Source organism: Phyllobates terribilis, unplaced genomic scaffold (assembly GCF_046119375.1).
Source record: "Phyllobates terribilis strain yellow unplaced genomic scaffold, ASM4611937v1 Scaffold_1__5_contigs__length_1240528914, whole genome shotgun sequence".
NCBI classification, from domain to species: Eukaryota; Metazoa; Chordata; class Amphibia; order Anura; family Dendrobatidae; genus Phyllobates; species Phyllobates terribilis.
In genome coordinates this window covers 1,041,165,075-1,041,237,163 of record NW_027362761.1, presented here as the reverse complement: position 1 = coordinate 1,041,237,163, position 72,089 = coordinate 1,041,165,075, and positions in this window count along the sequence as shown.

The window sequence follows — 72,089 nt, the reverse complement described above, 5'->3', positions numbered from 1 at the left end:
CCAAATCTTCAGTGTCTGCTAGTCAGCGTAGAATTTTTAACTGCATCTAGCCTAGGCAATACTTTGGGCGTAGTAGCCCAGCTGCGAAGCAAGCTGCACCGCCTGTGTATCTAATAAGAATTTTTAAATGCATCTAGCCTAGGCAGACTGTGGGGACCCCCAACCAAACCCAGACGCTCAGCCCCCCTACCGCCCCCCTTTCCTTGACAATACAATAATGTAACTCTTACAACTGGATGGGTGAGGATCGGTCACAGCTTTATTAACTCTTTATACTCATTCCATTAGAAAGGCATTTTATTTCTAAAATAATTCAGCTTGTTGCAGCATGCCCTGGGTCTCCACTCCGGCAAGTTGGCCAACAAGTGTAACTCTCCAACATGTCCTTTCTATTTCCAGGCCACGGAGGATCCTGCGTACTCGTATGCAGGACTCTGACCCCCACCCATCACTCTTAACGCTTGTTCCACTCCGTCCTGGAGTCCTGACAGGAATATGTCCAGTTCAATATTCATTAAGTGAACAACGTCGGGCCGTATGAGGCCTGCTTTATCTCCTTCCAGTTGTCGGTGTCGTACCACTACACCGCCTCTGTCTCTTCTAAATTTTGCCATCCGAATATTTATTACCCGCCTTGTCCGTTCGATGGCCGTGATGTCTCGCGCACCTTGCCATACCGCTATCGGCACAATCTCTGACCATACTATCGCTAGTTTTGTGAAAAATTCTCTGAAGCGCTCAGTGTCTAGTTTCATTATTGCCATTAGTTATGCGCTGTTATGATGACCTAGGTTGTTTCCCCCGGCCTGTATAACTAAGATGACCGGACATCTTGCCTCTCTCCCTACCTTGATTACCTCCATTAGTACCTGTGGCCATAGCAGGCCTCTAATACCTCTCTAGTTGAAATATGTGTTATGAAACTCTAATTTCCTCCCGCCTGGGCAGACTTTCACCCTTTTTTCTGCCCAATACATATACGAGTGGCCTATCACCCACACTGTTGGCTTAGCGTCACCTGTAAAAGAAACAAACCACGTTAGGATAACAAGTCCGGTCTTATGTATCTTGCCAAACATGTGGATCGCCATCTCCCTATCATCTGAACTTCCGTTTCTGACAGTCCTGCTCTTGCTGCTTCCGTGGCCGCGCCTATGCGGAATGAGTATGTCCCGTAATCTTTGGGGTGGTTCCCTGCCGATGTTATGCATTTATTAAATATAGCTTGGAACTGGTATCTTGATAATGGCATTCCATCAATGTGTGATAGGAAGAAATTACTTTGTGATCAGATGGTTAGATATGTTTTTACTATTGTTACCCAACTCAGTGTACCGTTTGTGGGTTGTAGAAGTACCCAAGTGCCCTTGCCCGCTGGAACCGTTTTCGATTTGTGTATGCGTAGACGTATTGCATTATTGGCTATGACTACGTCCTGGTGTAATAAGCCTCCACTGGTGGTAATTTTGGATTGAGGGACTAATTCGCTTATGCATAGCGCCCCGAAGAAGGCGATCACAAATGCAGTAGACAGTAGTGTTGCTTCAAATTGTGAGTGTCATGTTAATGGTGTTAGGGATATGATGTGAGAAATCAGTTTTAGTGACACGGGACGGGACGTCTACACTCCTGACTTGGCTGACCCCTTTTCCACCCTTTTATGGATTGTCTGATGATGAACCTTTGTCACATCTCCCCAATTCAGTAGTTGGAAGTGAAATGCTACTCCGGTCAGACACCGCTGCGCTGACGCCCCTGATATGCCCCTCATAATTAGCTGGTGGAGAAATTCTATGGTGACTTGTGATCTGGCTTGTTCACATTGGTCAACCCGTCTGCCTGCTACTAGTCGTGTCCACTCTTCCCATGCCTTACCATATGCTTGCCACGTCGACGGGGCAACTGACGCTCTGATTAATGGCATCAACTATTCGCCACTAGATCCCATAGGGAAGGTGGGCAACTGTTGCCCGATGGGTGGGCGTTGTGGAAGAGCTCTGTGAAAATCTGCCAATTGAATTGTTATAAAGCGTTAGCAGCAGCTTTAGACCCCTCAGCATAGTGGCTAGCGCGGACCCATACATTGTGTTTTAGGCACAGGAATGCTAGCCTGGGTAGTAGGCCTAGCACTGGGGGAGACGATGATGCCATCTTATTAATGCAGTGCGCTAGGCTGGTGTTTTTTGTTATGAAGCGTATATTTTTGTAAGCCAGGCGCGCGCCCCATATTTCTATTGCTACCACTATTGGGAAGAAAAATTATTTTCAGGGTTAGATGCAGCTAAAAATTATTATTAATTTAAAAGCTGGTGGAGCTTGGTATAGATGGACTAATACAATGAGTCCCACACACTGCTAGAAGGCCAAATATTTTTTCAGAGGTAGATGCAGATATAAATTATTTTTCATTTGCAACCTGATGGAGGTCAGTATAGATGGACTAATAGACCAAGTCCCACACACAGCTAGAAGGCCAAATATTTTTTCAGAGCTAGATGCAGAAAAAAATTATTTTTAATTTGCAACCTGATGGAGGTCAGTATAGATGGAGTAATAGAGAAAGTCCCACACACTGCTAGAAGGCCAAATATTTTTTCAGAGCTAGATGCAGACAAAAAATTATTTTGAATTTGCAACCTGATGGAGGTCAGTATAGATGGAATAATAGAGAAAGTCCCACACACTGCTAGAAGGCCAAATATTTTTTCAGAGCTGGATGCAGATAAAAATTATTTTTAATTTGCAACCTGATGGAGGTCAGTATAGATGGACTAATAGACCAAGTCCCACACACAGCTAGAAGGCCAAATATTTTTTCAGAGCTAGATGCAGAAAAAAAATATTTTTAATTTGCAACCTGATGGAGGTCAGTATAGATGGAGTAATAGAGAAAGTCCCACACACTGCTAGAAGGCCAAATATTTTTTCAGAGCTAGATGCAGAAAAAAATTATATTCAGTTTGCAACCTGATGGAGGTCAGTATAGATGGACTAACAGGACAAGTCTCACACACAGCTAGAAGCCCAAATATTTTTTCAGAGGTAGATGCAGAAAAAAAATATATTCAGTTTGCAACCTGATGGAGGTCTGTATAGATGGATTAATAGAACAAGTCCCACACACTGCTAGAAGGCCAAATATTTTTTCAGAGCTAGATGCAGAAAAAAATTATATTCAGTTTGCAACCTGATGGAGGTCAGTATAGATGGACTAATAGAACATGTCCCACACACAGCTAGAAGCCAAAATATTTTTTCAGAGGTAGATGCAGATAAAAATTATTTTTAATTTGCAACCTGATGGAAGTCAGTATAGATGGACTAATAGAACAAGTCCCACACACAGCTAGAAGCCCAAATATTTTTTCAGAGGTAGATGCAGAAAAAAATTATATTCAGTTTGCAACCTGATGGAGGTCTGTATAGATGGATTAATAGAACAAGTCCCACACACAGCTAAAAGCCCAATATTTTTTCAGAGGTAGATGCAGAAAAAAAATATATTCAGTTTGCAACCTGATGGAGGTCAGTATAGATGGACTAATAGAACAAGTCCCACACACTGCTAGAAGCCCAAATATTTTTTCAGAGCTAGATGCAGAAAAAAATTATATTCAATTTGCAACCTGATGGAGGTCAGTATAGATGGACTAAAAGAATGATGCTATGCCCAAAAGATTTTACTTCACTAGGTGCAGTAAAAAAATTGGTATTCTATACACAGGCAGTATATCTTGCAACACAGATAGGCTACTCCACTGACTAACACACTCTGCAATACGCCAAAAAGGATTAGCTTTGCTAGATTCAGCCAAATGCTGTGAAAAAAACTTGCACAGCACTGGCACAGACCTGCCTGGCAAAAACTGATAGGAACTGATGTAACCTAGTCCTGAAAAGGACTGCAATTACAATTAGTCTTTACTCCCACAATCTATCTATTTAAGAGCACAGACCTGCCTGATAAAAGTCGTAGGAAATGCTGTAACCTAGTCCTTAAAAGGATTGCAATCACAACTATTCCCTACTCCCAAGCTATCTGTAGACTTGTGCGAAAATTGGCTTGAAATTAACAAGGTATAGCGCACACAGCAACAGCGGTGCCGTCTAACACGCAGCTGCAGCAGTGAGAAAATGGTGGCGACGGGGAAAATGGCTTGGTCTTATAGGGCAAGGACATGTGACATACACTGCCAATGACACATGCCCTTGCTTGTGTGAAAAAAGCACTTCGCTCCGTGTGTGCGCTGCTGATAGGCTGACAGATTGCACCTCCCCACTGTAAATGCGGGAAAGAGAAAAAAAAATGGAGATCTTCATTATTCCTGCAGAAATCCATCCCCTGCCCCTCCCCCCACCCCGCTGTACACTCAAACTGCGTATTAACATTAATTTTCATCATTACTGAGAAAAAATCCAGTTATGATTTTGGTGCACGAACAGTTATCGAACATAACCTCGAACAGCCGAATTTTTCTCAAATCGTTCATGTTCGCCGAACGGCTCGAACACCGTCTAAAACAGCTCGAATTTGAGATTGGCGAACAGTTCGAGTAGAACAACGCTCATCTCTATTCAGAACCTCTGGAGCATCATCAAAAGGAGTGTCTATGATGGTGGGAGGCAGTTCACATCTAAGCAACAGCTCTGGGAGGGTATTCTGTCCTCATGCAAAACAATTGAAGCAGAAACCATACAAAACCTGACAAATTCAATAGACGAGAGAGTTCAGAAGCTCCTTTCGAACAAGGGGTCCTATGTGCAAATGTAACATCACCTAGAATAAAGTTTTGAGTTGAAAACTGTTTGATTTCAGTTTCTAATAACCTGCTAATGCTTATAATTTCAAAAATGACCATTTTTTTGGTCTTTATTAAAATGAAAAGGTTGATCGAAGAGTGTGGGGGATCTAAGAGTGTGGCAACCCAGTAGTCAGGATTACTTCGAATTCTGACAATCAGAGGTTCATGTTGCAGGTAGTGCAGCAAGAAGGCACTTATGTGTCTTGCGCATCTCGGAGCTCCAAAATTATTTTCCGGGCTAGATGCAGCTAAAAATTATTATTAATTTTAAATCTGGTGGAGCTTAGTATAGATGGCCTATTAGAATCAGTGCTGCACACTGCTACAAAGCCCAAATTATTTTCCAGCCAAGATACAGATAAACATGATTAGTAATTTGAAAGCTTAAAACGGTTGGTGAGGTGATTTTAACCAATCATCAAGCTTTTACTCTCCCCAGGATGACACAGGGGTAGAAAAGTCATTTCGGATCCATGATTTGTTCATCTTTATGAACGTGAGTCTGTCTACATTATCAGTGGAGAGCCGCGTGCGCTTATCTGTCAGCACACCACCAGCAGCGCTGAACACACGTTCAGACAGAACGCTGGCTGCGGGGCATGACAAGATCTCCAAGGCGTAAGTGGCTAGCTCCGGCCATTTATCCAGATTGGAAGCCCAAAAAGAGCAAGGGTCCAGTGACACAGTCATGGCTTCAATGTTTACTTGGAGATACTCCTGTACCATCGTCTCTAGGCGTTGACTATGTGTCAGACTTCTTGTCTCCTGTGGCCTTGCAAAGGATGGGCTAAAAAAGTGGTGAAATGATTCCGCAAAATTGATGTTACCAGCAGATACTGTGTTTCTGTTACGATTTGAGTGCTGAACACTCGACGGTCCCACGGTTGGCAAGTTGGAACTGTGAGATTCACTACGTGCACCACTGGTGTTTTGTGGAAAAGCACATGTAAGATTCTGCAACAGTCTCTGCTGATACTCCTGCATGCGTGCATCCCTTTCTATGGCAGGAATAATTTCTGCAAATTTACTTTTGTACCGGGGATGTAACAGTGTGGCAACCCAGTAGTCAGGATTATTTCTAATTCTCACAATTCGAGGGTCATGTTGCAGGTAGTGCAGCAAGAAGGCACTCATGTGTCTTGCGCATCCAGGAGCACCAAGTCCCTGTTGTGTTGGTGGCGAGGTAACAATCATGCTTCCTTCCTCTGTCCTCTCCCCCCAACCTCGCACAACAGAAATGTGATCAAGGTCTCCCTCATCTGATGAGTCTTCCATCAGTTCGTCCTCCACTTCTTCCTGGGCTCCTGCACCTTCCTCACTAGTTTGGCTGCTACCATGCACCCTGGTAAAACCATCTCCCCCACCCTCACATGCCTGCCGCCTTGGTGCTGCCGACCGTCTGGACCTTGCAGATGTTAGCCCTTCCGCATACAACTCCTCCTCCTCTACTTCCTCCACCTCCTCTTGTGCCACCATCTGACTCCGAATTCTGTTTAACATGTGCTCCAGCATGTAAATCACCGGAATAGTCATGCTGATAATGGCATCGTCAGCACTAAACATCTTCGTCGCCATTTCAAAACTGTGCAGAAGGGTGCATAGGTCCCTGATCTGAGACCACTCCTCCAGCCTGATTTGCCCCACCTCTGGATCTCGTTGGCCCAGGCTATACATCAGAACGTATTGCACCAGGGCTTGTCGGTGCTGCCACAGTCGCTGCAACATGTGCAGAGTTGAATTCCACCGGGTAGGCACATCGCATTTTAGCCGGTGAAGTGGCAGGCCCAACGACTTCTGTAGAGATGTAAGTCGCTGAGCTGCGGGATGCTAACGGCGGAAGTGAGCACACAGCGACCGTGCCCTCTGCAGAAGGCCATCTAGTCCGGGATAGTGGGCTAAAAATTGCTGGACAACCAGATTCAACACGTGAGCCATACAAGGCACGTGTGTGACATTGCCCCGGCGAAGGGCCGCACCCAGGTTTGCAGCATTGTCGCACACGGCCTTCCCTGGTTTCAGGTCCAGTGGAGACAACCATTCATGAAATTGGTTCTCCAGAGCTGACCACAACTCCTCAGCTGTGTGACTCACATTTCCCAGACATTTCAAAGTAAAAACCTCCTGATGACGTTGAGCCCTACTGCCAGCATAGTAAGGAGGTGTGCAGGATCCCTTCTGCGCAGTTAGAAAGCTTGTGGCATGACCAGACAGGCTTTGGGTGTAGGTGGAGGACTGAGAGGAGGTTGAGGAGGCAGAAGCAGTGGAGGAACTTTGAGATAAAGAGGATTGACGCACAACTCGTGGGGACGGCAAGACTTGGACAGCAGCCCCTTGTCCTGCTGTCACCATAGTTACCCAGTGCCCAGTCAGCGACATGTAACGCCCCTGTCCATGCCTACTCGTCCAAGTGTCTGTGGTGAAATGCACCCTGTCACACACAGAGTTTCTCAAAGAAGCGGTGATGTTGTGTGCGACATGCTGGTGGAGCGCAGGCACACCTTTCTTTGAGAAGTAGTGCCGACTGGGCATCTAGTACTGGGGCACTGCGACGGACATAAGGTCTCGAAAATCCTCTGTGTCCACCAGGTGGAAAGGCAGCATTTCTGTAGCCAAGAGCTTGCAGATGGTGAAATTCAACCTCTTAGCTTTCTCATGGCTAGGAGGAAATGGTCTTTTACTTGTCCACATCTGAGGGACCGAGGGCTGGCTATTGTGCTTAGACGGGGTTGATAAGGGTGTCCCCGGCAAACTGCCGGTCTGTGAGGAAGATGCAGGCGGACATGTTAGGTTGCCTTGATCCAAAGGTGGTGCTATCGATGTCGGACAGCGCTCAACACCAGCTGGTGTTACCACCTCGAAAGAAAATGATGACCTGCCAATCACGCTGGCTGTTGCGGGTAAAGAGGTGGCAGGTCTGCGTCCCAAAACAGGTGTGACTGCTGTCCCCCCAGTCACAGAGGATGAAGAGGCCACAGATGCACAAGATATGGCAGACGGCGGATGGCCCGGCCGGCTAGGCCGCATTGTAGCACAGTGAGCTTCCCACTGCAACTTATGCTTCATGTCCATGTGCCGGTTCATGCATGAAGTACTCAAACTATGTATTTTTTGGCCTCTACTTAGCTTTTGCTGACAAATGTTACAGATAACATGAGTTGGGTCATCTTTATCGATCTAAAAAAATGCACAGGCTATGCAAGGCTTAGCACCCATGCAACCTGAAGAGCCACCACGACTTGTGGTGAGAGGCAGAGTTGTGTTTGAGGATGCAGTTGTTGATGTGCTTCCAGTACTACGTCTCTGTCCAAGAAGGCGCAACCTGACCTCGTCGTCACTAGCATTCTCCTCCACCTCCTCTGCTGACCTCATCTCTTGGCTGACTGTGGGTTGACAGTAAGTGGGATCTCCAACCTCATCATCATCACCCTGTGTGTTATCACACCCGTCGTCCTCAGAGCCAACCTGTTCCTGCCCTGACAAAAAACTAAAGTTGTCGCTCCAATCAGGTATTTGAGTCTCATCATCGTCTTCCTCATTGTCTCTACCAACAGGAGTTACAGTTTGGGAATGAGGGTCTACATTATGGTCAGAACCTTCAGCGTCTGGTCCTGGATCCGACTCATAAAGATTCTGGGCATCAGTGCAGATCATTTCCTCGTCTGGATTCACAGAAGCGCTGGAGCCGACCTCTGATTCCCAGGCTATAGTATGAGTAAACAGCTCTGCAGACTCAACCATCTGTTCTACCTCATACTCAGATGGGCAGCTGGAGATTTGGGAGCTGTGAGGAAGCAAGTGCGATTGGGGTGACACCTTTGAGGACTGGAGTATTTGTGATGTTGAAGTTGATGTGGAGGAGAGCCCACTTAAAGGAGCACTTGATATCCGTTGAAGCACCTGCTGTTTTTGTGCCTCATCTGGAATTTGTAGCGATTGGCGTGGCCGTAAGAAAGGGATCTTATCACATTGTCCGCTAAAAGAAGTAGACATTTTAGTTTGGCTGGAAGATGGTCTTTCTTCTGCAGATGTTACTGTTGCTTTAACACCTACCCCACGGACACAACCTTTTTTCCCCTTCCCAACACGCCTATTCCCCTTTCCACCAGCAGCAGGCCTTTTTCCACTCATTTTGGTGGTTAACTAATTCACAACTCTGGAGTTGTTTGCACAAAAAAACAATGGATGGGAACCGAGCAGAGCTGAGTGGCCAAACTGTGGTATTAGGCCAAAACTATTGCCTGGGTTAGATGCAGAAAAAAATTATATTAAATTTGCAACCTGATGGAGGTCAGTATAGATGGACTAATAGAACAAGTCCCACACACTGCTAGAAGCCCAAATATTTTTTCAGAGCTACATGAAGAAAAAAAATATTTTTAATTTGCAACCTGATGGAGGTCAGTATAGATGGACTAGTAGACCAAGTCCCACACACTGCTAGAAGCCCAAATATTTTTTCAGAGCTAGATGCAGAAAAAAATTATATTCAATTTGCAACCTTATGGAGGTCAGTATAGATGGACTAATAGAGAAAGTCCCACACACTGCTAGAAGCCCAAATATTTTTTCAGAGCTAGATGAAGAAAAAAAATATTTTTAATTTGCAACCTGATGGAGGTCAGTATAGATGGACTAATAGACCAAGTCCCACACACTGCTAGAAGCCCAAATATTTTTTCAGAGCTAGATGCAGAAAAAAATTATATTGAATTTGCAACCTGATGGAGGTCAGTATAGATGGACTAATAGACCAAGTCCCACACACTGCTAGAAGCCCAAATATTTTTTCAGAGCTAGCTGCTAGAAGCCCAAATATTTTTTCAGAGCTAGATGCAGAAAAAAATTATTTTTAATTTTCAACCTGATGGAGGTCAGTATAGATGGACTAATAGACCAAGTCCCACACACTGCTAGAAGCCCAAATATTTTTTCAGAGCTAGATGCAGAAAAAAATTATATTCAATTTGCAACCTCATGGAGGTCAGTATAGATGGACTAATAGACTAAGTCCCACACACTGCTAGAAGCCCAAATATTTTTTCAGAGCTAGATGCAGAAAAAAATTATATTGAATTTGCAACCTGGTGGAGGTCAGTATAGAGGGACTAATAGACCAAGTCCCACACACTGCTAGAAGCCCAAATATTTTTTCAGAGCTAGCTGCTAGAAGCCCAAATATTTTTTCAGAGGTAGATGCAGAAAAAACGTATATTCAGTTTGCAACCTGATGGAGGTCAGTATAGATGGACTAATAGAACAAGTCCCACACACAGCTAGAAGCCCAAATATTTTTCAGAGCTAGATGCAGAAAAAAATTATATTGAATTTGCAACCTGATGGAGGTCAGTATAGATGGACTAATAGACCAAGTCCCACACACTGCTAGAAGCCCAAACATTTTTTCAGAGCTAGATGCAGAAAAAAATTATATTCAATTTGCAACCTGATGGAGGTCAGTATAGATGGACTAATAGAACAAGTCCCACACACTGCTAGAAGCCCAAATATTTTTTCAGAGCTAGATGCAGAAAAAAGTTATATTCAATTTGCAACCTGATGGAGGTCAGTATAGATGGACTAATAGACCAAGTCCCACACACTGCTAGAAGCCCAAATATTTTTTCAGAGCTAGCTGCTAGAAGCCCAAATATTTTTTCAGAGCTAGATGCAGAAAAAAATTATTTTTAATTTTCAACCTGATGGAGGTCAGTATAGATGGACTAATAGACCAAGTCCCACACACTGCTAGAAGCCCAAATATTTTTTAGAGCTAGATGCAGAAAAAAATTATATTCAATTTGCAACCTGATGGAGGTCAGTATAGATGGACTAATAGACCAAGTTCCACACACTGCTAGAAGCCCAAATATTTTTTCAGAGCTAGATGCAGAAAAAAATTATATTGAATTTGCAACCTGATGGAGGTCAGTATAGATGGACTAATAGACCATGTCCCACACACTGCTAGAAGCCCAAATATTGTTTCAGAGCTAGATGCAGAAACAAATTATATTCAATTTGCAACCTGATGGAGGTCAGTATAGATGGACTAATAGAACAAGTCCCACACACTGCTAGAAGCCCAAATTTTTTTTCAGAGCTAGATGCAGAAAAAAATTATATTGAATTTGCAACCTGATGGAGGTCAGTATAGATGGACTTGTGGCACCCCAGGGGTCTGGTCTCCACAGTAATAGCAATGTTATGTCTGAGAGCAGGTGGGAGGTCTCTTGGTCAGGAATCCTATGCATGCCACACCTCCTGCCCAGTCCTGGGAGGGGAAGAACTTCCCCTATATAAAACCGGGCTGAGGCAGGGTTAGAGGAGAGAAGAAGTAGAGACAGAGAAAAGAAGCAAATATAGGAACAGAACAACAGGAGCTCTGTGGGAGCAGTGCTACAAGGAGTCAGGGGCTGGCAGCTGCAGAGCTCGCCCTGACTGAGAAGATTTCTTACCGGACCCGGAGTCCGAGGCTGTGGGGACTAACTCCTACCCAGCAGCAGAATCCGTCAGGCAGGGGATTTCAGGTCCTCTGGCCAAGAAACCCGAAGGCACGGTCACACGCATGGGACCAGCACCGCCGTCGTGGAGCGGAAGCTACTAGAAGGCCCCGAGTCACCGGCCATACGGGTGAGCACCACACGGTACACTCAGGGACGTGGGCTACTTATACCCGCTTCTAGCAAGGTAGCCAGAAGAGTACAGTTAGTTTGGGAGGCCTACAACTCCGCCTGGCCAGGGGAGATCCCATCTGCTCAAGGACTGACCAGGCCCCAATCGCTAGCCAGTACTCCGGGAGGGTCTATCTTTGTCACCAGTAAAGACCCTGAACTACACCGTACCGTCTCCGAGTGGTTCCTGCTACCCCCATCATCCACGTCGGCTGCCCTGAGGCCATACCCCTCCCGTTGGGGGTTATACTATCACGCTGCACAATCCTACCACCGGCCTCAGCGGTCTGCCCTGCAGCAGCAGCTCCTTAGCTGTACTCAACGGGTGGCGTAGTCGTCCAACATCTACTGCCATAGACTGCCACTTAGTTTGACACCCTGGGCACGGACCGGGTCACCGCCACGAGACTACAACTCTCAACAGATCCGGCTCCGGGTAAGCTCCCGCGTGCGCAACGCTGCGCGACACAGGCCCAGGGGCGCGTCAACTTTTGGCGTAGTCGGCAGGATTTCGTGCCCGCAACCACCGGGTACTGCGTGCCTGAAAAAGACTGTTCAAACTTACCAGTGGTGAAGATTCCCGCCATCCGGCGCCATCTTCAGCCTTCTTCCCGCCATCGGTGAAGATTCCCGCCATCCGGCGCCATCTTCAGCCTTCTTCCCGCCATCGGTGAAGATTCCCGCCATCCGGCGCCATTTTCAGCCTTCTTCCCGCCTTCCGTGGAGTTTTCCCGCCGTTGGACGCCATCTTGAAGACGCCGCGCGGGAAGAAGAGGGGCGTGGACTCCAAAAGCGCGCGAGAACCGAAGCCCCGCCTCACGTCCGGACGTTGCGTAAGGTCCTGGAAGGAGCCCAGCAGACGCCGACGTCACAGGAGCGCGACGGAAGGTTCTCAACCCTGACGATCCACTGCGGAGCCGCGGCCTACGGAAGAGGATCATCGCAAGGTAGGCCACGGTCCACTAGTGGGGAGAAGGATGTCGGATATGGAGGAGAGCTTCACCGCTTCAACCCCCGCCAGCGCCACCGCTGTTGCGGTCATGCCTTTCACCATGCCCTATATCCCGGGGGCAGCCTGGCTACCCCAGTACTCAGGGGAATCGCATACCCTGCATGACTTTAGAGAAAAGCTGGATAGCCTCTTCCAGGTGTACCCCCTTACAGAAGAGCAAAAAGTGAGCATCCTGGTGGCCCAATTAACCGGGGCAGCCCAAAGGGAGGTAAAGTCCTGGCCACCTGGGGGGGAGGACTGTCGCAGGGATACTGGCCCGGCTGAGGGACAACTTTGATACCCGCACCTCAGCCGAGATCAAGCTTAGATTCTACGGGTGCAAACAGCGGGCACATGAGAGTATAAGGGACTATGCATTAAACCTACAAGAAGCCCTGAGAGCCATTAAGCAGACCGACCCTGACGGCGTGGGAGACGAGGACAGGCTGTTGACTGAACAATTTATAGAGGGTTTATATTGCAATGCCCACCGAACCCAGTTGCGGGCAATGGCCTTACAGGACCCTCATCTGGGATTTGCACAGTTCAAGGACAGAGCCATCCGGGTGCTCCGAGAACCGGCACCAGGTGGCGTTGTGACCCACAGACGCCCCACTACCACTTACCACCAGGAGGCGGCGCCCTTGTCGGCAGGGCCTGTGGGAGCTGATGCGCAGGCTTTGAGCAATGACCCGGCTCCAGACCTGCACCATCAGGTCCAAGAGCTAGCTAAAAGCGTTGCTGCGCTAACCCAAACTGTGCAGTCTTTACAGGTTTCTGTAGCGCTGGCGTCCCTGCCCTCTGCTAGGCAGGGACGCTGCTCCCCTCACCGCTCTGCTCCGTGCCCGGCGTCCTCTCCCCGCTCTGCTGTCAGCGCGCGCTCCTGCCCGGCGTCCTCTCCCCGCTCTGCTGTCAGCGCGCGCTCCGTCCCGGCGTCCTCCTCCTGCTCTGCTCTCGGCGCGCGCTCCTTCCCGGCCCCTGTGCTTAGGGCGCGCGCGCGCGCGCTCCCCTCCTCTTAAAGGGGCCGCGCGCGCCGCCCTAAAGAGTCCCCGGCCAATGGCCGGAGGACTTCATCATATAAAAGGCACCTCCTCCAAAATGGAGGTGCCCGAGCAATGTTGTTTGCACCTGTGTCTCACCTGTGCTTCAGCCCTCAGGTCCCGTTGCCAGTTACCTGCCAGTTACCTGCCAGTTTCCTGCCAGTTTCCTGCTAGTTACCTGCTTGTTTCCTGCCTGAATACTTGTTACCTGTCTGCCAGCCTGAGGTCCGACGGTCTGCCTTACTACTCCTGTCAGTCTGTCTAAAGGACCAGCCTGCCCGCTCACCTGGGAGCGCATATCAGCTACCTGCCTGCTTGCCTGAGGTCCGACGGTCTGCCTTACTACTCCGGTCAGTCTGTCTATGGACCAGCTTGCCCGCTCACCTGGGAGCGCTTCTCCGTTATCTGCCTGCTTGCCAGCCCGGAGGCTCCGTTGTCACGTGCTGTGACCACCAGCTATCTCAGAGACTCTTGCCCGCTCACCTGGGAGCGCATCTCCGTTACCTGCCTGCTTGCCAGCCCGGAGGTCCCGTTGTCACGTGCGGTGACCACCAGCTATTCCAGAGACTCTTGCCCGCTCACCTGGGAGCGCTTCTCCGTTACCTACCTGCCTGCCAGCCCGGAGGCTCCGCTGTCACGTGCCGTGACCACCTGCTATTCCAGAGACTCTCGCTTGCTCACCTGGGAGCACACATCTACCATCTGCCTGCTAGCCTACCCGGAGGCTCTGCCATCACAGGTCGTACCTACCCCTTACCCAGAGACTGCCCTGATCACTTGCCGTAACTCCCTGTCCGTTCACCCAGAGACTGCCACCCGCTCCCTTACAAGGGCCGCCCCCTTGTATAGTAGCTCAGAGGTTCCGCCTCCCGGACCCGTTACAGTTTGCTCGGGCCATGGAACCCGGTGGCACCCAAGCTCCCTCGCTCTCGGACCTCTGTCTTGAACTGTCCCGTCAGAGGTCCCAACAGGAGACCATCCTGGGTCACCTGCGGAATGTTAATACTCGCCTGAACACTCTGTCTGATCCACCAACAACCTCCGCCAGTACCATGGTATCCTTTTCCGGACCCCGGCTCTCTGCACCTCCTCGCTTCGGAGGCGACTCCGTCCTGGCTCGGGGCTTCATAAATCAGTGCACCCTGCATTTTGAACTATTATCCCACCAGTTTAACTCCGACCGAGCCAAAATTGCCTTTATCATGTCCCATCTCACCGGGGAGGCCCTGGCCTGGCTAAATCCTCTATGGGAGAGAGGAGATCCCCTGGTGTCCGACTTGCCTGCCTTTCTCATGGCTTTCCGGAAAGCCTTCGACGAACCCGGACGGAGGACCTCATCCGCATCTTCTCTGCTTCGCCTCCGTCAGGGAAGCCTCACCGTGGGCCAATATGCCATACGGTTCCGTACCCTTGCCTCGGAGCTGGCCTGGGATAACGAATCCCTGGTATCCGTCTTCTGGGAGGGTCTGTCCGGCCGTATTAAAGATGAACTTGCTGGTCGGGACATTCCTACCACTCTCGATGATCTAATAACCCTTGCCACCCGGATTGACCTACGGTTCCAGGAGCGTGCCAAAGAGGTCACCCGTGAGAGAAGGATTCCACGTCTAGCTCCTACTTTCCAGGAACCCGTCATTCCTTCCGTTTCTCCACAGGTACACTCTCCTGAGCCTATGCAGGTCGACCAGACCAAGATGGTCAAATCCCGTCAGGATTTCCGCCGTGCCGAGGGGAGCTGCTTCTACTGTGGCAGTAAGGAGCATCTGATCCGTGCCTGCCCGGAGAGGTCGGGAGAACGCCTGTATCTAGGTTCACTCAGAGGGGTCGATCTAGACAAAAATAAATCCTCTCCATCCCTGCTGTTGTCAGTCTCAATCATCTGCGGGGAGAATCGTTATTCCGAACTAGCCCAACTTGACTCTGGAGCAGCCGGAAATCTTATTTCACAGTCCCTGGTGGAGAAATTCCGCATCCCCACCAAACCTCTGGCTGTACCCTTGTCTGTTGTTGCCGTGGATGGGGGCCTCTTACCTCGCCCCATCCAATTCATCACCGAATCCATTACTCTGCAGGTGGGAATGCTGCATTCAGAGAGTATCTCCTTTCACGTTCTGCCTGGTCTCCCTCACGCCCTCTTGCTAGGTCTGCCTTGGCTCCAGAGACATGCACCCGTGCTTGACTGGCAAACCGGAGAAGTCCTTCACTGGGGACAGGCCTGTCATAAAACCTGCCTGGTTCCCGTCCATTCCGTCCGTCCCTCTCCTATCCCAGCTAATCTACCTGGACTTCCGATTCCTTATTGGTCTAGTGCTGATGTCTTTGTTAAGGAGGAGGCAGAGACATCACCACCTCATAGACCATGTGACTGCCCCATCGATCCCGCCAGAGTAATGCAGGTGGCTCCCGTGAGTCTAAATTGTCTCCCTCCTGGTAAGACGTTCGTATCGGTACCTGATCGAGAGAGAATCCTACACTGGGGTCATTCGTCTAAACTAGCTGTCCACGCCGGTCGGAAAAAGACCCTCCAGCTTATTACCCGACACTACTGGTGGCCTAACCTGCACAAGGATGTTATGGGCTTTGTTTCTGCCTGTGTGACCTGCGCCCGCAACAAAGTTCCGAGACACCTGTCGGCCGGCCGCCTTCTTCCTCTGCCAGTACCTGCTGCCCCCTGGCAGCATTTAGCGATGGACCCTCCTCAATTCCGTCCTGGGGATAAAGTCTGGCTCTCGTCCAAATATGTCCGACTCAAGATCCCTTCCTATAAGTTAGGGTCTCGGTTCATCGGCCCACTGGTGGTCATCGGTCAGATCAACCCGGTAGCCTATAAATTGAAACTCCCGGCCAACTTACGGATCCCTAACTCCTTCCATGTATCTCTCCTCAAACCTGTGGTACTTAACTCTTTTTCTAAGTCTACAGGTACGCCTCCTGCTCTGGTTTCTGCTGAGGACAAGTTTGAGGTAGAGAACATTCTTGCCAGCAAAAGGGTAAGAGGAAAGACCTTTTTTCTGGTAGATTGGAGGGGGTTTGGTCCTGAGGAGAGAACGTGGGAGCCCCGGGAGAACATCCATGCCCCTCTCATCCTAGCTAAATTTCTGTCTGGCCTAAAAAAGGGGGGGCCTAAAGGGGGGGGTACTGTAGCGCTGGCGTCCCTGCCCTCTGCTAGGCAGGGACGCTGCTCCCCTCACCGCTCTGCTCCGTGCCCGGCGTCCTCTCCCCGCTCTGCTGTCAGCGCGCGCTCCTGCCCGGCGTCCTCTCCCCGCTCTGCTGTCAGCGCGCGCTCCGTCCCGGTGTCCTCCTCCTGCTCTGCTCTCGGCGCGCGCTCCTTCCCGGCCCCTGTGCTTAGGGCGCGCGCGCGCGCGCTCCCCTCCTCTTAAAGGGGCCGCGCGCGCCGCCCTAAAGAGTCCCCGGCCAATGGCCGGAGGACTTCATCATATAAAAGGCACCTCCTCCAAAATGGAGGTGCCCGAGCAATGTTGTTTGCACCTGTGTCTCACCTGTGCTTCAGCCCTCAGGTCCCGTTGCCAGTTACCTGCCAGTTACCTGCCAGTTTCCTGCCAGTTTCCTGCTAGTTACCTGCTTGTTTCCTGCCTGAATACTTGTTACCTGTCTGCCAGCCTGAGGTCCGACGGTCTGCCTTACTACTCCTGTCAGTCTGTCTAAAGGACCAGCCTGCCCGCTCACCTGGGAGCGCATATCAGCTACCTGCCTGCTTGCCTGAGGTCCGACGGTCTGCCTTACTACTCCGGTCAGTCTGTCTATGGACCAGCTTGCCCGCTCACCTGGGAGCGCTTCTCCGTTATCTGCCTGCTTGCCAGCCCGGAGGCTCCGTTGTCACGTGCTGTGACCACCAGCTATCTCAGAGACTCTTGCCCGCTCACCTGGGAGCGCATCTCCGTTACCTGCCTGCTTGCCAGCCCGGAGGTCCCGTTGTCACGTGCGGTGACCACCAGCTATTCCAGAGACTCTTGCCCGCTCACCTGGGAGCGCTTCTCCGTTACCTACCTGCCTGCCAGCCCGGAGGCTCCGCTGTCACGTGCCGTGACCACCTGCTATTCCAGAGACTCTCGCTTGCTCACCTGGGAGCACACATCTACCATCTGCCTGCTAGCCTACCCGGAGGCTCTGCCATCACAGGTCGTACCTACCCCTTACCCAGAGACTGCCCTGATCACTTGCCGTAACTCCCTGTCCGTTCACCCAGAGACTGCCACCCGCTCGCTTACAAGGGCCGCCCCCTTGTATAGTAGCTCAGAGGTTCCGCCTCCCGGACCCGTTACAGTTTCTACTCCAGGGAAGATCCAGCTGGCATCCGGACCGGAGGACATCCCGTGGCGTCGACCAAGGAGGACCCCACCGGCCAGAGGAAGACCCAGCGACCGATACAACGAGGACGGACGACCCATCTGCCTCCGCTGTAATCAACCCGGACATATGGCAAGGTACTGTCCTTTAAACTGGCACAACCTAGGGTAGAGGGCCAACCCCTAGGAGAAAGATCATCAGGCCCATCGAACTGGCGCGACAAATATGTGGGAGGACGTCCAGTCTTGCCTGTGGCACTGGATGGCATTCCTATGAGTGCCCTACTGGACACCGGGTCACAGGTCACCACGATCCCGTACGTGCTCTTCAAGCAGTACTGGAATGACTCGGATATTACCCGCTACCCTGACGACGACTTGAGTATCATCGCCAGCAATGGTCAGCCCGTGCCACAGATCGGATTTAAAGAGGTGACCATTAAAATTGGTGGAGTTGAACTGGCAGCACAGGGACTGATCATTGTAGACATTGACAAACACGAGAGTCACCCAAAGATATCTCTAGGAACTAATGTAATTGAAAATTGTCTTGCAGAGGTGATTTTCCTTTTACAGCAGGTTGCCAAGAACGCCAGCTCCGGCGAGCAGCGAGTGCTCCAAAGAGAGATCTGGGCACTGATGCGACGGCAACAGGCGGAACTCTCCGGCGGTGAGATTGGTAGCGTGAGAATGTATGACCCTTTCCCTATTGCCATGCCCCCAAAAAGTGAAATGATGATTTGGTGCCGGGCAGCTATTGGTCTGAGAGGTAGAGATTACCAGGCAATGGTAGAACCAGTTTACTCAGACAGTAGGCCCACCATCTTGACAGCACGGGGGGTGGTTAATGTACGCCATGGGAGGGTGCCCGTTCGCATAATCAATATCGGGAAGAGGGAAGTGTACCTGCCCCGGTATGCCACGCTAGCCAAATTATATACCATTAACCAAAATGCTATACAATCTGTGGAACCCTTGCCTCCATCTCACCCGGAGGAAGGTAACGGCTCTAAGAAAACAATGGAGGACTGGTGTCAGCAACTACATTTGGGTACTGACTCCACTCCCTCACACCAGAAACAGGGAGTCTATCGGGTGGTTCAAGAGTACGAGAGAGTGTTTAGTAAACACCCGTTAGACTTCGGGCGAGTCAAGGGGGTAGAACACCACATCCCCACGGGAGACCATCCTCCCATAAAAGAGAGGTATCGACCCGTACCCCCTGCACACTACCAACACGCCAAGGGGATGCTTAGAGACATGAAGGAGGCTGGGGTGATCAGGGATAGCTGTAGCCCCTGGGCAGCTCCACTAGTCTTAGTCAAAAAGAAAGACAACACCATGAGGATGTGTGTAGATTACCGGAAAATCAACCGTATCACACACAAGGATGCGTACCCCTTACCAAGGATAGAGGAGTCTTTGGCTGCTTTAAGATCTGCTAACTTCTTCTCTACCTTGGATCTCACTAGTGGGTACTGGCAGGTTCCTGTAGCAGAGGCGGACCGGGAGAAGACCGCATTCACCACCCCGATGGGACTTAGCGAGTTTACCTGCATGCCGTTCGGACTCTGCAACGCACCAGGAACCTTCCAACGATTAATGGAGTGCTGTCTGGGCCACAGAAACTTCGAGACGGTCCTGTTGTACCTGGACGATGTCATCGTATATTCTAAGACTTATGAGGACCACCTGAAACACCTGGCGGAAGTGTTCGAAGCTCTGGCAAGCTACGGCCTAAAGGTGAAACCCTCCAAGTGTCACCTCCTGAAACCAAAGGTGCAGTACCTGGGACACGTGGTGAGCGCTGACGGAGTGGCTCCCGACCCTGATAAGATCACCGCAATTAAGGAATGGCCAAGTCCCTCCAGTGTAAAGGAAGTGCGGCAGTTCCTCGGGTTGGTAGGCTACTACCGCAGGTTCATCCCCGGTTTCACCAAAAAGGCAGCTCCTATGCAGGACCTCCTGATAGGCCAGTCCCGGAAGGCCAAGAGCCAGAAGCCGCCCTTCAGATGGGAGAAGTTGGAAGAAGAGTCCTTCCGCCAGCTGAAGATGGCCCTCACGGGGGATGAAATCCTGGCGTACCCGGATTACAGCCAGCCCTTTATCCTCTACACCAACGCAAGTAACATCGGGCTAGGAGCCGTGCTGTCCCAGATCCAGCAGGGGAAAGAGCGAGTAATCGCTTACGCCAGCCGAAAACTGCGACCCACCGAAAGAAACCCTGAGAATTACAGCTCATTTAAGCTAGAGTTCCTGGCAGTGGTGTGGGCAGTCACCGAACGCTTTAAGCACTACCTCGCTTCTTCCCGGTTCGTCGTGTACACGGATAACAACCCGTTGACACACCTGGACACGGCAAGACTCGGTGCCCTAGAGCAGAGATGGATGGCCCGCCTGTCCAACTACGAGTTCACCATCAAATACCGGGCAGGACGCTCCAATACCAACGCGGACGCCCTGTCCAGGATGCCAAACCTACCGGACGTAGGAGAAGATCCAGAGGGACTGGAAGAAGTCGAACTCCCCGCGTTTCACCGTCATGGGACTATCCAGTATTCCCATCGGGTAAGGAGTAAGCAAGGCGCTACGCTTAACCCCTTACCTCACTACAACTGGGCGGAAACGCAAGACAGTGACCCTGCCGTCCGGCTGGTGAAGGAGATGCTGACTCAGCCAGAGGCTCGCCTTGACCCAGACGCTCCGGAGGAAGCCAAGCAACTGTGGACAGAAAAGAGTAGACTGTTCCTTTACAAGGGGAAGTTGTGCCGCAGGATGGTTAACTCCCGGACGCATGAACTAATCTGGCAAGTAGTGGTGCCACGACGAGACGCAGCCATGGTGATGGAGGCATACCACGATGGGGCTGGACACTTCGGATGGAAGAAGCTGGAGTTCCTGCTGCGCGGGCGGTTCCACTGGGTAGGCATGAGGGGAACCATCGAGAGGTGGTGCAGAGACTGTGGCCCGTGCAACCTAAGAAGGAAGGACCGTGCCAGCCAGAAGACTCCCCTGCAGTCCATCGTCACCCGGCAGCCGTTGGAACTGGTAGCCTTGGATCATGTAAAACTGACCCCAAGCAGAAGTGGCTACGTTTACGCACTAACCATCGTGGATCACTACTCCCGGTTCTTGGTTGTCGTCCCCGTCAAGGACTTAACAGCTCGAACAGCAGCTAGAGCCTTCCAGCAGCACTTCTGCCGTCCACACGGGTACCCGGACCAAGTGCTGACGGACCAGGGACCTGCCTTTGAAGCGGAGGTCTTCCAGGAATTCTGCAATCTGCATGGCTGCCGGAAGATAAGGACGACACCCTGTCATCCGCAAACTAATGGACTTTGTGAGAAAATGAACCAGGTGGTAATGGATCTTCTGAAAACGTTGCCCCTGGAAGAACGCAGTCTGTGGCCTGAGAAGCTGCCCGATCTGGTGGACCTATACAACCACATCCCGGTAGGTTCCACCAACTGTACCCCGGCTTACCTGATGAGGGCAAGACCTGGTAAGCTACCTGTTGACCTGGAGATGGGAGTCCTGACACCCGAGGACACTTCACCAGAAGCAGACTGGGACACAGAGAGGCAGCAGCAGTACCGGAAAGTACAGGAGAGCGTGGAGCGAAGTCTCTGTCAAGCTAGGGAAAGACAAGAGAAAACTTACAACCAGTATGCTCCCGCTGTTCCCCTGGTACCCGGAGAGCAGGTCTTGAAGAGGAAAAGGCGGCTCCACAAGTTGGACGACCAGTGGGAGAAGGACCCGTACATCGTACTGCCCTCAAGCCACGACAACCCAAAGGTCTGTACCATCAGTAAAGACGGAGGGGAAACCACAACCATTGTATCCCGGGATCACCTGAAGAAGTGTCCCGAACAGCTACGGAACCCTGAAGAGGAACAAGAAGACCCTCGACCCGTAGAGGAAAGGGAAGACATGGTTAGTACTGTGCTCGGAGACTTCCCTCGGTCTTGGACTCAAGTCAATGGTGCAGTTGTGGTACCCGTACTCACCTTCCTCCAACCAGCATCCCAAGCACCTACGGAGCAACAGGTAGAGCTGGAAGAACAGCCGGTCCAGGAGGCAGAAGACCCCACACCAGGAGACCAGGAGGATCAACCCTCTGCTTGCAGTGAGCCTGCCATATCCCTAGTGAGCCAAAGGGCCCGTAGACCGCTGCCCAGTTTACCCTTAACAGCTCCTACACCCTGTAGTTCAGGGCCAGACAGTCAGCTCCGTAGGTCCACTAGGGCCACTAGAGGCCAGTTACCCGCACGTTGGAGGATTTGAAGTGTATAAATTGTTTTATTTGTGGTTACCTGTTTTTCTTGTTGCTTGTGTATAATTATGTGTTTCTAGTTGTTTATAGGAGTCTTTGGTGGATTTACCGGGAATCCTGTGTACATAGTTGGAGCGTAACCCAGGACGGACTAAAGACTGTTAAGGACTCGGGGCAGGACAGACCCCTACCTGGTTACGTCTCCCTGTTTTGGTGAAATGGACACCTTGCTTTCTTCAAAGACTGCACCCGGTTACGGACATGCCGTGACCACCTTTATGTGTTTCTTTATTGTATTGTTATTGTTATATCTTGTTATGTTTTTCTAAAATATGTTTAGTCCCGGAGTACTAAGTTTCACTAGGGGGGAATGTGGCACCCCAGGGGTCTGGTCTCCACAGTAATAGCAATGTTATGTCTGAGAGCAGGTGGGAGGTCTCTTGGTCAGGAATCCTATGCATGCCACACCTCCTGCCCAGTCCTGGGAGGGGAAGAACTTCCCCTATATAAAACCGGGGCTGAGGCAGGGTTAGAGTAGAGAAGAAGTAGAGACAGAGAAAAGAAGCAAATATAGGAACAGAACAACAGGAGCTCTGTGGGAGCAGTGCTACAAGGAGTCAGGGGCTGGCAGCTGCAGAGCTCGCCCTGACTGAGAAGATTTCTTACCGGACCCGGAGTCCGAGGCTGTGGGGACTAACTCCTACCCAGCAGCAGAATCCGTCAGGCAGGGGATTTCAGGTCCTCTGGCCAAGAAACCCGAAGGCACGGTCACACGCATGGGACCAGCACCGCCGTCGTGGAGCGGAAGCTACTAGAAGGCCCCGAGTCACCGGCCATACGGGTGAGCACCACACGGTACACTCAGGGACGTGGGCTACTTATACCCGCTTCTAGCAAGGTAGCCAGAAGAGTACAGTTAGTTTGGGAGGCCTACAACTCCGCCTGGCCAGGGGAGATCCCATCTGCTCAAGGACTGACCAGGCCCCAATCGCTAGCCAGTACTCCGGGAGGGTCTATCTTTGTCACCAGTAAAGACCCTGAACTACACCGTACCGTCTCCGAGTGGTTCCTGCTACCCCCATCATCCACGTCGGCTGCCCTGAGGCCATACCCCTCCCGTTGGGGGTTATACTATCACGCTGCACAATCCTACCACCGGCCTCAGCGGTCTGCCCTGCAGCAGCAGCTCCTTAGCTGTACTCAACGGGTGGCGTAGTCGTCCAACATCTACTGCCATAGACTGCCACTTAGTTTGACACCCTGGGCACGGACCGGGTCACCGCCACGAGACTACAACTCTCAACAGATCCGGCTCCGGGTAAGCTCCCGCGTGCGCAACGCTGCGCGACACAGGCCCAGGGGCGCGTCAGACTAATAGACCAAGTCCCACACACTGCTAGAAGCCCAAATATTTTTTCAGAGCTAGATGCAGAAAAAAATTATATTCAATTTGCAACCTGATGGAGGTCAGTATAGATGGACTAATAGACCAAGTCCCACACACTGCTAGAAGCCCAAATATTTTTTCAGAGCTAGCTGCTAGAAGCCCAAATATTTTTTCAGAGCTAGATGCAGAAAAAAATTATATTCAATTTGTAACCTGATGGAGGTCAGTATAGATGGACAAATAGACCAAGTCCCACACACTGCTAGAAGCCCAAATATTTTTTCAGAGCTAGATGCAGAAAAAAATTATATTCAATTTGCAACCTGATGGAGGTCAGTATAGATGGACTAATAGACCAAGTCCCACACACTGCTAGAAGCCCAAATATTTTTTTCAGAGCTAGATGCAGAAATAAATTATATTCAATTTGCAACCTGATGGAGGTCAGTATAGATGGACTAATAGAACAAGTCCCACAAACTGCTAGAAGCCCAAATATTTTTTCAGAGCTAGATGCAGAAAAAAATTATATTCAATTTGCAACCTGATGGAGGTCAGTATAGATGGACTAATAGACCAAGTCCCACACACTGCTAGAAGCCCAAATTTTTTTTCAGAACTAGATGCAGAAAAAACTTATATTGAATTTGCAACCTGATGGAGGTCAGTATAGATGGACTAATAGACCAAGTCCCACACACTGCTAGAAGCCCAAATATTTTTTCAGAGCTAGATGCAGAAAAAAATTATATTGAATTTGCAACCTGATGGGGGTCAGTATAGATGGACTAATAGACCAAGTCCCACACACTGCTAGAAGCCCAAATATTTTTTCAGAGCTAGATGCAGAAAAAAAATATTTTTAATTTGCAACCTGATGGAGGTCAGTATAGATGGACTAATAGACCAAGTCCCACATACTGCTAGAAGCCCAAATATTTTTTCAGAGCTAGATGCAGAAAAAAATTATATTCAATTTGCAACCTGATGGAGGTCAGTATAGATGGACTAATAGACCAAGTCCCACACACTGCTAGAAGCCCAAATATTTTTTCAGAGCTAGATGCAGAAAAAAATTATATTCAATTTGCAACCTGATGGAGGTCAGTATAGATGGACTAATAGACCAAGTCCCACACACTGCTAGAAGCCCAAATATTTTTTCAGAGCTAGATGCAGAAAAAAATTATATTCAATTTGCAACCTGATGGAGGTCAGTATAGATGGACTAATAGAATGATGCTATGCCCAATAGGTTTTACTTCACTAGGTGCAGTAAAAAAATTGGTATTCTATACACAGGTGGTGTAGCTTGCAACACAGATAGGCTACTCCACTGACTAACACACTCTGCAATAGGCCAAAAAGGATTAGCTTTGCTAGATTTAGCCAAATGCTGTGAAAAAAACTTGCACAGCACTGGTACAGACCTGCTTGGCAAAAACTGATAGGAACTGATGTAACTTAGTCATGAAAAGGACTGCAATTACAATTAGTCTTTACTCCCACAACCTATCTATTTAAGAGCACAGACCTGCCTGATAAAAGTCATAGGAAATGCTGTAACCTAGTCCTTAAAAGGACTGCAATCACAACTATTCCCTACTCCCAAGCTATCTGTATATTTGTGCGAAAATTGGCTTGAACTTAACAAGGTATAGCGCACACAGCAACAGCGGTGCCGTCTAACACGCAGCTGCAGCAGTGAGAAAATGGTGGCGACGGGGAAAATGGCTTGGTCTTATAGGGCAAGGACATGTGACATACACTGCCAATGACACATGCCCTTGCTTGTGTGAAAAAAAGCACTTCGCTCCGTGTGTGCGCTGCTGATAGGCTGACAGATTGCACCTCCCCACTGTAAATGCGGGAAAGAGAAAAAAAAATGGAGATCTTCATTATTCCTGCAGAGATCCATCCCCTTCCCCTCCCCCCGCCCCGCTGTACACTCAAACTGCGTATTAACATTAATTTTCATCATTACTGAGAAAAAATCCAGTTATGATTTTGGTGCACGAACAGTTATCGAACATAACCTCGAACAGCCGAATTTTTTTCAAATCGTTCGTGTTCGCCGAACGGCTCGAACACCGCCCAAAACAGCTCGAATTTGAGATTGGCGAACAGTTCAAGTCGAACAACGCTCATCTCTAATGGGCAGTTCAGCGTGATTTGTGCCCTAGGTGATCAGTATCCAGTAGAACGCTATCCTCCGAACCCCATATTGCATGGAGCAAGCTCTCCCAATCACCAAGTGATCAGGGCTACAAACCACAAACATACACTTGTTTTACAGCAGAACCATATGTGCCAATGTGACCATTGCGGCTATTTTAAAAGGAAGAGTACGACTAAGGCTATGTTCACTTGTCCATCAATCATCAGTTAGAACAGATCCAGCAGCAATCTGTTAACAAAAAAGTTGTGCGGACACAACCTTTTTGGTCCAACTAAAAAAAAAAAAAGATTTCAACTGGATCCTTTTTTTAACATTGAAGTCTATGGGAAACTGAACAGTTAAATAGCCATCAGTTTTTCTTTCATTTGAAAAGGATCCGTTTTTTGCTTACTGAATCTATTTCAATTGGAACAAAACTGATGGCTATTTAACTGATCAGTTTTCCATAGACTTCAATGTTACAAAAACGGATCCAGTTGAAATCAGTTTTTTTTTTTTAGCTGGACAAAAAAGTTGCGTCTGCACAACTTTTTTGTTAACGGATTGCTGCTGACACAGATAAGGCTATGTTCACATGTCCAATAATGATCCGTTAGAACGGATCCAGCAGCAATCAGTTGACAAAAGAGTTGTGCACAACTTTTTAGTCAGTTTTTAAAAAACTGATTTCAGCTTGATCCATTTTTTTTTAAAATTGATGTCTATAGAAAACGTATCCGTTAATTAGCCATCAGTTTTCTGCCATTTATAACAGATCCAGTAAGCAAAAAACGGATTCTTTACAAATGAAAGAAAACCGTATGGCTCAGTAACGGATCCATTTTCCATAGACATCAATGTTAAAAAAAATGGATCCAGCAGAGATCAGGGTTTTTTAAAAATGGACTAAAAAGTTGTTTCTGCACAACTTTTTTGCCAACGGATTGCTGCTGGATCCGTTCTAACAAATGATTACTGGATATGTGAACATAGCCTAAGGCTGTGTGCCCATGATGCCTTTTTTAAGCATTTCCGCACCGGCAATTCCGCTGCAGAAACGCTTAAAAAACGCATGGTAGAAGGACTGCCATGTTCCCCAATGATAATCTGCATGTGCTGTGCACATGCTGCGGAAATTTCCGCTGCGGATTATCATTGCGGAAAAAAATGCAGCACTACCAATTATTTTGCGGAAGTGCTGCGTTTTCGCCGCCATTGACTTGCATTGGAACGCATGGATTACGCATCACTGTATATGTAGATGCGCATTCCATGCGTTCTAATGTGCGGATGGACCCGGGTCTAGAGAAGAGGAGACTCTCCTCCGGACCCGGGTACCATAGAAACTGTAAGAAAAAGAATAAAATAAAAAATATATGTTATATTTACCTTCTGGCGGCCCCCGGTGCGCTCGTCCTCCCATGCCGGCAGATCGCGATTCGCGATGGACTGAAGGACCTGCGCTGATGTCATAGTCATGTGATGGGTCACGTGATGCTGCCGTCGGCAGGTCCTTCAGTGTACCGCGATCTGCCGGCAGCCAGGACGGTGAAGCAAGACTGCGGGGGCCATCGGAAGGTAAGTATATATTTATTTTTTACCATTCTTTCGGTCACACTATATAAATCCATGCTGGTTGCATGGATTTATATAGTGTGACCAAGTTGTCAAGAACTTTCTAAGTGATGCTAAAATCGCTTGGAAAGCGCTTGTCAGCCCGCATGCGGAAATGCATGTGAAGAACGCTTCACATCCGCATGTCACTGGCAGGAAAAACGCATGTACAATCCGCATGTACAATCCGCATGCGTTTTTTCTGCCAGGGGAGATACAGAAACGCTCAGGAAAAATCTGGAGCATTTCTGAATCGTGGGCACATAGCCTAAGTTCTCTTTATATGTTACACAGTAACTGGCAGGGAGGGTGACAAACTGGAGGGGCTTATCCATGATAGAGAATGTGATTTGTCACTCCACAGAACACATTTCCACTACTCAAGAATCCAGGGGCCATGTTCTTTACAAAACTCCATCAGATGCTTGGCATTGTGCTTGGTGATGTAAGGCATGCATGCAGCTGTTCAACCATGGAAACCCATGTCATGTCGTTCCTGATGCACAGTTTTTTTGCTGATGTTAATGCCAGAGCTGGTTTGTGTCTCTGCAGTTAATGAGTCAGCAGAGCGTTTGTGACTTTTATTTACTTTGTGCCTCAGATCTTCAATATTACGTGGTCTGATGATTAGTGGCTGAATTGCTGTGGGTCCGAAATGCTTCCACTTTCCAATAATCCAACTCACAGTTGATTGTGGAATATTTATGAGGGAAGAAATGTCATGAACTGACTTATTACACCGGTGACATCCTATTACAGGACCTCGCTCGAATTTAGTGACTTGCTCAGAACTATCCATTCTTTCACAAATGTTTGTAAATTCAGGCTGCATGACTACGGGACTAAATGATGAGTGGTGCCCATCTGGTGTATATTTATTTCTACATATTTATGATTTTAATGTGATCTGTCTTAATTTGTTTCAGTTCACAATCATATTCAGCACAGATGTAGCTCCAATGCAGCTCATAAACTAAAGGCTGTTTTGCATGCTGCTGTGAAGTTACAGATTTTCAGTGCAGAAAGCACACTCATAATAACCAACCTAAATATTATAAAAACAAAAACAAAAAAAAAACCCAATCACAGATTTAAGGATATGCTGTGGAATTTCAAATCTGCAGCATTCCCTATTCGTTGCTTATTTTTTTGTACTTGCCATGGAGTATATAACTAAGGGAATACTGCTAAAGGCAAAACTTGCTGCAAGATTCCCATTGAAATCTCTTGCTAAATCTGTATGTAAGGCCCCTTTCACACATCAGTGTGTCCGGTATGTGTGATGCCGGTACAGTTAGCGCTGTTCCCAAGTGCTGGGGGCTGAAAACTGCCCTAATCATTGTCCCCTGCTGGTGCTGAGATCAGCACGAGCAAGGGACAATGTTGAGAGTAGTACACTGTGTTCAGAATTATTAGGCAAATGAGTATTTTGATCACATGATACTTTTTATGCATGTTGTCTTACTCCAAGCTGCATAGGCTTGAGAGCCAACTACCAATTAAGTAAATCTGGTCATGTGCATCTCTGTAATGAGGACAGGTGTTGACTAATGACATCAACACCCTATATAAGGTGTGCCTAATTATTAGGCAACTTCCTTTCCTTTGGTAAAATGGGTCATAAGAGAGATTTGACGGGCTCTGAAAAGTCCAAAATTGTGAGATGTCTTGCAGAGGGATGCAGCAGTCTTGAAATTTCCAAACTTTTGAAGCGTGATCACCGAACAATCAAGAGTTTCATGGAAAATAGCCAACAGGGTCGCAAGAAGCGTGTTGGCCAAAAAAGGCGCAAAATAACTGCCCATGAATTGAGGAAAATCAAGCGTGAAGCTGCCAAGATGCCATTCGCCACCAGTTTTGCCATATTTCAGAGCTGCAACGTTACTGGAGTAACAAAAAGCACAAGGTGTGCGATACTCAGGGACATGGCCAAGGTAAGGAAGGCTGAAAACCGACCACCTTTGAACAAGAAGCATAAGATAAAACGTCAAGAATGGGCCAAGGAATATATTAAGACTGATTTTTCAAAGGTTTTATGGACTGATGAAATGAGAGTGACTCTTGATGGGCCAGATGGTTGGGCCAGAGGCTGGATCTGTAAAGGGCAGAGAGCTCCACTCCGACTCAGATGCCAGCAAGGTGGAGGTGGGGTTCTGGTATGGGCTGGTATCATCAAAGATGAACTTGTGAACTTGTGGGACCTTTTCAGGTTGAGGATGGAGTGAAGCTCAACTCCCAGACCTACTGCCAGTTTCTGGAAGACAACTTCTTCAAGCAGTGGTACAGGAAGAAGTCAGTATCGTTCAAGAAAAACATGATTTTCATGCAGGACAATGCTCCATCACATGCAACCAACTACTCCACATCGTGGCAGGCCAGTAAAGATCTAAAAGAAGAAAAAATAATGACATGGCCCCCTTGTTCGCCTGATCTGAACCCCATAGAGAACCTGTGTTCCATCATAAAATGTGAGATCTACAGGGAGGGAAAACAGTACACCTCTCGGAACAGTGGGAGGCTGTGGTGGCTGCAGCACGCAATGTTGATTGAAAACAGATCAAGCAACTGACAGAATCTATGGATGGAAGGCTGTTGAGTGTCATCATAAAGAAAGGTGGCTATAATGATCACTAATTTTTGGGGTTTTTGTTTTTGCATGTCAGAAATGTTTATTTCTAAATTTTGTGCACTGATATTGGTTCACCTGGTGAAATTAAACAAGTGAGATGGGATTATATTTGGTTTTTATTAAGCTGCCTAATAATTCTGCACAGTAATAGTTACCTGCACAAACAGATATCCTCCTAGGATAGCCAAATCTAAAAAAAAAAACACTCCAACTTCCAAAAAAATTAAGCTTGGATATTTATGAGTCTTTTGGGTTGATTGAGTAACATAGTTGTTGATCAATAATAAAAAATAATGCTCTAAAATACCACTTGCCTAATAATTCTGCACACAGTGTATTCTGCCCCCGCTGTCTCCAACAAGTGTAAAATTAAGAATAAAATAAAAAACACATTATACTCACCTTTACACCTAATTCCCCAAAGCTATTGTCCCCTGTAAACAAGCAAAAAATAAAAAAGAACAATATCCCTCACCTGTCCGAAGTTTAAATAATCCATAATGTCCCACGCCACAATCCATCTGTGTGACATTTCTTCATCAGCATGCACGGTGGCTTGAGGTAACCGCACATGCTGAGGAGCAGGGGAGAATGACTCGCTCCAGCGAGCAGTCCCCTGACCTGCGCTGGGCTCAGTGAGCGACAGAACACCGCTCACTGAGCTCAGCGCAATTAAGTGGCCTGCTTGCTGCATCAAGTCATTCTCCTCTGCTCCTCAGCATGTGTGGTCACCTCAAGCCACCACACACGCTGACGAATAAATGTCGGTCAGATGGATTACAGCATGGGACACTGGATTATTTCATCTACGGACAGGTGAGGGATATTGCTCTTTTTATTTTTGGTTTGTTTACAGGGGACAATGGCTTTAGGGAATTAGGTGTAAAGGTGAGTATAATGTTTTTTTTAATTTTATTCTTATTTTTACACTTGTTGGAGACAGCGGGATCAAAATACTACTCTCAACATTGTCCGTTGCTCGCGCTGATCGCAGCACAAGCAGGGGACAATGATGAGACTTGCCTCCAGCACCCGGCGCTTGGGAACAGCTCGAACTGTACTGCTGCGCCAGTACGTGTGATTCTGATGCGGCACACGATTGCCACACGTATGCCACACAGGTACATACGGGCACGGATATCTCCGGCACTGTTTTTTCCAATACCGGAAATATCAGGATGTGTGAAACAGGCCTAACATGCAGTGGTGAAATGCTAATTTTGTATTGGTTTCCAATTCCGTCACATGAACATAGCCTAAGTCTCCTGTTCATAGACGGGCTCCAGATTCAGCTGTGGAAAATACATTTTCATTCAGATGTCCGTGTAAAAAAACAGACCAATTTTCATCAGTGTTTGGTTGGTGTGTCAGTTTTTACCATCAGTGTTTCATCAGTGATCTTCTAGTACGCAAAACAAAAAAAAACAACTAAAGTTTGCCCTACATACTGCAATGAGAAAAACAGACAGCACACGGATTTAACACTGATGTCATTTGTGCGCCGTCTGTGATTTTCACGGACCCATAGATTTTGATCAGCGACAGACGTCTCCATGATTTTTTTGTGGACAAAAAGAACTGTAAAGAGCACCATAAGAAATAATTAGTACTTCTTCTATCTATGAAAGACAATAATAGAAAACATAGATGAGACACCAAGTCTGTGCTGCTCCCTGGTTCCAGCAGTGGGGATTTTCTTGCATATGGTGCATTTCATATAATCGATAAGCAGAGGTACACTTGTATGCTTTGCATCAGATGTGAATGAAACAATGATAATGCTCTTTATATTCAAAATCAACATGTTGCTACAGATTCATGCAATATATCATCATACACATTTCTCCACTATCCGTGGCATAATCATGTCAAAGATTAATAATAATTTATGTGTTTAGGAACATGTTCTGGAATAAACCATGAATGCAGAAGTAAAAGGCATGTTAAATTATAGCACGACCCTAATCGCTGAACTGGAACATGGAACCTTCCCTGTTCAAATGGGCCATTTCACATGACAGCACATCCTGGCATATTCATTGAACTGTTCTCACTTTTGAAAACTTGGTGAACATCACAACTTCAATGAATCTTTTACCAGCTACGCTAAATCATGCCTCATAGCAGAAACAATGGCCATGTTGTATTCTTTAGATTAAAAGGGAAAATAGTAGAGTGAAGCGGATAAGCCGGTCTTCTTTACATATATTCCAGGAAACATTATGATCATATTGATCATCCAAATTATTGGATTAAAAAAGTAATAAAATGTAATGATTCATGATATAGTAGCTGTCTTGAAGACATCTCCAGAACTATGCTCTCTGTTAGGCCTCTTTCACACATCCGGATAATTCCAGTACTGGAAAAACCAGTTACGGAGATATCTTTGTCCGTGTGTCTGTGTTTCTGATACGTGTGGCAACTGCGTGCCGCATCAATATCACACGTATCGGCGCCTGGGAATCAGCTGTACAGTCAGCTCTGTTCCCAAGCACCGGGTGTTGGAGGCAGCTGCAATCTCAGCGCCAGCAGGGGACAATGATGACAGATGCCTGCAGCACCCGATGCTTGGGAACAGTGCTAACTGTACCACTGATTCCCAGGCGCCGGTACGTGTCACACGGATGTCATCCGCATGTCATCAGTATGCACATATGCGGGACGTTTTGCAGCTCGTGCTGCGGGTAAAAAACTGACATGTCAATGTGTTTTGCCCACGGACACACGGTCCGTGAAAACACACTGACATGTGCGCAGAGCCATTCATTTGAATGGGTCTATGTATGTTAGTGTCTCCGGTACGTGTGGAAACGGACACCACATGCACTGGAAACACGGACGTGTGAAAGAGGCCTTAGACACACATTCAATATTTGGTCAGTATTTTGCATCAATATTTGTAGCCAAAACCAGGAGTAGGTGAAAAATACAGAAGCGGTGACGTGTTTCTAGTACACTTTTTCCTCTGATTGCTCCGCTCCTAATTTGGGCTTACAAATACTGGTGTGGCTTTAGAGTGAAATAACTGTAACAGTGTATTATTCTGGCATTTTTTACCTTTCGTTGAGCTTAAACTAGAGCCATGATTTACAGTAGGGTTCAAAAAATTATTTGCTGGGTTATGTGCATATTATGCATATTTGCAGTAGTTTTTTCTGCACCATAATCCAGAATGTTGGCAAGAAAATTACAGACTAAAATACGCTTTTTTTTTCTATGTTTTTATGTTCGCTTTTACTTGTGTTTTCTCGCATTTGAATGGGTGAAAAGCGTTGCAAAAACGCTGAAAGAACTGACTTGTTGCAGATTTGAAAAATGCTTTGATGCTTCAAAAAATAAGGAGCAGGTGCATGAGATTTCAGAAATCTCATTCACTTTGCTGGTACTGTAAAATGTTGAATTTTTTAACCTTGAAAAAGGCGTGGAAAAATAAAGCGGCAAAAACACGGCGTGTGAAGAAGCCCTTTGAATGAATTGGACAAGGCACTTATGCACCCAAGGCTAAAATTTCAAACTGAGTTGCAAACAGAGAAGGGAGAATGTAGGGAGAGTAAATGTTACTTCTCTTTTGCTTAAAAATCTTATTTCCCTTTTAAGAGAACTGTTAATTAAGATATTTTTGCACTTGTGTATATAAGCAACTTTGTGTCCCATGTAGCAAGCATCAGCATCTGGTATACCAAATTGTATTTCCCTGGCTTCAAATTTGCAACAGGAAATATCGGAACCAGCATTGGCAGAGGAAGAGACTGACATTGAAGTATACAGCTCTGGCAAAAATTAAGAGACCACTGAACAGTTTTCTATTGGAAAGCATGGAAAGACTGGTGGAAAGCCATGCTAAGACGCATGAAAGCTGTGATTAAAAATCATGGTTATTCCACCAAATATTCATATCTGAACTGTTCCTGAGTTAAAACATGAGTAATTTGAGGTCTGAAAGCACTGCTTCTTTTTTAGTATTTTGACGCTTTATCATTTGCTGCAAATAAATACAAAATTTTTAGCTTTGAATTTCGGAGACATGTTGTCAGTAGTTTATAGAATAAAACAACAATGTACATTTTACTCAAAAATATACCTATAAAGAGAAAAATCAGAGAAACTTGAAAATTTTGCAGTGGTCTTTTAATTTTTGCCAGAGATGTATGTAAGTGTTGTTATTATACTGGGAGCTGGGGCTATAGAGAGGTTACCAAAAGAGTGCTATTTGGTGCCATTTGAGGTCTGTGTATGTGACTCGCCCCCTGGGCCGTGGGGCACGCGGATCCGGGCGATAGGGGAACGATGGGGGTAGTAGTGGCGGCCCGGTCCCGCGGCTCAGGGTGGTCAGACCAATGGTAGCCTGCTACGTACCGACGATAAAGTCCGACTACGCCACCCGTGGATTGCGGTTGTTAGGAACCGCCGCTGCAAGGCAATAAGCTGGGGCTGATGACGTGTGCAGCTGGGATGGTGTGACTCCCCACGGGAAGAGTGCGGCCCCAGGGCAGTGTAGTGGATGTTGGGAGTGATGGTAGTGAGAGTCCCGGTGCTGATAGTGCTGGAGGAGCGAAAGAGCACACAGACAACGTACTGCAGTCCAATGTCGTTTACTCACAGTTCAGGTACTCCAGGTCACTTCTGTACAGGTAGTGACCGCCCGAGCCGTGCTGCGTCCACCAGGTGTGGGGCTTGGTCAACTCTCAGGCAGTTCAGGAGCATGGCACAGGACCCCCTTTAATCCTTTCGCTGGCCTGCCTCACCAGTGACCCACTTTTGTCCAGCTGCCGCGGACTTGTGTGGTTAAACGTGGGCCCCGTCCTCCGCTGTCCTATATGGTGCCTTCCTAGCAGGTTTGATGAGGTGTCGCACCAATAGATGATCACGACAACCGGTCTTTGGCTGAGGGTAGTTTCTCCTCCACCAACTTGGGATCCGGTACCCTTAATCTGCCTGACCTTTCACCCTGGATTCTCGTGGGTTCTTAGGGTCCCTTCCACCTTCTTGTTCCTGAGCCCTTCTGTTTCTCTGTCTCTTCTTCTCCCTTTCCGTTCCTTCCTGTTCCTTTCTCTTGGAGCTGGGATCAGGTGGCACCACAGCTCCCCTTCACCTCCTCCTCGGCCTCTCACTAGGCCCTCCTGGAGTAGAGCTCCTACAGAGCCTCTACTTACTGTCTTCTCCTCTCTGGACAGAACCTAGATCTAAGATGGTGCCCACCATTTATACCTCCCTCTGACAATGAGCCCAGGTGACCAGCAACCAATGGGCTCCTTCCTACGCTCAGGAACCAACCCCTATCTGCCCCTACAGCACTGGGTGTTCCACCCCCCCTCCCCACTCCAGACAGGGACATAGTCGGTCGTGCCTGCACTTCTGTCTAGTGGGAGCACCGTAGAGCTGTCCCTCGGAAATGGAGTGTGTGTGCTGTATGCAGCTAACTGAGCCCTGGTCAATACTCCATCCTTACCCGGGAGTGGAATATCACACCTCTGGCAGAGGTGCAATACCCCTGTAGCGGCCGAGCCCTCGGGGCGCTACATATGCGTGTGTCTAGTGTGTGTGTGGGTATATAGTCTATGTGGTGTATGCGTGTGTGTGTAGTATGTGGGCAACATGTGTGTGCAAATCATAATAATCCCAAAAATTATCATGTATTGCAAGACACTTAACCAAATCCATGCAACCGGGCCCACGGCGGTAGCCGTAGAAAAGGGCCTCATCTTCCACATCTGGGCCCGTTACAGAAAATTGAGTGTTGTGAGTGTGCATATGCAACAATACTTCGAAGACTGAGATCTCCACAGTCCACTCTGATGCACTTAGTGCAGAACCGCCCCGTTTAACCTTTTCGATCAGGAAACCAAACCAGCTTTTGCAAACAGTGACCTTTTTTTATGCACAGCTAAACTGGTGAACAGAGACTAATAGGTTACGCATTCTCCATCACTTTCCATTCAGTACATCGGCTCCTTCCCCAGAGTTACAGATAGCATTTTGTTCCAAGCAACTGAGACATTGGATGAATGTCTCAAGTGGGGTACCACAGGGCTCTGTCCTGGGACCTGTATTGTTCAACATCTTTATCAATGATTTAGATGAAGGAATTGAGGGTAAACTGATTAAATTTGCTGATGACACAAAGCTAGGAGGGATAGCTAATACTAGAGAAGAGAGAGAGAGGATTCAAAAAGACCTAAATAAACAGGAGAGGTGGGCAGTAACTAACAGAATGGTTTTTAACAGGGAAAAATGCAAAGTACTACATCTGGGCAATAAAAATGAGAAAAGCATATACAAAATGGGAGGAATAGAGCTAAGCAACAGTACATGTTAAAAAGACTTAGGTATACTAATAGATCATAGACTTAACATGAGTCAACAGTGTGATGCAGCAGCAAAAAAGGCAAATACAATTCTGGGATGTATTAACAGAAGCATACAGTCTAGATCACGTGAAGTAATTATCGGACTTTACTCCTCTTTGGTCAGACCTCATCTGGAATACTGCGTCCAGTTTTGGGCACCACATTTTAAAAAAGACATCAACAAACTCTAGCAAGTTCAGAGGAGAGCGACCAGAATACTGACCGGTCAGCAAACTGTGTCCTATGACGAACAGTTACAGGATTTGGGAATGTTTAGCTTGCAAAAAAGAAGACTGAGAGGAGACTTAATAGCTGTCTACAAATATCTCAAGGGCTGTCACATTGTAGAAGGATCATCTTTACTCTCATTTGCACAAGGAAAGACCAGAAGCAATGAGATGAAACTGAATGGGAGGAGACACAGATTAGATACTAGAAAAAACTTTTTGACAGTTAGGGTGATCAATGAGTGGAACAGGCTGCCACGAGAGGTGGTGAGTTCCCCTTCAAAGGACGTCTTCAAACAGAGGCTGGACAGACATCTGTCTGAGTTGATTTAGTGAATCCTGCTTTGAGCAGGGGGTTGGACCAGATGACCCAGGAGGTCCCCTCCAACTCTACCATTCTATGATTCTATGATTCTAACAAAAGAATAAAAAGATAGTTGGAATGCCTACATCTTCCTGGTAGCAGTCATACGGGTCCAGGTGTATTGCTATGACTCTCTTACCCCTTTTCCTTGCTTAGCCTAGTCCCGGGAACCACTCTTAGAGTCAATGTCCCCAATGTCAGTGCCCACAGCAGGGTGCTACCTTTTCCCTCAAGGTCCCCTTTTCGCTGGCAAGCATGAATTCCCAACTTGTAAGCTTTTTCCTTTGCAGGAGACCACACTTGTCTGTGATGTCCTGCCGCCTCTATAACTACTCCATCTTCATACTCAGCCCAGTATATTACACCTCTGCTCTTAGTGTCCTTTCACTTTAACTTACACTCACTATCTGAATCAGAACTACCCAGAGGTCCCCTTAAAGAGAAAATCCGCCCATCTCCTACAGGCCGGCCTTGCAGTTAACCCTGCAGGAGCCTGACACAGACCACAGCCATATAAGGCATATTTCAACATACAGTAACTACATTAACCCAATGATATCTTCAGGGGAGGGGGCATGACAGCTCGACCACCCCCTCAAATCTACAGTGGGAAAAATAAGTATTTGATACACTGCCGATTTTGCAATTTTTCCCACCTACAAAGATTGGACAGGTCTGCAATTTTTATCGTAAGTACACTTCAACTGTGAGAGACAGAATCTAAAAATAAAAAAAAAAATAGAAAATCACATTGTTTGATTTTTAAATAATTAAATTGCATTTTATTGTGTGAAATAAGTATTTGATCACCTAACAACCAGCAAGAATTTTGACTCTCACAGACCTGTTAGTTTTCCTGTAAGAAGCCCTCCTTCTCTGCACTCATTACTTGTATTAATTGCACCTATTTGAACTTGTTACCTGTATAAAAAACACCTGTCCATACCCTCAATCAATCACACTCCAACATCTCCACCATGGCCAAGATCAAACAGCTGTCTAAGGACACCAGGGACAAAATTGTAGACCTGCGCAAGGCTGGGATGGGCTACAGGACAATAGGCAAGCAGCTTAATGAGAAGGCAGCTGTTGGCACAATTACTAGAAAATGGAAGAAATGTGCCAGATGACTGTCAATCTTCCTGGGTCTGTGGCTCCATGCAAGATCTTGCCTCGTGGGGTAAGGATGATTCTGAGAACGGACAGGAATCAACCCAGAACAACAAGGGAGCACCTGGTCATTGACCTGAAGAGACCTGAGACCATAGTCTCAAACATTACCATTATTAGCACAGTGCACCATCATGGATTAAAATTCTGCAGGGCATGCAAGGTCCCCCTGGTCACTCCAGCACATGTCCAGGCCCATGTGAAGTTCGCCAATGACCATCTGGATGTTCCAGAGGAGACATGGGAAAAGGTCTTGTGGTCAGATGAGACCAAAATAAAACTTTTTGGTATCAACTCCACTCTCTGTGTTTGGAGGAAGAAGAAGGATGAGTACAACCCCAAGAACACGGTCCCAACCGTGAAGCATGGTGGGGGAAATATCACACTTTGGAGATGCTTTTCTGCAGAGTGGACAGGACAATTGCACCGTATTTAAGGGAGAATGGATGGAGTTATGTATTGCGAGATTTTGGCCTACATCCTCCTTCCCTCGGTAAGAGCATTGAAGATGGGTCATGACTGGGTCTTCCAGCATGACAATTACCCAAAACACACAGCCAGGGCAACTAAGGAGTGGCTCCGTAAGAAGCATTTCAAGGTCCTGGAGTGGCCTAGCCAGTCTCCAGACCTGAACCCAATAGAAAATCTTTGGAGCTGAAACTCAATGTTGCCCAGCGACAGCCCCGAAACCTGAAAGATCTGGAGATCTGTATGCAGGAGTGGGCTAATATTCCTGCTGCAGTGTGTGCAAACTTGGTCAAGAACTACAGGAAACGTCTCTGTAATTGCAAACAAAGGTTTCAATACCAAATATTAAGTTCTGTTTTTCTATTGTATCAAATACTTATTTCATGCAATAAAATGCAAATTAATTATGTAAAAATCATACAATGGGATTTTCTGGATTTTTTTAAGATTCTATCTCTCACAATTGAAGTGTAACTGCGATAAAAATTACAGACCTCTCCATTCTTTGTAGGTAGGAAAACTTGCAAAATCGGCAGTGTATCAAATACTTATTTTCCCCACTATATGTCAATATATGTGTCTACCATTAGAAACAAGTCATGCTGATCTATTACTTCACTAATGGTTTTTACTGTGAAACATTTAACAGCGACTGTGTAGAAATGGCTATTAGTGCAGATATCCACTTTATCATCATCAGGGTTGTGCGTTTCTCTTTTTTTTTATACAAAATCCTAACATCCCATATTTGACGACTGTGTACTCACTTTCCACTGAGCTCATTCTGCAGATCTAGACACAATCTTGTCCTGCAGTAAAGAAGGCACTTGATATGCAAGGGATGGTAAGACGCAATAGTGTCATGATAAATAGCATTTTACAGCTGTGACACCTTTTCTTTTTTAATTCTGTATTCCAGTGGGCACATCCTATACCTGAAAAGAATAAATGCTTAAGAAACATTACACAAATGAATATTTTTAAGCATATTCCTGTTCTGTAGAGTGTAAAAGATTAGACAATTCATCATTATGCAACCCGACGCACAGCGTGTATTTGCCAAACAGAGGCAGAAGAGCAGAGAAGATTACCTGCAGACAGATACAGAGGGGGTGCGCAATAAACGGCAAATACAATTTTTTATGTTTTTTTAGGAAATGTGTACAGCATGACAAGTGGCTGTTCTTAGTGATACAGAACTTTATTATGTTTAGTTCAACGTGATCTGAGTTATTACAATGAACTGCAATATCAATTTGTGAATAAGCAAGGAAGTAACTAAAGGGGGTGCTCTGTGCACTGGCCATATAAGAAGACCACTATAATAACTGGTATAGCAAATGTCACATGGTAAGTAGGGGAGCTTCCAGCTTAACATTCTGTTTTATTTCCATACATTTCCAAGACATCTACAGTTCTTGGATGCACATGCACTTGAAGTGTATTGTCACACAGAGACAAGTTCTCTGCACAGCAATACCAGTGCCAGCCACTATGACAATATGGGGACCAGAATGGTGCATTACTACAAGATGTTGATCAGGATGGGGATATTACTACAAAAAGGGGACCAGAATGGGGCCTTATTATAAGAAGGGGACCAGGATGGGGCATTACTATAAGAAGGGGACCAGGATGGGATATTGCTATAAGAGGAGTACCAGAATTGGGAATTACTATAAGAAGGGGATAGGATGTGGCATTACTATAAGATGAGGACCGGGATGGGGCATTACTATAAGATGAAGACCAAGATGGGGCATTACTATGAGAAGGGGACCAGGATGGGACATTACTATAAGAAGAAGATCAGGATGGGGCATCATTATAAGAAGGGGACCAGGATGGAACATTACTATTAGAAAGGGACCAGGAGGGGGCGATTACTACGATACGAGGACCAGGATGGGGGACATTATTATAAGATAAGGACCAGGATGGGGACATTACTACAAGAAGGGGACCAGGATGGAACATTACTCCAAGATGAGGACCAGGATGTTGCATTACTACAAGATGAAGACCAGGATGGGGACTTACTACAAGAAGGGGACTATGATGGGGACATGACTACAAACTGAGGACCAAGATGGGGCATTACTAGAATATGGGGACCTGGATGGGAGGATTACTATAAGAAGAGGACCAGGATGGGGACATTACTACAAAATGGGGACCAGGAATAAAGACATTACTACAAATTGAGGACCAGGAAGGGGTATTACTACAAGAAGGGGACCTGGATGGGGACATGACTACAAAATGGGGATAATATTACAAGAAGGGGACAAGGATGGGGCATTACTATAAGAAGGGCACCAGGATTGGGCGTTACTACAAGATGGGGACTTGGATGGGGGATCACATTTGACTGATTGCCATAGACTTCATTGCAAGTCACATGTAACTGCAATTTGTATGCTACTTATCTCCAATTTGTGTGCCACTTACAGTATCTACAATTTGGCATTTTTTTTACAACAAAATCAAACAGAATTGCTGTCATGCAACACATGTTACTGTGTACTCCCAGCAATTCATGACCAAAAACATTGGTGCAACTTGTCTGCAACTTTCTGGTGCGCGCCTAGTTTAGAGCTCTGGTTTTGTTGTGAAACAATTGCCGGTTCACAGATAAGTTGCACACAGGTCGAAGTTGCACAACCTGCAACTAGTGACAAATATCCAGCACATTTGGAAACATTTGAATCTCTGTGCCATAGTTGTAGGTCGCAGTGCGACATCATAGGGACTCTTAGCAAGAATCATGTACTCGTACCGCGGTTCCGCGTCTTCTTTGCCCTAAGGGTGTCAGTGTGGCCGGTGCTTATCTTCTCTAGTGCTGACGTTCTGGAACTCCCGCCCGGGGCATTTTACTTATCTCAGGTACTCAGTTCTGTTTAGGCCCATTACCTTCAAGAATTATAAACTCTGGGCCATTCTGATAGGTGTGCTCTCCCACGGCATGTCTCTGGTGGATCGCTGTGTCTCTTAGTCACTTCTGCTCTGGATCTCGCTATCTCTTCCTTTGAGTCTCAGCTCAGAGACACCCCAGTATGCGGCACTGCTCACTGACTTTATGTCCTCTTTCTATGCACTCCAGGCCCTGTCTACCTCACTACCAGGAAAATTTCACTTTCCGTTCCACTCTGGACTTGTCCCAAACATTAACTCTCACTATCCTTACTGTCAAACTACACATCAACATTACTAATACCATTTAACACACATCACAATTCACAGTATACATCACAGTTCACATTACATCACATAACATAATACTTGTTTCTTCATGTGGGAATGTGGGTAACATGCCCGTCTCCTTACAATATTACCTGAAAAAACTATATAAGCACCACTCATAGCCACCCCTTTAATGCAACAGAACGTCAACGAATTAGTCCACATTGATCATTTCAAATCAATCAAGAAACGCATCTACTGACATCAGCATATTCCAGTCATCGGTGAATTCTTTAATATCTTTTATCTGTAAAGCATCATATAGAAAATATGCAACATTTCAACTGACAAACCATGCTTGGCAAAGGAACGTAAAAAGGCACTGAAGAATAAGACTCTTTAATGATCGTTGTATAAAAGCATATTGGAGGTCGTTAAGGGGTTGAACATTAGGTCATTTTCTGATGACATATCCCCTTTAAGTTTAAAAAGGATTCACGATGACTACTTCGGTGTGTTAGAGCTGCTGGTGGGTCTGGATTTGGACAATTTGCAATTATTACATTTGTCTAAAATCAACTTTTCTTTTTTTTTTTTTTTACAAACAAATCAGATTCCTACAGTATCTGTTAAGTTTTTAACTATCATATCTTGAAATTCAGTATCAAGTACAATGTTGTAGCTTTCTGCCTGCAATAGATGCCAGATCACCAGAATCTTCAAATTATTGGATGCCAGATTAAAGTAATTTCACTGTATTTTCACCTATGTTAAAGAAACCAACTTGTCTTGTTAAAGAACAATCAATGGCTGCCTTATCCTTCCTTATCCCATTGCACAATCTCATAAACTTTCTAAGCATCTGGTGCAATCATGTCACTGAGAAGGAACATTTGTCAAGGTAATAGACATTGCTGTGAAAATAAACACCACGGCTTAGCTGCGATTTATATTTCCGACAAAAAGCTTGTTATTGCATTGCAGGCACGTGGTCTCAGATGAATAGCTTTATGTCCCTATGTTAATGCTCGGACGGTTTTATGAATGTGTTCTTAGCTGGGCTAGTAAATTCTACCACGATGGCAAGAGATTGTTTTATTTCTTCATACACTTTATAGTACTTCAACTTCTCTGCAGCATTAAAAAAAAGTGTAGGGTTTTTTTCAGGTCATTTCCAGAATGAGCGGGTTTTATTGCATTTATGAGTCTTTCTTTTTATTTTGCTCTTTTTTTTCTAATTACAAAGATGGCATTTTATTAATCCCTTAACAATGTGTCCACTTTGGGCCTTTTGGACATATTTTTTAAGAGAATTTGTTCGCAGATTTTTTTGCTATGTAATCCGATAGCATCACGATGTACGGTCAGAGACCGTGACTCTAGTGATGCATCACGTAGTGGGCTACTTGGTGACGTTTGGATAGCATCCCTGTGATCTCTGTTGTAGATGTAGCAGTGCTCAGTATAACCCCACCCACACTGTTGACTGGCAGCTTCTTGTGAACACTGTATATTGTCAGAAATCTGCCAATCAGTAGTGGGGGTGGGGTTACACAGATTAGCCTGACTGATCTGCATGTGAGAGCTAGTCCTCTAGGGATAATCTCCTTCTGATAAAACACTCATTGTATTCAAACTACAGCACATAGTCTAATAAGTGACACATCACTGGAATCAGGGTTTCTATCCCAGCATCATACTATTCTGTGTCTAAATAGCAAAAATCTACTGACAGATTCCCTTTAACCCCTTACTGGCCTGGGGCATATTAGTACACCCCAGGCCATCACCCCCGGTTCAGTGAGGGCTCCGGCCGTGAGCCGGCACTGAACCGGGCACATGTCAGCTGATTCTTACAGCTGACATGTGCCCGCAACAGCCACGGGTGGAATCGCGATCCACCCATGGCTGTTAACCAGTTAAATGCTGCTGTCAATCTCTGACAGCGGCATTTAACAGCGCAGCGCCGGAAGCGCGTCACTGACCCCGCCCATTGGTGACCCTGTCACGTGATCGCGGGTCACTGATGAGTGGGCATGCCAACCCTGCGTCTGCAGCAGACCCCAGTGGTTGTCATAAAGATCACTATGAGCACCACCTAGTGGTCGGCGCTCATAGCACAGGAGCATTTCTGCTACATAGAGGTGATCTGCTCATCACCTCTATATAGCAGAGGCGATCAGACTGTTGCTGCTTCTAGTCTCCTATGGAGACTATTGAAGCATGAAAAAAGTGTAAAAAAAATGTTTTTAAAAATATTAAAAAAATATAAAAGTATAAATCACCCCCCCTTTTGACCCATTCAAAAGAAAATAATAAAAAAGAAACCCCATATACACATATTTGGTATCGCCGCATTCAGAATCACCCGATTTATCAATATAAAAAATAATTAATCCGATCGGTAAATGGTGTAACGAGAAAAAAAATTCCAAACGCCAGAATTACGTTTTTTTGGTCGACGCAACATTGCAATAAAATGCAATAATTGGCAATAAAAACATCGGATCTACCCCAAAATAGTATCAATCAAAACGCTAGCCCGGCGCAGAAAAAATAAGCCCTCACTTGGCCCCAGATCCCGAAAAATGGAGATGCTACGGGTCTCGGAAAATGGCACCATTTATTTGTTTTTTTAGCAAACTTTGGATTTTTTTTTTCACCACTTAAATAAAAAAGAACCTATACATGTTTGGTGTCTACGAACTCGTAATGACCTGGAGAATAATAATGGCAGCTCAATATCAGCATCCAGTGAACGTGGAAAGAAAAAAAAACAAGAAACAACTGTGGAATTGCATTTTTTTTGCAATTTCACCGCACTTGGAATTTTTTTCCTGTTTTCCAGTACAGGATATGGTAAAACTAGTAATGACGTTTAAAAGCACAACTCTTCCTGCAAAAAATAAGCCCTCACACGGCCATATTGCCCAAAAAATAAAAACGCTATGGCTCTGGGAAGAAGGGGAGCAGAAAACGAAAATGCAAAAACGGAAAATTCCAAGGTCGTAAAGGGGTTAATCATTTTTTTCATTGGCACATTTTAGGAGAGCCATAGTATTTTTTTTTCCGTCGACTCAGCATAATGACGGCCTTTTTTCTGGGATGTGTTACATATGTCAGTGGCAGCATTTTGGGGGGCCATTTGGGCTTAATTTTGGCATGACAAGCTATAGTTTATACTGGTGCCATTTTTGTATATATTAATTTATCACTTTTAATTTCATTTTTTGTGAAGGTGAATGAGCAAATCACAACAAATATAGTTTTATGTTTTGTATTTTGTGTTACATTTATCACATTTTTTACATTTTGCTTATCAAGAAAATCACACAAAAAATATATTTTTACATCATGTTTTAAGATTCAATTGTTCATTTATAGAGCTGTATGAGGGCTTGTTATTTGTGTAAAACATTGAGTATTTTTAGTACTATTTTTGGATTTTGAGAAGGGTATAAAAGAAACCTTTTGAGACACTTTACTAACAAAAAGGGGGACTTTAACATGTGATCCTATGATAATATGGGTAATATCCTCCTCTCATTACAGTGGATATAAAAAGTCTATGTAAAGTGTTAAAATGCCAGGTACTTGTCATGTAAAAAAATCATACCAAGAAGGATCATTTCAGAACTTTTTTCACCTTTAATGTCACCCAAAATCTGTGCAAATTCATTGAGAAACAACTGAAATTATTTTGAGGTGAAAATAAAAATAACAAAACTAAAATTATTTGGTTGCATAAGTGTGAACATGGTCTGACAATTGGGTATGTGGTTGTATTCAGAATTAGCAAATCACATTTAAACTTGTGTTAAATAGTAGTCAGTACACAGTTGCCATAATTTATAGTGATTCTGATTACCCCATATAACATTTAGCTGTTCTAGTAGGATTTTCCTGATTTTTTTAGTTGCATTCTAGAGCAAAGCCATGGTCTGTAAACACAGCAAAGGGATCTCATTTTTAAAAGTTAACAGTCAAGAGAAGGGTACAAAGGATTAGATATATCTTGGGACACTGTGAAGATAGTCATCAAGAAGTGTCTGAAATTCGGCACAACAGTGACATTACATAAAACTGAAAGTCCCTCAATTATTGATGAAAATATAAGAAGAATATTGGTCTGGAAGACTGCCAAGAGGTCTACAGCAACATTAAAGGAGCTGCAGGGGTTTCTGTCAATTACTGGTTGTGTACTGCATGTAACAGCAATCTCCTGTATTCTTCGTGTATCTGGCCTCTGGATGTATGGTGGCAAGATGGAAGACTTTTCTTACAATGAAAAACATCCAAGCCTTGCTATATTTTGCAAAATCTACATCAAGTCTGCCAAAAGCATGTGGGAAAACATTTTATGGTCTGACAAGACCAAAGTTGAATTTTTGGCCATAATTTCAAAAGGTATGTTTGGCACTAAGCCAACACTGCACATCACCAAAAGAACACCATACCCACAGTAAAGCATAATGGAGGCAGTATTGTTTTTTGGAGTAGTTTTTCAGCAGCTGGAACTGTGGCTTTAATGAAGGGGGAGGAAATAATAAACATTTACAAATAACAGTCAATTTTACAACAAAAACTTCAGGCCCCTACTAAAAAAAAGGTGAAGATGAATTTCACCATCCAGCACAACAACGACCCTAAACATACCTCCAAATAAAAAAAGAATGCAAAGCAAAATGCAATACAAATAATCAATCTTTATTGTAGCATTATCTAATTCTATATAATTAAAACCAATTAAAAATACAAAGCATCATTATGTTATTGGGAATCAAAGGGGGAGTATACATAATTATTGTTCATACATTATCATACATTTCATATGTCAGGGGCTCCATTGGTAATAAATACTCTGGAAATGTTGATATAGAAAAGAGCTTCCTCATTGGTATATAAATATAAGTTATTTAAATAAAGTATAGATGCATACATATAAATTATTAAAAATTGTATAATCCATGATGAACCATGCAGAAAACTATAGGAGCTAAGTGCTTAAATACACAGAGCCCCAAATAAAAGATGCAAGAATTACAAGGATATGTGTGCCACAAAAGTAGCTTAATAATAAATCATTGCACATGGATCATGTTTGACATCAAACCAGGAACAAAAAAATCACAGGCAAGGTAGAGTGAATAATAATAAATTACCAGAGTTGTATATGGATTGTACTCCCCCCATGTAAAGTGCAATGGAATATATTGATGCTATATAGTGTTGAGCGAACATGCTCGACACTGCTCGGTACTCACCCGAGCATCACGCTACTCGGGATGTTCGGCGAGCACCGAGCATTTCCGGGTTACTCGGGCGGGAGCTCGGGTCTCTGCCCTGCATGTTTGGCGCTCTTTACAGAGCCAATGAACATGCAGGGATTGCCAGCCAGTCACTGTAATGCCGCAGCCATGTTGTTTGTGGGCATTACAGTGATTGGCTGGCCGCACAGCGTCACCTCGAGTATTTAAAACCGGGCGCCGCCATCTTGGACACAGTCGCTCCGGATCAGACAGTGTAGGGACAGCGCTGCTGATTTAGGGAGAGAGATATCCTGCAAAATAGTTAGTGTAGGGTCTGTAAAGGCTGCCAGAACAAACAAACAGTCCTTCTCAGGACTAATATCCATCCCAGGTATATCAGGCAGGCAGGCAGGCAGGCTGTATAGGAGACGCAGTGGTTATACCAGAAAACGCTGCATTACAGTCCTGTGTGCTGCTCCTGTTGCTGAAATTGCTGGACTTAGCTCCAGGTCCCGGAGGCCAGGAAAAATCCTTTTTTTATCTAAATCCTCTTTTTTTTTTCTCCTTCACAATGTACAAATACCCATCTTATTAACCTTTTGGTGCCCCCCCCCCCCCCCCCCCCCCAAAAAAAAAGTGTGCCTCTGATTTTTTAGACACAAATATATCTGTTGAAAATAGTCTGGTGTAGGCCCGAGAAATAGAAGTGTGGTTTTGCAGTTCTATGGGCCATTTGTATCTAAAAAAAACAGTTTGAGTGTGTCGCTCACTGTTCAGCCGCAAATATATATATATTTTAAAAAGCCTGGTATACACCAGTAAATTATAACTGTGGTTTTGCTGTTCCACGGTAAAACATCTCTATTATCCTGTTTTTGTCATTTTTTGCTGTATAAAAATAATAATAGTGTCTCCCTGATTTTTCAGACACAAATATATCTGTTGAAAATAGTCTGGTGTAGGCCAGAGAGACAGAAGTGTGCTTTTGCTGTTCCACAGTAAAAAATCTCTATTATCCTGCTTTTTGCATTTTTTGCTGTAAAAAAAAAGAAAAATAGTGTCTCCCTGATTTTTCAGACACAAATATATCTGTTGAAAGTAGTCTGGTGTAGGCCACAGAGACAGAAGTGTGCTTTTGCTGTTCCACGGTAAAAAATCTCTATTATCCTGCTTTTTGCATTTTTTGCTGTAAAAAAAAAAAAATAGTGTCTCCCTGATTTTTCAGACACAAATATATCTGTTGAAAATAGTCTGGTGTAGGCCCGAGAAATACAAGTGTGGTTTTGAAGTTCCACGGTACAAACCTCTGTATTATCCACTTTTGGGCCATTTGTATCTAAAAAAAACAGTTTGAGTGTGTCGCTCACTGTTCAGCCGCAAATATATATATATTTTAAAAAGCCTGGTATACACCAGTAAATTATTACTGTGGTTTTGATGTTCCACGGTAAAACATCTCTATTATCCTGTTTTTGGCATTTTTTGCTGTATAAAAATAATAATAGTGTCTCCCTGATTTTTCAGACACAAATATATCTGTTGAAAATAGTCTGGTGTAGGCCAGAGAGACAGAAGTGTGCTTTTGCTGTTCCACAGTAAAAAATCTCTATTATCCTGCTTTTTGCATTTTTTGGTGTAAAAAAAAAAAAAAAGGTGTCTCCCTGATTTTTCAGACACAAATATATCTGTTGAAAATAGTCTGGTGTAGGCCCGAGAAATACAAGTGTGGTTTTGCAGTTCCACGGTACAAACCTCTGTATTATCCACTTTTGGGCCATTTGTATCTAAAAAAAACAGTTTGAGTGTGTCGCTCACTGTTCAGCCGCAAATATATATATATTTTAAAAAGCCTGGTATACACCAGTAAATTATAACTGTGGCTTTGCTGTTCCATGGTAAAAAAATCTCTATTATTCAGGTTTTGGTAGTTTTTTCCGTAAAGAAAAACAGTAGTGTCTCCTGACTGTTGTGACACAAAAATATATCTGTTGAAAATAGTCTTGTGTAGGCCCGACATCCCAGTGTGGTTTCGCAGTTCCACGGGTCAAATCGCTGTACTATCCAGTTTTGGGCCTTTGGTATCTAAAAAAAAAGCAGTTTGAGTGTGTCACTCACTGTTCAGCTGCAAATATCTCTATTTAAAAAAGTGCGGTATACCCCAGTAAACAATAACTGTGGTTTTCCTCTTCCACGGTTCAAATCTACTCTTTATTACCCTTTTTCCATTGATAGTGCAAGTGTAAGCTATTTTACTTCATTTACAATGGGCAAGGCTCGTGGCAAGGGACGTGGAAGTGGATGTTCTGGTGATGGTTCGTGCAGAGGACGGGGCCGTGGCCAAGGTGAAAATGTGCCACAACCAACAGCCACATCTTCTCGCTCCCACTTCTTGACCGAATTACTAGGGAAGCACAGAACAACACCAGTATTGAGAACTGATCAGTGTGAACAGGTTATTAATTGGATAGCAGACAATACTTCCAGTCACCTGGGCACCACCACCTCCGGTCTGTCTTCCACACGGTCAACTCTTAGTAGCCGTGAGTCTCGACCGCATACTCCTCCTCACCCTGATGCTCCTTCCTCCCACCATGCCGAGTGTCGTCAGATGGCAAGTGATCCCACACTTGGACACTCTGAAGTGCTGTTCACTGGTCCATTTCCATATTTGGGCCCCTCGCCTGATACGCTTGAAGTGGTGGAAGAGGAGATCCCGTGTTGCGATGCCCAAATATTTGAACAGCCACGGCCACAGGAAGTCGACGTTGGCAATCTGTAACAAGAGGTGGACGATGACGAGACACAATTGCCAGGAAGTGAGGAGGAGGATCGTGGTGCGCAAGTGGAAGAGGAGGAGGTGGTGGATGATCTAGTAACTGACCCAACGTGGAAGTAGGACATGCAGAGTGAGGCCAGCAGCACACAGGGGGAGGGAGGCAGAGTACCCCAACAGTCAGGAAGAAGCAGTGTGGTGGCCGCAGACAGAAGGCAGGCAACCGTTCCCCGTAACACCAACACGAGGGACGAGCGGTAGGTCTTCCAGAGTCTGGAATTTTTTTAAAGACTCTGCTGATAACCCCAAAAAGGCCATATGTTTCACCTGCCATGCCAGCATCAGCAGGGGTGACAAAACTACCAGCCTGACCACCACCAGCATGATCAGGCACTTTGTGGGGCGAAACCCAGGGTCCACGACCAGTGTCAGCGGGTGTCACCACTGCTTCTTCCACTGTTGTGCGTGCAATAGAACCCCCTGTTGTGTGTGCAAGGCAATCCCCTGTCCATACTGCATGTAAAGATGCCCCCTCCTCTCAGTCTTCACTTGTTATGGCAGTTTCTCAAGAAACAGCATCAACGTCCACGTCCACGTCCCACCGCAGCGCTCAATTGTCCATATCCCAGACCTTTGAACGAAAGCGGAAATTCGCAGCTAACGCCTCACAGGCCACAGTCCTAAATTCGCACATTTCACGACTGCTTGCATTAGAAATGCTGCCTTTTAGGCTGGTGGAGACGGAATCCTTCCGCAATCTTATGGCGGTGGCCGTCCCTCGGTACTCGGTCCCCAGCCGACACTATTTTGCCCAGTGTGCCATCCCCGCACTACACAAGCACGTGTCCCAAAGCATCTGCCGTGCCCTCAACAACGCAGTTACTGGGAGAGTCCACCTGACAACGGACACGTGGACAAGTGCTTGTGGCCAGGGACGGTACATCTCTCTGACGGCACACTGGGTAAACATAGTGGAAGCCGGGACCCAGTCGGACCTTGGGACGGAACACATCCTCCCCACACTGAGGATTGTGGGCCCTATGTCAGTCAGAGTTGCCCCCACAGTGTACAGCTCCTGCGCTTCCTCCTCCTCCTCACGTTCAGCCTCCATCTCAGATATCGCCACATCAGTTGCAAGCTGGAAGCATTGCAGTACTGCCTCCGGCAAGCGGCAACAGGCTGTGCTGAAACTCATAAGCTTAGGTGATAAACCTCACACTGCTTGTGAGTTGTGGACAGCTGTGAAAGAGCAGGCAGATCTGTGGCTGAGACCGCTGAACCTACATCCCGGCATGGTCGTGTGTGACAATGGCCGTAACCTGGTGGCGGCTCTGAGGCGAGGTGAGATCACACACGTACCATGCCTGGCTCATGTGCTTAACCTCGTGGTTCAGCGGTTTCTTAAATCGTACCCCGAGTTGCCAGATCTGCTCGTGAAAGTAAGCCGCCTGTTAGCTCATTTTCGCAAGTCGGCTTCAGCTTCCGCCGCCCTTGCTGTGTTGCAGCAGCGTTTGCAGCTTCCGGCACACCGACTGGTGTGTGATGTCCCCACACGTTGGAACTCTACCCTCCACATGTTGCAAAGGATTTGTGAGCAGAAGAGAGCAGTTGTGGAGTACCAGCTGCAACAAGGCTGTGGATATTCAGGTCAGACTCCACACATAAGACCTCAGGAGTGGACCTGGATGTCTGACATATGTACCATCCTGACAAACTTTGAGGAGGCCACCAAGATGGTGAGTGGCGATGACGCCATCATTAGTGTCAGCATCCCACTTGTCTGTCTTTTGCAATGCTCTCTGCAGAGAATTAAAGAGGAGGCATTGCAGCCAGAGTATGATGAGATGGATTAAGAAGCCGTAGAGGGCGATTACACACAGCCCAGCCTCATCTCATCCCAACGTGTAATGGGGGACAATGAGGGAGAGGAGGAGGAGGAGGAGGAGGAGGAAGAACAGGAGCTGCTATCATGCGTTGTAGACGGTAGTACCTGTACAAGTGTCATACCGTCGGTTCAGCGTGGGTGGCCTGAGGACAGGGGGGAGGAGGAAGAGGAAGAGGAGGAGGAGAGCATGGTCTGTCATCATCTTGGTGAGGACACGGAAATCTTGCCCGTTACCAGTCTGGCACGCATGGCTGACTTTAAGTTACGCTGCCTTAACCGTGACCCTCGCATTGTCAAAATGTTGGGTGACAGTCATTACTGGTTGGTGACACTTCTAGACCCCCGCTACAAGGAGAACTTTCACTCTCTTATTCCTGAGGTGGAGAGGTCTACAAAAATGGGGCAATACCAGAAGGCCCTTGGTGCAGAACTCTTAAAAAAATTCCCATCTGAAAACGCTAGCGGCAGAGGTCACAGTTCGTTGCCCAACCAAGGCGTACAGGCGAGAGAGATGCAACTCCAATCCAGCAGAGGCAGGGGAACACTGTCAACGTTCTGGGACAGTTTTCTGACACCCGCCCAGCTTACAGGCCCTGAGGCGCGGGGTACTCTCACAAGGAGTGGAAAGTTTCAAAAGATGGTGAGGGAGTACCTTGCCGATCGTACCAGCGTCCCCTGTGATTCCTCTGTGCCTTTTAATTATTGGGTATCCAAGCTGGACACTTGGAATGAACTCGCTCTGTACGCCTTGGAGGTCCTGGCCTGCCCTGCCGCTAGCGTGTTATCGGAGCGTGTTATTAGTGCTGCTGGGTGAATTATAACTGATAAGCGCACTCGCCTGTCAACTGACAATGCTGACAAGCTGACCCTTATCAAAATGAACAAGGGCTGGATTGGGCCAGACTTCTCATCACCACCAAATGACACCAGAGTAACATAAAGTCAAATCCACTGTGTTATTTCGGGAGGTGTATTCACATGCACCGCTTCACACACACACATGGGTATACGCTTCCTCGTTTCGGCTGTTTAATCTTCTTCTCCTTATCCTCAGCCTCCACCACCACTATAATACCAGGGTGCCAGCATTGCAAGTTCCTCCGTCCTAATTTTTGGCAGCTTTTGCTGGGAAAGCATAAGCAAATACTATGGGACACCCACTCACCAATAATGGGACTTATGTTTGTAATATGCTGTACTGCATGGCTCTTGTAAGGGGCATTGCAAGTTGCTCCGTCCTAATTTTTGGCAGCTTTTGCTGGGAAAGCATAAGCAAATACTATGGGAGACCCACTCCCCAATAATGGGACTTATGTTTGTAATATGCTGTACTGCATGTGACGTGCCCCCTGGGCCGTGTGTACACATGTGTGGGATACCCGGTGCCGGGTCTCTGGGGTCTGTAGTCTCCGTGGCGGTGACCCGGTCCCGTGGCTCAGGCTGGTCAAACCAGTGGCAATCTTTCTTAGGTTTTGAGGTTAATTGTCCGACTGCGCCACCCGTGGATTGCGGTCAGGGAGTACCACCGCTGCGAGGCAGACCGCTGAGGCTGGTGTTGTGTGCGCAGCATAAAATGGGATAACTCCCCTCGGGAGGATTATAGCCTCAGGGCAGTGAGTGTGGATGATGGGGGTGATGGTGCACGAGCGCAGCAGGAACGACTCAGAGTCTTTGCAGTGCAGTTCAGGGTCTTTACTGATGATTATAAGGTAGACCCTCCCGGGAGTACTGGCTAGCATAAGAGGCCTGGTCAGTATGTGAGCAAGCAGGAGTTCCCCTGGCCAGGTGGAGTTGTAGGCCTCCCCGTCTGTCTGCACTCTTCCTGGCTACCTTGCTGTAAGCGGGTAGAAGTAGCCCACGTCCCTGAGTGTACCGTGTAGTGCTCACCCGTATGGCTGGTGACTTGGGGCCTTCTGTTAGCCTCCGCTCCACGACGGCGGTGCTGGTCCCTTGCTTGTGACTGAGCCTCCGGGCTTCTATGGCCAGAGGACCTGAAATCCCCTGCCGGCTGGTTTCTGCTGCTGGATGTATAAGTCCTCACAGCTTCGGACTCCTGTGTCCGGTTCCTATTGTCTTCTGCCAGGGCGAGCTCTGCTCAGCTTCCAGCCCCTCGTCTTTAGCTCCTAGCTCCTACAGAGCTCCTTGCTGTTACTTTCCCTTGCTCTCACGCAAACTCTGACTGTTCTCTGTTCTCTGACTCACTCAACCCAACCCCAGATCCAGTTTATAAGGGCAGAATTCTCCCCCTCCCAGGACTGGGGCAGGAGGATGTTGCATGTTTAAGGGATCCTGACCAGGAAACCTCCCAGTTGCTCTCTGACGTAATCTCTATTACTGTGGTGACCAGACCCCTGGGGTGCCACACATGGCTCTTGTAAGGGGCATTGCAGTACCTCATAATTTTTGGAAAGCATTCCATTCACTGCTTAGGCCAACAGTGCACAGGAGACCCAGTTGCTATAAATGGAAAAAAAGGTTTAGTTAACGCCCTCTGACCTCCATGTCATTTCCAAGGGGCATTGGAGTGCCTCGAAATTTTTGGTAGGCATTGCACTCACTGTATGCCCTATAACTGTGTAGCCGAACTGCTCCTTTTGTTACAGAAACATATCCTACAAGACATATCTGGTTGACTGGCCTGATATTGATGTGAATGGTCCCTGTTCCTCCTGCTCTTTCTCCTTTGCCACTACCTCATCCATCATTTATCACCTGAAGCTTTGTTTTAATGGGAGTCATAGAACTTGGATAGTAGCAGTAAAACATCCAGCAATCCTCGGAGGAGGTAGGATATGCGCCAAAACGCTGACCTCCTCAGGCCTAGCCGCTACTACATACATGCGCTTGCATTACAACAAAACAAAGCAGATGCTAACTTCTATCATCCTCATCATGCTCCTCACCTTGGCACTCTCAACTCCCCTGATGGAGAAGCCAGGGCCCACCGGAGGAGTCTGATAGTCCGGTGGGCTCGGCCAATGCTGCCCTAAAGCAGACCAGGCTAAGAAAAGTGTGGGAAAGGTTACCGGGACAAATAGGGGTGGCTGGGGACCGAGTATGGACACCCGGCCACCCCCTGGAGGCTGGGGAGCAAGCGGGGACACCCGGCCACCAGGCGGCTGGGGACTGAGTATGGATATCAGGCCGCCGACACAGCCATGTCGTGGTGGCCAGATTCCGCCTCCACATGCCTAAAAGGCCCAATTTAAAGTGCAAGCAAGCAAGCAGTATGGTATTGCAGCCTGGGGGTGGGTGGGTGGCAGGCTGCATACTTGCGCTTGCATTGCAAGGAATGGGAGAGGTACAATTGAACACTGCCCTGGGACAAGGACTTGAATGGGGATAGTTGCAAGTCTGCAACGACAGGTGCAAGGTGGGAGGCATCTTCGCATATACCATGAACAGGGGTTTGGCATGCACACACTAAAGCGGAATAGGCTCTCCTTCCCACTAAATGCACTGGGGAGGGCACAGGTAATGTTTTGGTATACGCGCTTAATCTTATGTATAAGGCACACCAGGACAAATAGGGGCGGCTGGGGACTGAGTATGGATACCTCGCTGCCGAAGCAGCCATGAGGTAGTGGCCAGCTTCGGCCTCCTCTAAACTAAAAGGCCCCATTTCAAGTGCAAGCTAGCAGTATGAATTGCAGTCTGGGGGTGGGTGGGTGGCAGGCTGCACACTTACACTTGCATTAAAAGAAAACATAGCAGATGCTAACTTCTGTCATCATCATCATGCTCCTCACCTTGGCACTCTCAACTCCACCGATGGAGAAGTCAGGGCCCACCGGAGGAGTGTGGTTCTCTGGTGGGCTCGTCCAATGCTGCCTAAAGCAGGCTGGGCTAAGAAAAGTGTGTGGGGGGATGTTCCAAGGAGAAATGGGGGCGGCTGGGGACCGTTTATGGACACCCGACTGCCCCCAGGCGGCTGGGGACCGTGTGGACACTCGGCCGCCGGGCGGCTGGGGACTGAGTATGGATTCCAGGCCGCCAACACAACCATGACGTGGTGGCCAGATTCCGCCTCCACATGCCTAAAAGGCCCAATTTCAAGTTCAAGCAAGCAAGCAGTATGGTATTGCAGCCTGGGGGGTGGGTGGGCGGCAGGCTGCATACTTGCGCTTGTATTGCAAGGAATGGGGGAGGTACAATTGAACACTGCCCTGGGACTAGAACTTGCATGGGGATAGTTGCAAGTCTGCATCTTCTGATGCGGCAAGGATCACTTATGATGGGCACACTTTTAGACAGTGACCTGGGAGTCAGAGATGCTTCCAGGGGTCTTCCCCATGCTGTTCCCATGTCTTTTCAGCACTTTATGCATGTGTCACACAGCACATGGCCAGATAAGGTTGTAAAATGTTAAAATGACATTTCCCGGTGAATGCATTTGTCATAGTTGAAAGCAATACAAAAGTGCAAAAACGCATAAAAAATGCTACTTGTGAACATAGCCGAAGGTGTGGAGGAGTATTTTTGTTTTTGGTCATTTATTTTTCCCTGGAAAGGATGTTCCTTAACATATTTCACAGGAAAAAAGTTTCACTTTCGTTTTATTGTGAGCCTGTAAAAGTGGCTTAATACCTCTGACCACGTTGTTGACAGCAGTGACCTGGGGGTCAGAAATGCTTCCTGGGGCGATCCCCATGCTGTCCCCATGTCATTTGAGCACTGTCACTATCGTTTTGGGCACTTGTTAGGCTTTTAAAAGACTGCCGGGGGTGCCACCGCAAAAATGCTCGAGTCTCCCATAGACTAACATTGGGCTCGTTGCTCGGGTCGAGCACCCGAGTATCACGGCGAGCTCGGCCCGAGCTTCGAGCACCCGAGCATTTTAGTGCTCGCTCAACACTAATGCTATAGAAATAAAAATTATAGTTATTGTGTATATGCCTGACTTGGGTTTCACCAATGCTTCATCAAGGGATGGATGATTTTGAGTCAAATTTCCTGATATTCAGAAGTCCTCACAAATTTGAACAGTTTGCTACACAATTTGCAACTAATAGCATTATTTCTTAAATAATTCCTGGCACTATTCCACAAACTGCTGAAGACTCACAGAGCAGGCTAATGATGCCAGGCGCAGCAATGTGGATTCCACATAATACCCTGCAGCTATAACATCACATTGTCTAGTGCAGCCAAACAGAGAGGACCATCACAGCTAGTACTAAATATTTGGGCAAACTGCACCATTTTCTGCTTTTATAGTATAGGGACAGGATCTCAGAGCGCACAGCTCATTCATCATCGGGACAGAAAACGGCCTAGATTGGTTTGTGTTGTATTACTGCACTATTATTATTATTATTTGTTATTATAGCGCTATTAATTCCATGGCGCTTTACATGTTTAAAAGGGGTATACATAGCAAACAAGTACAATAATTTGAACAAAACGAGTCAGCGACTGGTACAGGAAGAGAGAGGACCCTGCCTCACAATCTACTAGTGATGAAGCACAGGCCAATGGTCAGAGCGAGGCTAAGTGCCAGAATTGGTGCATCCTATGGTTGCGCCATTTCTGGGGCGGCTGAGAGCTGGTGTTTCTAGCCTGGGAGGGGGCCAATATTCATGGCCCCTTCCTAGGCTATTACTATCAGTCCCCAGCTGTCTGCCTAGCCTTTGCTAGCTGTTAAAATAGGGGGATCCCATGTCATTTTTTTGGAGGGGTCCCACATTTTAATAGCCAGTAAAGGCTAAGTATTCAGCTGGGGGCTGATATTTGTAGCCTGGGAAGCTCTGTGGGTATTACTCCCTTCCCAGGCTTCAAACATCTGCCCCAGCTGTCTGCTTAACCTCCGCTAGACTATAAAATTACGGGGGACCCCAAGCCAATTTTTTTTAAATAAATTATTTAATTAACAATAAATGACAAGTACAGTAACCGACAGGGTCACTGTACTAATGATATATGTGACTGACATCTTTCTTTCTATCTATTCTATGTGTGTAGATCAATTCTTTCTATTCTAAATTGTTAGGTACCGATGTATTGTAACTGTACAGTGCTATTAAATTGCTGGCTATTAAGGAGACGGTGCATGAAAATCGCATAGCACTCGCATGACACTCGGCCATTTTTTCAGTCCAGAAAACTGAATTTTTTTCTCACATATGGGTATGAGCCCTAAAGCAAAAAATGGGAAAACTGCTAAAATATTTAGAGTGCAATTCATATAATGCTTCATGTGCAGACACGTAACAACTTATTCTGAAAATTTAACTGAAATAACAGGTACACTTTAATCAATACATTATATGGTGATATTGAAGTATACAACTCATCCTGCAAATAAAAAGCTATCATACGTTTATATCGATGAAAAGTACCTCCTTGTACCTCCATGCAATGCTCTGCAGCCTATCACTGGTATATATTTCTCACTCCTATGTGTGATCTATCCTGAAAACTGCCTTGTACCTCCATGCAATGCTCTGCAGCCTATCACTGGTATATATTTCTCACTCCTCTACATTGTTTAATCCATGATACTTTAAGGTCATCACACTTACTTTAAGAGTTTATGATCCATGTTGAGTTGCCAGTCTGTTTTTTTATTTTTTTTCTGCAGTTTTATTGTCTCCTGTTGTCTTAAGCTAGTTGATTGATTGCTAACGAGTTAAATCTGTGTAGATCTAAGCAGATACGTCCCTATATATTGAGACATAGTCAAGGGGCAGCATTTATGCGGGGGCATTTATGCATATAGCATTTATGCATACTTTATCGAAGTGCCATAATTTAGCAAAGTGCCGCGGCAGTTAGAAAATGGAAGTTGGACAGGGTAGGAGACAGGTAAGACATGCAAGACAATTAAACAAACTTGCTTCCAGGTCATCTGTTTTGCAAACAGTATTCACCATTTGTATCTGTGCAATTTATATTCTGGCTGCTACAATCATCCACATTCACCGTTCTCCCACAAATTCGGCACACTTCATCCATATTAACCCCTCACTCCTCTCTTCTGCTATGTACAGTTGTCATGCTCTCTTCACAATGTTATACCATGCAGATCCATTCATTCCCACCATACAACACAGGAAACGCTCTCACAAATCACTCAACCATCTGCTCACTCTCTGTATCTTCCTTCTATTAGTCGCAGGTGATATTTCTCCCAACCCAGGACCCTCCAGTAATAATAACACTAACTCTTTCCCTGTTACATTCAGAAACCCTGCTAATCTAATTAATATTCCCTGCATATCTTCTGTCTCATTCAACTGTGCCCTTTGGAATGCGCGCTCAGCTTGTAATAAACTCTCTTACATCAATGACTTTTTCCTCTCTAATTCCCTCAACCTTCTGGCTCTCACTGAAACCTGGATCCAGCAGTCGGACACCACCGCCGCTGCAGCTCTCTCCTATGGTGGCCTACATTTCTCTCACACCCCGCGACCTGACAACAGATCAGGGGGAGGTGTTAGTCTGCTTCTTTCAACAAAATGTACTTTTCAGGTTATCCCCCCTGTACCCTCCCATATCTTCCCATCTTTTGAGGCCCACACAGTCAGACTCTACCGGCCCTTCTCTCCGTGAGTGGCGGTTGTCTATCGCCCTCCAGGTCCCCCCCCCCCCCCGTCAATTCCTGGATCACTTTGCTGCCTGGCTTCCAAATTTTCTATCCTGCGACATCCCCACAATAATCATGGGAGATTTTAACATCCCAATTGGTGATTCTCTTTCCCCATCTGCCACGCATCTTTTATCACTAACCTCCTCCTTCGGCCTTTCACAGCTTGCTAATTCTCCTACACATGAAGACGGGAACACATTGTACCTGATCTTCTCCCGGCTTTTACTCAGTACATGACTTTACTAACTCTCCCCTTCCACTCTCTGACCATAATCTTCTTTCATTCTCTGTCAAGAATTGTGACTCTACTCAAGACACCCCCACTTTCCACACTTATAGAAATTTACGCGCCATTAACACCCAGAAATTTATAAAAAGGTTGCAATCATCATTGGCCCCAATCTCCTCCCTCTCATGTCCCAACTCTGCATTGAAGCATTATAACAAAATAATGTTATGCACCCTGGATGAAGCCGCACCTCCTACACAAAGAAAAATTCAGCATAGACGGCGACAACCCTGGAACACGCCTCAAACACGTCTTCTCCAGAGGTATTCCAGGTGCGCTGAACGGCTGTGGAAAAAATCAAATCTGCCCGAAGATTTCCTCCATTACAAATTTATGCTGAAAACATATAACTCTGCCCTTCACCTCTCCAAACAAACCTACTTTAACAACCTCATCATCTCATTTTCCAATAATCCTAAATGACTCTTTGACACATTTCATTCTCTCCTCAATCAAACAACACAGGCCCAGACCACCGACCTCAGCGCTGACGATCTGGCCAATTATTTCAAAGAAAAAATTGACCATATCTGACAGGAAATTTTCTCCCAATCCCCAAATGTTATGCATGCTCTCCCCCGCCACATTGTATCTTGCTCACTTTCTGACTTCGAACCAGTCACGGAAGATGAAGTGATCAGGCTCCTTGCATCTTCTCGTCCTACCCACCTGCACCAGTGACCCTATTCCCTCACATCTCCTTCAGTCCCTTGCTCCAGCTGTCACCACTCACCTAACTAAAATTTTCAACCTTTCCCTCTCATCTGGTATCTTTCCCTCTTCTTTTAAACACGCCAGCATACAACCATTACTTAAAAAACTTAAAAAACCAACTCTCTTCTTGACCCTTTACAATCTGGTTTCCGCTCTTTACATTCTACTGAAACTGCCCTCACTAAAGTCTCTAATGATTTACTAACAGCTAAATCTAATGGTCACTACTCCCTGCTGATTCTCCTGGATCTCTCTGCAGCATTCGACACTGTGGATCACCAGCTCCTCCTCACTATGCTCCTCACTATTGGCCTCAAGGACACTGTTCTCTCCTGGTTCTCCTCCTATCTCTCTGACCGCTCCTTCTCTGTGTCTTTTGCCGGCTCCTCCTCCTCCTCTCTCCTTCCCCTTACTGTCGGGGTTCCTCAAGGATCAGTCCTAGGCCCCCTTCTTTTCTCCTTATACACCGCTCCTATTGGACAAACAATCAGTAGATTCGGTTTTCAGTACCATCTCTATGCTGATGACACCCAATTATACACCTCTGCTCTGGACATCACCCCTGCATTACTACAAAAGACCAGTGATTGTCTTTCTGCTGTGCCTAACATTATGTCCTCCCTCTACCTAAAACTGAATCTGTCAAAAACTGAACTACTCGTCTTTCCTCCCTCCACTAACCTACCTGTGCCCGATATTGCCATTTCCGTTTGTGGCTCAACCATTACTCCCCAGCAACAAGCCCGCTGTCTTGGGATCATTTTTGATTCAGATCTTTCTTACACTCCTCACATCAAATCACTCGCTTGTTCATGTCATCTACACCTCAAAAACATCTCAAGAATCAGGACTTTTCTCACCTTTGACTCGGCAAAAACTCTTACTGTAGCTCTTATTCATTCTCGTCTTGACTATTGCAACACTCTACTAATCGGTCTCCCTCTTACTAAACTCTCCCCTCTCCAATCCGTCCTTAACGCAGCAGCCAGGATCATATTCCTCGCCAACCGCTACACCGATGCCTCTTCCCTGTGCCAGTCATTGCATTGGTTGCCCATCCAACATAGAGTTCAATTTAAACTTATCACGCTTACCCACAAAGCGCTCCATGCTTCAGTACTCCCCTACATGTCCTCTCTTGTCTCAGTCTACCACCCTACACGTGCCCTCCGTTTTGCAAATGACTTAAAACTAAAATCCTCCATAATTCGAACTTCCCACTCCCGTCTCCAAGATTTCTCTCATGCTGCGCCAATTCTTTGGAATGCACTACCCAGGACAGTTCGATTAATTCCCAATACCCACAGTTTCAAGCGAACCCTAAAAACACATTTCTTTAGACTGGCGTATCGCCTAAACACACTCTGTCCGTCCCAGTTTTCCCCCATATTAAAATCTTCTTCAACTTCAGGTTCATACCAACCATGCACTTAATAGCCTCTGTCAGGACTGTACACATACTGGCTGGCGACCAGTCCATGTATTATTATTTATCCTATTTAGTATATCAAGGCTGCATTATACAATATATGTACTTTCACCTTTTGTGTCTCCCCCATTTCCTCATAGACTGTAAGCTTGCGAGCAGGGCCCTCACTCCTTTCGATATGAGATATGCTTATTCTGTATTGTCTGTATATGTCCCCCCTAAAATTTGTAAAGTGCTGCGGAATATGTTGGCGCTATAAAAATAAAAACTATTATTATTATTATTATTATTATAAAGTTATGGCTCTCTGAATGCAGTGATGTAAAAACCGAAACAATATTTGCAGACCTTACAGCCAAAATTGGCTTTGGTACTTAAGTGGTTGGTAAGAAATGAACGCTAATCTCTGGTTTGAGCTCTGGGCTATTTGGACAGTTTTTGTGCTCTGTTGCTTTATTAAAATTTCTATGTTAAAAGCATTTTAATCACTTTTTATTTTTCAATATTTTGTTGCTTTTCTTTTCTTCTTCAAATATTAATTAAAACTAAACACAGATATAGAGAAACACTCTAGTAAAAAAAAAAAAAGGCAATGGAATAAACTTTGTGTTAGGGAAGCCTAAAGGCTATTTTGTAATATAACCAAGTCTTGGACAACACCTGTAATATCGAACACATAGAAAGTATAACAAGATTTTTCAGTTTATGATAAGGATGTAGAGAATTGTTTTCTTTAGGAAATCCAATACTTACTTTATCTTTTCCCTTGTTGTTGCTAAAGTGGCTATTAATATGTATGTTGATGCAAATCTTCATCCACAGGTGTATGAAACTAATTAGACTTTGCAAATTTTTACATAATGTGCAATGCATCAGTGAGATGAGAGAAACCCTTGGAGCTTCCCAGAAAATTCTACAAAATACTTTCTTGTTCAGAAGAAAAATTAATTTCAATTACTTGTTTGGCACAACAGTTTTCTTGGTGCATTATCTCAGCCTGGCTCCTTGTACTTACTGAAAATACAATACTCTTACTTAATTACATTTATAGTGTGATGACTTATGTCCTCCACGGGACATATATGATATCATGGAGGAATTCTCATTGGTAAAATTGGACTCATAACCATACTCCACATTTCTTTAGGGACACATTTTTATGGTATGCCTCTGTGAATCAAGACTGCTGCAGGCACATGTTTGCGGATCCAATAGAAAACTCCTCCAGCCATATGATTAAAAAAGGAAGATGACATCCCCATATACATCCAACTGTAGTATGAGAATTTCGATTTTGGAAAGAATGGCTCGTTCTAAAGATCCCTCTGAATTCTAGTGTGATACTGTAATTAGATGTCGTCATTGTAACAAATCAGTGCATGAAATTTCTTCCCCCCTAAATAATCCACGATCAGCTGTGAGAAATATTACTGAATAGTGGAAAAATTTGGAAACTACAGCAACTCAGCTGTGAAGTTGAGGTAACATAAAGTTACAGAGTGGGGTCACCCAGTGCTGAGGGGCATAATACATAAGACGTCCAGCGCTCTGCTGAATGCTGAGTTGAAGCCTCCTCTGGCAAAAACATCAGCAGAAAAACTACAGTGGTGGCCAAAAGTATTGGCACCCCTGCAATTCTGTCAGATAATACTCAGTTTCCTCCTGAAAATGATTGCAATCACAAATTCTTTGGTATTATTATCTTCATTTAATTTGTCTTCAATGAAAAAACACAAAAAGAATTGTCCTAAAGCCAAATTGGAAATAATTCCACACCAAACCAAAAAACGGGGGTGGACTAAAGTATTGGCACTGTTTGAAAAATCATGTGATGCTTCTCTAATTCGTGTAATTAACAGCACCTGTAACTTACCTGTGGCACCTAACAGGTGTAGGCAATAACTAAATCACACTTGCAGCCAGTTAACATGGATTAAAGTTGACTCAACCTCTGTCCTGTGTCCTTGTGTGTACCACATTGAGCATGGAGAAAATAAAGAAGACCAAAGAACTGTCTGAGGACTTGAGAAACCAAATTGTGAGGAAGCATGAGCAATCTCAAGGCTACAAGTCCATTTCCAAAGACCTGAATGTTCCTGTGTCTTCCGTGCGCAGTGTCATCAAGAAGTTTAAAGCCCATGGCACTGTGGCTAACCTCCCTAGATGTGGACGGAAAAGAAAAGTTGACGAGAGATTTCAACGCAAGATTGTGCAGATGGTGGATAAAGAACCTCGACTAACATCCAAACAAGTTCAAGCTGCCCTGCAGTCCGAAGGTACAACAGTGTCAACCCGTACTATCCGTCGGCGTCTGAATGAAAAGGGACTGTATGGTAGGATACCCAGGAAGACCCCACTTCTTACCCCGAGACATAAAAAAGCCAGGCTGGAGTTTGCCAAAACTTACCTGAGAAAGCCTAAAATGTTTTGGAAGAATGTTCTCTAGTCAGATGAGACAAAAGTAGAGCTTTTTGGGAAAAAGCATCAACATAGAGTGTACAGGAAAAAAAAGAGGCATTCAAAGAAAAGAACACGGTCCCTACAGTCAAACATGGCGGCGGTTCCCTGATGTTTTGTGTTTGCTTTGCTGCCTCTGACACTGGACTGCTTGACCGTGTGCATGGCATTATGAAGTCTGAAGACTAACAACAAATTTTGCAGCATAATGTAGGGCCCAGTGTGAGAAAGCTGGGTCTCCCTCAGAGGTCATGGGTCTTCCAGCAGGACAATGACCCAAAACACACTTCCAAAAGCACTGTAAAATGGTTTGAGAGAAAGCACTGGAGACTTCTAAGGTGGCCAGCAATGAGTCCAGACCTGAATCCCATAGAACACCTGTGGAGAGATCTCAAAATGGCAGTTTGGAGAAGGCACCCTTCAAATATCAGGGACCTGGAGCAGTTTGCCAAAGAAGAATGGTCTACAATTCCAGCAGAGCATTGTAAGAAACTCATTGATGGTTACCGGAAGCGGTTGTTCGCAGTTATTTTGGCTAAAGGTTGTGCAACCAAGTATTAGGCTGAGGGTGCCAATACTTTTGTCTTGCTCATTTTTGGAGTTTTGAGTGAAATGATCAATGATTTGATTTTTGCTTCATTCTCTTTTGTGTTTTTTCCTTGCAAGCAAATTAAATGAAGATAATAATACCAAAGAATTTGTGATTGCAATCATTTTCAGGAAGAAACTGAGTATTATCTGACAGAATTGCAGGGGTGCCAATACTTTTGGCCACCACTGTATGTAGCAAGAGCTTCATGGCATGGGGTTCATTGGTCAACCAGCTTCATGCAAACCTTACATCACCAGAAACAATACCAAGTGTTGGAGGGAGTGGTGTACAGCTGCAGTTACTGGACTCTGGTGCAGTGGAAACATGGAATCGACTTATGGACAAGTCTTGGTTTAGCGAATGTCAGGAGACTTATCTATCTGACTACACTGTGCCAAATGTAAAAGTTGGTAGTTAAGAGATGGTGCTGGGTTGTTTTTAAGGGGTGGCAAAGGTTCCTTAGTTGCAGTGAAGAGAATTCTTAATGTGTCAGCATGCCAAGACATTTTGAACAATCATGTGTTTCCAATTTTGTTGGAACAGTTTGGGAAAAGCTATTTTTTGTTTCAGCATGATTGTGCCACAGTGCACAAAGTAAGGTCCAGAAAGTATGGTTGGGTCAGTTTAGTGTGGAAGAACTTGACTGGACCATACAGAGCCCAGATCTCAACCCCAACCAACACCTTTGGGATTAACTATAACAGAGATTGTGAGCCAGGCCCTCTTATGTAACATAGGTGTCTGATCTCACAAATGCTTTTCTGGAAGAATGGGCAACGATTTTCTAAAGACACAGTCTAAAATACTGTAGTAAGCCTTCCCAGATAAGTGGAAGCTGTTTCAGTTGTACAATGAGGACCAGCTCCACATGAATGCCTAAAGATTTATAATAGAATGTCGTAAAAGTTGCTGTAGGTGTAAAGACTAGAGCCACCATTCATTAAAGCAATTACGACAGAATTTAGGTATATTTGCCTTTTTCACGCCAGTTTACCTAGCTCACCGAAAATAAGTGGAGCTGGGGTGGTACAGGGACAGAACGGATGCATTACACTACAGTTCATCTAATTCATGACAATTTGTTTCATACTTTATGCCAGAAATCTAACTCCAGTCCTGGAGTAAGATGTGTGGTGAGGCGCGCACCACTTTTACACCATTGTGGCGAGGCGTGCACTTCTTAATGAATCAGTGACTTCACCACGTCGCTTAACCAAGACTGACAAGAACAACGCCTGTCTTGTGGAATTGGAGCTTAGATATACTGTACAGTATATTTCAATACTTTTTTCCATATAGTGTAGGTGACCAGAAAGGTTCACTTGCCCAGTCAGTTTATCAGATTTCTTTTCTTATTAAATTAAGTGTAAGAATATATACATTTCACTTAAGTAACTAGAAAAAAAAATTGTTACAGTGATCATCTTTGGAGTAAGGGTTGAAATGTAACTTTTAGGTGTTTATGCATAACCATCCTAATTTGCTTCTTAACGGGAATCTGTCAGTAGTTTTTTGCTTTGTAATCTGAAGACAGCAGGAGATAGAGGCTGAGTCACAGAGTTGAATGATGTGTCATATATTAACCTATGTACTGTTGCTCAGTTAAGGCCCCGTCACACTTAGCGACGCTGCAACGATCCCGACAACGATACGACCTGTCAGGGATCGTTGCTGCGTCGCTATGTGGTCGCTGGTGAGCTGTCAAACAGGCAGGCTCACCAACGATCAGGGGAGCAGCGACATCGTGGAAAGAATCTTTCCACAATGTCCTTCCTGGTTACCAGCATGCTGCTGAAGCAGGAGCAGGCTGGTAACCATGGTAAACATCGGGTTACTAGGTGCGCGTGTGCCCCTAGTAACCCGATGTTTACCATGGTTACCAGCCTGATCGCTGCTCCCGCTGGTCACACACAGCGATGTGTGCTGACCAGCGGGAGGGCAAGGACCAAAAAATGGTCCAGGACACTTTGCAGCGATCAGCGACCTCACAGCAGGGGCCTGATCGCTGCAAAGTGTCACACATAGCGACATCGCTGGTGAGGTCGCTGTTGCGTCACCAAAACCGTGACACAGCAGCGATCTCGCTATGTGAGACGGGGGCTTTATAGTGAAGGTTTTATCACTTGTGATTAGCATTGCCGGACTACACTATTAGTAAATAGTGATAAGCGAGCACTAAAATGCTCGGGTACTCGTTGTCCGAGTCGAGCAAATTGGAATGCTCGAGGTCTGCAAAGGGCCTAAAAATTGCCGAAATCGATGGGAACAGTGCTCAAATGACATGGAAAAAGCATGGGGAAGTCCCCTGGAAGCATCTCTGACTCCCAGGATACTGCTGTGAACAATGTTGTCAGAGTATTACGCCACTTTTACGGACTCACAGTAAAACATACAAAAACGAAACCAAAATGGATTTTCCTGGTTAAAATGGTAAGGAACATCCTTTCCAGGGTAATGACTTGTATATAAGGCAAAATAAATAACTAAAATCAAAAATGCTCCTCCACACCTTGGGCTATGTTCACATGTAGAGATTTTGATGCGTTTTTGCACTTTTGCATTGCTTTCAACGGTGAAAAATACATTCACCGGTAAATGTCATTTTAACATTTTACTACCTTATCTGGCCATGTGGTGTGTGAGACATGATCAGACACAGCCTGTTTCATTTATAAAGGAGGGATTCTGAAAGTCACAAAGCCTATTTTTATAGGGCCATCAGGCAGCCCTTACTATTCTTAAAGGGCCAGCAGTTGGCACTCACTATTGTTAGAGAGCCATCAGCAGGCTATGCTTTGTTGTTCCCATTATTAAAGAGTGGGTCTCCCATACTGTTATTGCGTATGCAGTGACTACAAGGGCTGCTAAAAATTTGGACGCACTCCAATGCCCCTTGGAAGAGATGTAGAGGAGGGCCTCATGAAAAAAACGTTCCCATTATTAGTAAGTGGGTCTTCCATACTGTTGTTGCGTATGCAGTGACTGTAAGGTCTGCCAAAGATTTGGACGCACCCCAATACCCCTTTGAAGAGACAGATGAGGGCCTCAGTCAAAAAAAAATGTTCCCATTATAAAAGAGTGGGTCTCCTATAGTGGTAAATCCCATGCATTGACTGCAAGGGCTGCCTAAATTTGGGAAATACATCAATACCAATTTAATGACACATAGAGGTGAGCCTCAGTAACGACATGTTCCCATTAGAAAGGAGCAGTTCTGCTATACAGTTATAGCGTATCAAGTAAGTACAACAGCTGCCTAAATTTGGGAGAAATCCCAATACAAATTTAAAGACACATAGAGGTGGGCCTCAGTAACAACATGTTCCCATTAGAAAGGAGCGGTTCTGCTATACAGTTATAGGGTAATGCAGTGAGTACAACGGCTGCCTAAATTTTTGAAAAAAAAAATTACCAACTTATAGAGTAAGACACATAGAGGTGGGCCTCAGTAACGACATGTTCCCATTAGAAAGGAGCGGGTCTCCATACTGTTATTGCCTATGCAGTGAATGCAAGGGCTGACAAAATTTGGACGCACTCTAATGCCCCTTGGAAGAGATGTATGTAATGCACACGCCCGGGCTGAGCGGCGTGTGCGTGTGATTCCACTGGACCGTGCCGGAGAGTGAATGCCTGGAGGGGCGTAACTAGGTATTCACCCGATCCGACCAGGGTCGCACGACGGCATACGACGCCAGTGCACCAAGGAGGAACCGAGCAGAGGGACCAAGTGCTACTTCAGGACAGACCCCGGACACGGCTGTTGACCCACACAGGGGAATACAGGAACAGACTGGTTAGGCTGGCACACAGACTGGTGGGAATAGGCAGGCACGACTGGTATGCAGGCAGGTGGGTATGCAGGCAGGGGGGTACAGGCAAGCACGGCTAGAGTGCAGACAGGAAGGCACTAGCAGGTAGGAACACAGGCGGGACAGGACCCAGTACACACTGGGACTCAGGAACAGAACCACAGATGTGGCGGACAAACACAGCAGAGTGAGGCCGCCCAGAGAGGTGAGCGAGAGCAGGGCAGGACGAGACCGCCTGGAGCGGTGAGCAAGAGCAGAGCAGGACGAGGCCGCCTGGAGCGGTGAGCAAGAGCAGAGCAGGACGAGGCCGCCTGGAGCGGTGAGCAAGAGCAGAGCAGGACGAGACCGCCTGGAGCGGTGAGCAAGAGCAGAGCAGGACGAGACCGCCTGGAGCGGTGAGCAAGAACAGAGCAGGACGAGACCGCCTGGAGCGGTGAGCAAGAGCAGAGCAGGATGAGACCGCCTGGAGCGGTGAGCAAGAGCAGAGCAGGACGAGACCGCCTGGAGCGGTGAGCAAGAGCAGAGCAGGACGAGACCGCCTGGAGCGGTGAGCAAGAGCAGAGCAGGACGAGACCGCCAGGAGCGGTGAGCAAGAGCAGAGCAGGACGAGACCGCCTGGAGAGGTGAGCAAGAGCAGAGCAGGACGAGACTGCCTGGAGCGGTGAGCAACAGCAGAGCAGGACGGACAGGGCTCTGTTCACACGGAACAGACAGGAAGGGAAAGGCAGAGCCAGATACCCACAGGGTACTTGCAGTGAAGTAGCGAGTGGACCACAAACTCACAAACGGGAGTACAGAGACAACAAGCAGGAGTTAGGTACGAGTTCAGACTCTGCAGAAAAAGGAAAGGAACGGACATAGAGGCAAAACAGGTAAAGGATAGGAGAGAGTTCAGACTGGAACTGAGTGTACGGAAGAGACCGACACTGCAGCGGGATACAGGAGCGGGTCTGGGAATACGGCCCCCAGAGAGGCGGGACGAACAGGCAAGGAGTGTGTTCAGACAGGACAGACAAGATACAGGAGCGGGTCTAGGTAATCGGCCCCTAGAAGGCGGGAGGAACAGGCTAGGAGCGTGTTCAGACAGGACAGACAAGATACAGGAGCGGGTCTAGGTAATCGGCCCCTAGAAGGCGGGAGGAACAGGCTAGGAGCGTGTTCAGACAGGACAGACAAGATACAGGAGCGGGTCTAGGTAATCGGCCCCTAGAAGGCGGGAGGAACAGGCTAGGAGCGTGTTCAGACAGGCCTGGAAATACAGCCTCCAGGATAGGCAGACAAGAGAAACACAGAACGGGACCTGGCACCTTCAGAGTGCAAGCACACACTGAATGAAACACAATGCTCAGGCAGGGATTGATTGGAGCAGCTGGGTTATATACCAGGTGACAGACAGCAATAGGCTGAGGACGCACAAGGGGTGTGACCCACAGCAGGTACAAAAAGCAGGAAGTGATCGGGCGCCGCCCTTAAGCAGCAGAAACAGACACAAACAGACAGCATGGAGGGAAGCCAGAGAGACATTCTGGACTGGAGATCAAGTGCACGCTCTTGCACAGTGGGAGATGGACCACCATGCAAGGGCGCCGCCAGGTATGTTACAATGTAGATATGATGATATGGTAGATATGGTGGTGATATGGTGGTGGAGGATGAGGAGAAGGAGGAGGACAAGAGCAAATAGACAAATTTAGGAAGCGTATACCCATGTCTGGGTGTGAAGAGGTGCACGGGAATAGACCTCCCAAAAAAAAGACACTGGATTTGAGTTTATGTTACGCTGCTATCATTCGGTGACGTTGAGAAGTCTGGCTCAATCCAACCCTTGTTTATTTTTATAAGAGTCAGCCTGTCAGCATTTTCAGTTGACAGGTGGATGCGGCTATCAGTTATAATTCCCCCTGTGGCACTAAAAAACACGCTCTGACAAAACGCTAGCGGCAGGCCAGGCCAGAACCTCCAAGGCGTAGAGCGCCAGTTCATGCCACGTGTCCAGCTTGGATAGCCAATAATTATAAGGCACAGAGGAATCATGGAGGACGTTGTTACGGTCAGCAAGGTACTCCTTCAGCATCTTCCCAAACTTTTGCCTCCTTGTGAGACTACCCCGTGCATCAGGCAGGGTCTGCGATGGTAGGGTCTGAGAAAACTGTCCCAGAACTTTGACTGTGTTCCCCTGCCTTTGCTGGATTGGATTTGTGTCTCTCTCCTCTGTACTCCTTGGTTTTCCAACGAACTCTGACCTCTGCTGCCAGCGTTTTCAGATGGGAATTTTTTTAACAATTTCACAACAAGGGCCTTCTGGTACTGCCCCATTTAGCAAACCCGTCTGCCACGGGAATAAGAGATAGAAAGTTCTCCTTGTAGCATGATTCTAGAAGTGTCACCAACCAGTAATGACTGTCACCCAAAATTTGGAGAACGCGAGGGTCACTGGAAAGGCGGCGTAACATAAACTCAGCCATGTGTGCCAGACTGCTAACAGGCAAGACTTCTGTGTCCTCATCAAGAGGATGACTGACCATGCTTTCCTCCTCATCCTCCTCCTCCTCCCTCTCCTCAGGCCATCCACGCTGAACAGACGGTATGACAGTTGTGCAGGTAGTACTGTCTGTAGCGCAGGAAACTAGCTCCTGTTCTTCCTCCATCTCTTCTTCCTCATTGTCACCCAATCCACGTTGGGATGAGATGAGGCTGGGCTGTATGGAATCACCTTGTATGGTTCCTTGCTCCATCTCATCGTGCCCTGCCTGCAATTCCTCCTCTTTAATTGTGAGCAGAGAGCGTTTCAGAAGACAGAGAAGCGGGAAGGTGATGCTAATCATGGCATCATCGCCGCTCACCATCTTGGTGGAGTCCTCAAAGTTTTGGAGGATGGCACAGATGTCGGATATCCATGCCCACTCCTGAGGTCTTATGTGTGGAGGCTGACCTGAATACCGACGGCCTTGTTGATGCTGGTAGTCAACAACTGCCCTCTGCTGCTCACAAATCCTTCCCAACATCTGCAACGTTGAGTTCCAACGCTTGGAGACATGGCACACCAGTCGGTGAGCTGGAAGCTGCAAACGCTGCTGAAGCATGGCAAGGGCGGCGGAAGCTGTAGCTCACTTTCTAAAATGGACATACACGCGGCGTACTTTGACAAGCAGATCTGGCAGGTCCGGGTAGGTTTAGAAAAACCGCTGAACCACGAGGTTAAGCACATGGGCCAAGCATGGTACGTGTGTGAGCTCGCCTCGTTTCAGAGTCACCACCAGGCTTCAGCGATTGTCACACATGACCATGCCTGGCTGTAGGTTAAGCGGTGTCAGCCACAGATTTGCCTGCTCTTTCAGAGCTGTCCACAACTCCAGCAGTGTGCAGTTTGTCACCTAAGCATATTAGCTTCAGTACAGCCTATTGTAGCTTGGCCGAGGCAGTGCTGCAGTGCTTCCAGCTTGTGACTGATGTGGTCATTTTGGAGATGGAGGCTGAGGTGCAGGAGCTGTATAGTGTGAGGGCAACCCTGATTGACCCAGGGCCCATAATCCTCGGCGTCAGGAGAATGTGTTCTGCCCCAAGGTCGGCCTGCGTCCCGGCTTCCACTATATTAGCCCAGTGTGCCATCAGTGAGATATACCGTCCCTGCCCACAAGCACTTGTCCACGTGTCCGTGGTTAGTTGG